This window comes from Rutidosis leptorrhynchoides, chromosome 1, assembly GCF_046630445.1.
Source record: "Rutidosis leptorrhynchoides isolate AG116_Rl617_1_P2 chromosome 1, CSIRO_AGI_Rlap_v1, whole genome shotgun sequence".
NCBI classification, from domain to species: Eukaryota; Viridiplantae; Streptophyta; class Magnoliopsida; order Asterales; family Asteraceae; genus Rutidosis; species Rutidosis leptorrhynchoides.
This window is the reverse complement of record NC_092333.1, coordinates 630,265,346-630,337,434: the sequence shown is the minus strand read 5'-3', so window position 1 is coordinate 630,337,434 and position 72,089 is coordinate 630,265,346. Positions and strand designations below refer to the sequence as shown.

The 72,089-nt window shown below is 35.1% G+C and overlaps 2 protein-coding genes across 2 annotated transcripts; both read right to left on the bottom strand.

Annotated features, from left to right (window-relative positions):
* Nucleotides 1–27,966: 27,966 nt before the first annotated feature.
* Nucleotides 27,967–28,595, bottom strand: LOC139885640 (uncharacterized). Its single transcript, XM_071869389.1, has one exon. The coding sequence runs from the start codon at nt 28,488–28,490 to the stop codon at nt 28,164–28,166; it is 327 nt and encodes a 108-aa protein (XP_071725490.1). The 5' UTR covers nt 28,491–28,595; the 3' UTR covers nt 27,967–28,163.
* A 37,255-nt stretch (nt 28,596–65,850) lies between these two features.
* On the bottom strand, nt 65,851–70,955 carry LOC139885639 (uncharacterized). Its single transcript, XM_071869388.1, has 7 exons — nt 70,772–70,955; nt 70,336–70,492; nt 68,789–68,862; nt 68,013–68,162; nt 67,621–67,906; nt 66,963–67,196; nt 65,851–66,437 (listed from the first exon to the last, which is right to left on the bottom strand). The coding sequence occupies exons 2-7, from the start codon at nt 70,480–70,482 to the stop codon at nt 66,105–66,107; spliced, it is 1,224 nt and encodes a 407-aa protein (XP_071725489.1). The 5' UTR covers nt 70,483–70,492; nt 70,772–70,955; the 3' UTR covers nt 65,851–66,104.
* Between the last annotated feature and the right edge of the window lie 1,134 nt (nt 70,956–72,089).

Below are 72,089 nucleotides of genomic sequence, written 5' to 3'. Positions count from 1 at the left end.
TCTGTTTCTTATCGAAAATACTTCATCTGATCGTACGAGATGAATCCCTCAACCAGTTCGAGTCCCTCAGACTTCGATAGCTAATCCGATAGTTATTCCGACAGCTATTCCAACACGGATGTTCACCTAAGCTCCGGAGGCAACGTCACCAGAATGAATCAACCAATCAATCATCCCCAATTCATCTGATGGGTTCGTAGTCGACTTAACTGATGGAGACGAGAGGAAGGCGATCTTTTCCACCCACCAACCGAATTTACCTCTTGGCAATGAACCTGAAGCACTTACCGGCGAACCAGTCTGAAACACCATTTTCACCCCCATTTCCCGAATATCACACCACGATTGTATTCTATCTAAAATTCTAAACTTTATTCATCCGCTCGTACCAACCGACAATCATCCCGAAATAATAGAAGAAGTCAACGAACTTCGCGCTCGAGTAATCAATCTGGAGAATATGGTGCAAAAATTACCAGCTTCAACAACATCACTGGCACCAACAGTACCATCAATAACAACACCAGTGCCATCAACAACCCATGCCTCGACGTCTCATTCTATACCTTGAGTACAATTATCGTTCTACGTATCGTTCTACATCATTTATCTTCGTTCGACATGGCGATTATGTAATCTCTAATGTTTTAGAAATTATATATTCTTGTTCCAACGGTAAATCAAATGAGTTTAATATCATATTGACTCATTAAATCCATGATTACATCTGAAGAAGATATATATGTATATATATTTTCATAAAGATTGTAATTAAAAAAAAAATTCTTGTGTACAAACTGTTAATGGTGAAAATATTTTAACGGGTAGGTAATACCCGAGGAATATTTAGATTTCACATTAATAAGTTACACTGTACATTCTTCGAATCTAATTCAACAGTCGTTTACTATCCTACTTACGTCCACCGATATACAAATCCATTCACCACATAATAACCACATTCATCCAATTTCATATTTGGATTTTGATTTATCATAATCCAACAAGTGGCATAATGAAGAAAACATTGGACAAAATAAAATTTGTTAGAAACAAACAAATTAACTATGAGAAATTTTGTTAAGAATCCACGCTAACTGTTCCTAACTAATTGTTCCCAGCTAACTGATTACACTTTATTTATCGCAATTTACATTCTCGCAATTTTATTTATCGTCATTTAATTTCTGTTATTTACTTTACGCACTTTATTTATCGTCATTTAATTTCTGTTATTTACTTTACGCACTTTATTTATCGTCATTTAATTTCTGTTATTTACATTACACACTTTATTTATCGTCATTTAATTTCTGTTATTTATTTTACGCACTTTAAATATCGGGACACGTATACAAGGTTTTGACATATCATATCGACGCATCTATATATATTATTTGGAGTAACCATAGACACTCTATATGCAGTAATGCGGGAGTTAGCTATACAGGGTTGAGGTTGATTCTATAATAATATATATAGTTTGAGTTGTGATCGAGTCTGAGACGTATACGGGTCACGATACGTATTAATTAATTCGAATATTATATATTAAACTATATATGAATCAGTGGATTCTTAACTGTGGACTATCGACTGTGGACTAAAAACATTGGACAATTAAAATGAATTAAAATATTGATTATAACCTATGAAACTAAACAATTCTTCAAGTTGCCACTTGATTTCGTCTTAAACATCATTTGTATATTCACGATTACATTCTGCGTTCAAACCTTTCATGATTCTTGAAAATACCTCAATCGAGAGGATGAACCAACCGCACTTCATTTACGGAAGAAAATATTGATGCATATAGCTATTCACCTGGAAACTCTCGAAAACCTGAGTAAACATTTAACACATAGCTGTGTTAATTTCTTTAGTGTTATTATTACCCAAAATAACTTTGCAATCCCTTTCCAAATTAGCTAATTTTGTCACAGCTCCAGCAAGTCAACTTCGACTTTTCATTCGAAACAACCTTATTATAACCTTGATTTATATGTGTACTCTTTTATTGTTATCGGGAAACCTTTTATATTCCATCATATTACCAGCAGACGTACCAACAACCTCGTTGCTCCTTGGTTTAAATATCTCCGACAAATCACTATATATATCTACTGAAGTCTCATCATGTACTCATCCGCATCTTGTAACGAGAACTGACATACCAATTACCGGGAATCAGCAATCAGTACCTTGAAAACTCACAACATATCTACATCAACAGTTATATGTATAACATTCATCTCTTAGAATTATGATCTTCCATTCTGAAATTCTGAAAAAGCTGAAATACAGCAGCACAAACTGTACACGACCTTAACTGTCTAAAATTTGATGATAAAGAATGGAGTTTTGGAAACACTCAATAGAAAATTTAGTACCGGAAAGCGAATTATACGAAACTATGAAGGAAGCCGTGGACAAATCACAAAGAATAAGTTTGACTTCAAAGAATCTAAATGATTCTGTTTCTGATGAAATCTTTAGCGAATACCTTGCTTCCGAATCTAAACCCTTACGGATAAATCTTCTTCATCATCCATCGATATTAGAAATTCCAAGATAACATCGTATCTTTCATTATAAATATCCTCCATATTTATGAAGATATTTTCATAATTATTCTTATCTGAAATCAATAATCTATTCGTGCTATCAATGTTACATCATATAGAAACTGTTAGTTTCTATATTCTGTAAACTTTCGAGCTTAAAATATGAATGTTTTTGAAGTAGTGTTGGGAACTGATGCATGAGTTAGTATAATATAATGACACTTGATCAACGTGATTATATTACAGTAAGTCATGTTGAGTTTCTAATGAAACATGATGATGGTTCACAGTAGATTATACCATCATCATGTGTCATGTTACATAACTCTTTCATTCTACATAACCTCCAAACATATCAAGAAGAATATGTTCTTGATAGTTCTATCGTCTGTATTTTTGATAAATTTGAAAAGCAAATCGTGCTATCACGTTCCACCCTGCTTAGAACATTATAATCATTCAAAACTCTATATCTACAAATTCTGGACCATTATTCGTTTGACTTGGAGTCGGGAAGAGAAAACAAGAGCATGGAGCTCCGAAAAATAAAGGAAAATATAAAGCCGATCACAAACATAGGAATTACAAACCTTGTATATCAATGTTTATCGCCACATAAAGACACGGGAGAATCAAAAACACTATAACCCCAAGGGCGAAGTAGAAGAAAACAGATTCCTCCGGTGAAAGTTGGAAAAGGAGAATGATTGTGGTGATAGTCATGATAAGGACAAGGATCAGAACTGGATTAAGCATTTTCACAATCTTTTGGATGTATGAACTAAGAAACAAAATATAGGAATGGTGAGGATAATGGAATGGAAGAGCTTAATTTATAGTGGAAATATCATACAGAGTAATTGAGGCAGATCACCGTATTTAATTATAGAGATCTTAATTTCCTTACTCGCTGAAGAAGCAAATCTTTTAGATTTCGAAGATTTTCTTTAAATCCCTTGAATTTCGGAATTCAACCCTGACTACGTCAAAAGTTAAGACGCACCTCATTTTCTAAATTTAACCCTGTTTACGTCAAAAGCTAAGGAAAATCTTATTTTTCTTCAATTCACTCTTTTGCGATAGCTTCATTCGTATCCTTAGAATAATCGAATTATTTTATCCTTATTATTCAATGATGATAAACCTCTAATTATCCACTCATATTGGTCATGAAAACATTTTTATTGTTAGCCATGACCACCTCACTCAAATTTCGGGACGAAATTTCTTTAACGGGTAGGTACTGTGATGACTCGGGAATTTCCGACTAAATTTAAACTTAATCTTTATATGATTTCGACACGATAAGCAAAGTCTGTAATGTGAGTATCAGAATTTTTGAACTGTTTACATGGATAACATTTACCCTTCGACTATGTCCGATGATTCACGAACGATTGTGTGTAAATAAATATGTAAATAAATATGTAAATATATATATATATATATATATATATATATATATATATATATATATATATATATATATATATATATATATATATATAAATTTTCAAATGTGTTATTATATAAAATAAGTATTACATAATTAATAATATGCAAGGTTAGTATATTAAATGTAATTACAAGTTAAGAATTAGTTGTATTAGTAATATTATTGTTATTTTCAATACTAATATTAATATTAGTATTATTAGTATTATTATTATCATTAATGTTATTATTAATATTAGTATTATTATTATTATAAACATTATGATTAATAAATATCATCATTCTTGTTATTTATAATACTATTATTATTTGTACTAATAATATTAAAAGAGTTATTATTATTAATATATATATATTTATATTTATTAATTATTAATATTAATATTAATGATATATAAAAAATGGATAGTACACAGACAGTTTCCAAAATCAGTTGCAGATCACTCTCAACTTTTATCAATTTTTGTTTCTTGTCTACAATTTGTTATCTGTTAATTTCAAGGTACATTACAGAATAAAATTTATTCCTTATATAGATATATGCATTTGAGAAAGATAGAAAACTAAAAATAAGCTCGACACTCTGTACATTCATCTTTTTCACCATATTTTGATTTCGAATGAATTTTCAAAATGTAATAATGCAGTCTTGTTAGGAATGTCTATCTAAACTATCTGTAAGTTTTCAATCTTCAATTCTTTCTATCAATTTCTAATTTGAGAGTCAAAGTTTTGGTTTTCAAAGTCAACTAAGTGTTCTTGAATCAAATTCGAGTTTGTTTTGATATCTCCAGTTAAATTGATGATTTTGATAGATTTTAGGAATGATTTGAAACATGTTTCATGTTGTAAAGATTGTCCAAAACGAACTCAAAATTGAAAACAAAATTTTTTTTTTCTAGCTACTAGCAAGCAGTAGGATTTTTTGTGTTTTTTTTTCTCATTTTTTTTATATCATGAACACATTTTTTTTTTTTTTTGTTTCATGTTGTTTACAAGTCATAAATGAAAACCCGTTCGATTGTTGTTGAGTTTTTGCCCCCGTTTGATTTTAAACTTGGTGAAGAAGATGATGAACTAAGATGAAAGAAATACTAGATATATATGTTTGGGTTGCCTTATAAGTTAGAAAAACATGGATGGCAGAATGGTTAAGGGTGTTTGCGGGTGGGCGAGAGGTCTCGAGTTCGAGCCCTGTTTGGGGCAGTTTTTTTTAGAAAAGCTCTTTGAAGGTAGTTCTCATTTCTAAAATTAATATTATTATTATTATTATTGTTATTATTAGTAGTAATATAATTATTACTATTATTATTACTAAAATAAGAATTTATGATCATTTAATAGTATTGTTATTATGATTGTTATTATTAGTATTATAAATATTATTATCACCATATAAGTATGATAATCATTATTATCATTATTATTACTAGTATCATACTATTAGTATTATTATTATTACCCTTAGTCAGGTATTTCTACGATTATTAATTTTGCAAAACAAAAGATATATATGTAAATATATTATAACATAAAATATACTAATATTACATAAAAATTATGTTTCAACTAATATTATTGATATAACATTAATTAAATATCAAATAAGTATCATAATATATTATAAGAATAATTAATACATAACAAATATATAAACTTAATTGATTTATACTATAATGTGTTAATACTTGATATAGGTTCGTGAATCCGAGGCCAACCCTGCATTGTTCAATGTCGTCATATGTATTTTTACTACAAAATACATTATAGTGAGTTTCATCACTCCCTTTTTAAATGATTTTGCAATATATATTTTTGGGACTGAGAATGCATGCGCTTTTATAAATGTTTTACGAAATAGACACAAGTAATCGAAACTACATTATATGGTTGAATGATCGAAATCGAATATGCCCCTTTTTATTAAGTCTGGTAATCTAAGAATTAGGGAACAGACACCCTAATTGACGCGAACTCTAAAGATAGATCTATCGGGCCCAACAAGCCCCATCCAAAGTACCGGATGCTTTAGTACTTCGAAATTTATATCATGTCCGAAGGAGGATCCCGGAATGATGGGGATATTCTTATATACATATTGTGAATGTCGGTTACCAGGTGTTCAATCCATATGAATGATATTTTTGTCTCTATGCATGGGACGTATGATTATGAGAAATGGAAATATGAAATCTTGTGGTCTATTAAAATTATGAAAGGATTATTTATGTTAAACTAATGAACTCACCAACCTTTTGGTTGACACTTTAAAGCATGTTTATTCTCAGGTATGAAAGAAATCTTCCGCTGTGCACTTGCTCATTTTAGAGACATTACTTGGAGTCATTCAGGACATATTTCAAAAGACGTTGCATTCGAGTCGTTGAGTTCATCAAGATTATTATTAAGTCAATTATAGTTAGATATATTATAAAATGGTATGCATGCCGTCAACTTTCGATGTAATGAAAGATTGTCTTTTCAAAAACGAATGCAATGTTTGTAAAATGTATCATATAGAGGTCTAGTACCTCGCAATGTAACCAAATGTAATGTATTCGTCCTTGTGGATTAGGACGGGTCGTTAGATAGATTGTTTGTGTCGGGTTTCTAGTTTTGAGACTTGTCAATTGTTCGTCGTATCTTTTGATTTTATTGGCGATTTCGATAACCATTCATGAAAATGTCATCGTTTAGAAGATGAACTTGGAGTTATGATTTAAAATAATTTTTAGTTCGTGGCCATGACAAAATAGGAGGAGAATCATCTTCTTAAAAAAGATCCTCAAAACTGTTGACTTTGGCGTTGCACTCCATACAACTTTGATACCTAAACCATTAAACGTCAAAAATTGTTAGTATTATTTTATTCGTAATAATATTTTTTACCTCTCCCAAAATCATAATATATTTTATTTGTTGCTCTTTTGAATTTATGCAATGCTGAATTACCGGATTCACATTAAAAATCATAGCAAAATTCATAAACACTTACCATAAAATACTAAAACTCGGATAAAGAAAACGTAAAATGATCTTGTAAATTAATAAAATTGAATATACTTATGTTTTTAAAAAATGATCTTGTATTCAATAAAAACTAATCAAGACTTCTATACTCATAAAGTTTATAATGACATGTAAAGCCGAGCCTTAGTTGGTTTACCTTCAAAAATATATTGAACTCCAAGACATCTCTTATAACTTTTGTTAAAGTTGAACCTTTTATTTTTATATATTTATTCTTTTCATTAAAAAATTAATATAAGATACTGGAGTAACAATTTGGATGCTTTAAAGGCGTTTATACAAAACTTCTGATGGCGTGATTAGGATATGTTATTTTACCATCAATTTTTTTATCGGTCGTGTCAGTTTCTCGTAACAGAATTTCCCATTTGGTCTATACAATATACGTAGACATAGACACATACCATAAACTTTGTGGACAAAAGCTGATCAAAGCAGGACAATTTGCAATAAACATAATACGGAGTATATATATATATATATATATATATATATATATATATATATATATATATATATATATATATATATATATATATATATATATATACGGAGTATATTAATAAGATAATATTAATATTAATATTAAAATCTAAATTTAATACTAACTAATACTAAATACTACGGAGTAATAATATTTTTATCACGTCTAGCAGGAATCTTTGTTCTAACGTTATTGTTGGAAGTCAAAACGAGAAGTATACTGAGATCTTTGATTAAATTTTTTTAGACAAAATTTCATTCCTCGTCCCTGAACTTTACATCAAATTTGACTCCATGTTCTTTTTCTTTTATTCCTCGTCCCTAATATATCAAAAATCTACATTCCTCGTCCTCCCGTCTAGATTCTGTTAAATTCAGCCGTTTGTTCAGTCATATGCAAAGCATGTGAGGGTACTTTGGTCTTTTTATATTATTTCTTTTCTTTATTATTTAACTTATCTTTTTACCCTCCTCCTCATCATCTCATGTTCATTATTCTCAAATTAAAAACCCTAATTTTATACTTTTATAAAATCAACAAATCAAATTAAAACCCATATTCTGTCTCAAATTCAATCACTTTCGGATCTTGGAGATCTAGATCTGGAAGCCTTTAAGCTTCTCTACCACCACGCCACTACCATCCCTAATTTCAAACTAGACCATAAATCTACATCTTTTTCTTTTCAATTACCAAACAAACAATTAAATCAAAATAATTTCATTTCAATAATTCACTTCATCTTCAACCGACCGTAATCCACCATCATCGTTACCATTTTTCGTATTTTTTGCCATCTCGCCGTTCGCCGGAAATATCGTCGGATTTCATGTCATGCGGCCATATCTGTTTATGGAGGTTGGTCGTAACTGGTTTCCAGGCTGCTACTTCGTTCGCCTTCGTCTCCTGCCATGGAATCAAGATAACAATTGGATTGGGTTTTTTTTTTAATTTATTTGATTTTGGGCGAATTCGTAACGAATTCTTTAAAGAGCGAATCTCTTAAATTTTTTCGTTTAGGGTTTTGATGGTTGATTGACGAACGAATCGATTTTGATAGGTTCGTTTATGGTTTATATCACAGTTTACTTTTCTTTTTGTTTTATTTATCGTGAAATAGCAGGGAATAATATGTATAGAAAGATCTGGAGGACTTTTCTTTTTGCTCATGATAAGTTATATAAAAAAGAAAAGAAAAAGAATTAAAAGACTAAAGTACCCTCACATGCTTTTCACATGACTAAACAAACGGCTGAAATTGACAGAATTTAGACGGGAGGACGAGGGATGTAGATTTTTGATACATTAGGGACGAGGAATGCACAAAAAAAAAAAAAAAAAAAAGGACATGGAGTCAAATTTGATGTAAAGTTCAGGGACGAGGAATGAAATTTTATCTTTTTTTTAATACAAAACTACTGATAGCTTGTCAATGCTCTATAAAAGCGATGCAAAATGACTCAATCAAATAGACAAACAAGCACGAGAAACATTAATTTGATCATCATATTAGCAAGTATTTAAGCAAAGTTCGTTCCCAAAAAAGCGTATTTAATTGAATATTTAAAAAAGTAATAATTATCCTAAGTTTTAATTGGGGTTTTGAATAATTTTGACTTAAACTAAACTTGCAATAACAAGTAAAGCAAATAATGAGATAATAATCAATAAACCACGGGCGGAGCTTAGTGGAGGCAGGAAGGGACGGCTGTCCTCTTTGGATTTTGAGCAAGTAGTGTGTATTTTTGATGATTTTAAGGAGATTTTAGTGTTAGATTAGTTATCTTGAAGAAGAAACACAGTGCAAGAAGTAGGGGAAGAACACGGGAAGAGAAGAGATAGATGGAAGGTTGAAGAAAGGGAAAGTAGTAGGTTGTCTTTTCATATTTTATTTTTAAAGAAAAGTCAGACACAATGAAAACTTTTTGAGTCATTGATGTTAGATGTTAGATGATAGTCAGGCTCAAGTTCAATCTGTGAGCTTTGGTAAGTTAGGTTTTCTAGGGTTATGTACTCTATAAATAGATACTAATGTAATCAATAATATTTACGGGGTATTCATTGTCTAACATGGTAATCAAAGCTTAGGTCTGATCTGGAGACCTAGTCGGCCACTGATGTGTGCTCAACAATCTATAAAAACTAAGATCAAATACCACACTTAAACACACAAGTCACGAGAACTATACTCGATCATCATAGTAATTTACATGTAAGTATTCACTTAAGTTCATCCCAAGTGAGTATGCTTAATCGGATGTCGAAAACTAATAATTGTCCTAGGTTTTGATTGGGGGTTTTGAGTAATTTTTATTAACAACTACACTTTCAATAACAAGCAAACAACGAAATAGCGAAATAGATATCAAATAACAAAGATGTGTCCACTTGTATGATCCACCCTTCACAATCGGTTGTCCTTTACGTTTTGTTCACTTTTGATGTTGGATTATTAATAATTTAGCGTCACCACTAAATCCTAGCCAATTCAAATTCATACACTCACATATATGTATTCAAATGACCAAGTTAAACTTGAGTAATCATTAAGATTTGACCTAAGACTAAATTCACATAAAATTTCTTAATCAACACAATCACTTGTGCATGACTAATACTTCCACTAGTGACCCATTTGAAAACCAACCCAAACCCAAAGCACAATCACTTGAAATCCCCAAATTTAGTTGTCTAGATCACCAAAGGTGTTGAAACACAAATTGTTTCACAAATCAAATCACTAAGACAAGTTACACAATCTATGTAATCAAATTCAAGTTCACAACAATTATAGCAATTGATCAATAGCCAAACTCAATAACTAGAACTTCAATATTTCTTCGAAACATCAATTTCATTCATAAATTAGGACAACTTCATGTTTTAGAGCTTCACATATAAGTAAACACAATGAAATTAGCCAATCATGGCTAAACAAACACTAATCAAAGAGAAGCTAGCAATAACAATCATCATGTTTCAAGTTACAAGTAATAAAAGTAGATATAATGAAGAACAAGGTGGAGATTACAACCCAAATTGAAGTATGATGAAGATCTGACACTAAACTTGCATAAACTTGAGCTTAATTCCCTAAATTCGTCTTAATCTCCCACTAGATGATGTAATTAGGGTTCTTAGAGTGAAGATCGAGGATAAAACTGCAGCTTTCCTCAAAACCTAATATCCTTTTTTATTTATAGTGGGCCAAAATGAAATCCCCCAACAGCGACAAATGCGCCGCATTTGGTTACTGGTGCGCCGCATTTTTAGTCGATCAAGTGATGCGCCGCAACTTTGACTGGTGCGCTGCAATTTTGGTTGTTCAAGTGGTGCGCCACACTATCAGGATGTGCGCCGCATCTGCCATTAAAAGATGATATGCGCCGCATTTTGTGTGATGGCCCCGTCAAAACACTTAACGGCTCCGTCACTTGGTCCCACAGCTTGATCGAACTTAAATGAATTTAACAAACGACATTGCATTCTTTTATTTCAAAAGTTTCCCAAAAAGGAAAGCATACCAAAATATGTAGTTAAAAAGTAACCCAACATATTAATAATCCAAAGTTGACACAAAACATTGTCAACAACCCACAAGTAATAATTATTCAAAAACCGAATGCAATCCGAAGTTTCATAAATTGTTTCATAAAAATCTGCCCAAATGCATGCAGACTCTTCTAAACACAGCGGAAGCATCACATAAACTCAAGTACCTGTGAAAACATGCGAGTAAACTGTCAACACAAAGGTTGAGTGAATTATAGGTTTAAATAATTGAATAAACTTTAGACCACAAGATTTAAAAATGTTAGAAAACATTAAACATTATTCCATTATCAATGAGCCACCTGGTAACCACTTAACACTTTATTTACCCTTGCCAAACACAATAAAAATATACACTGGACAGTGTATCTACAACAAAATACGAAGTACTAAACATTCCGATTATAAATTGCTAGCGCGACTAGCTCGAAATGGGGTTGTCAAACCCGATAGATCTATCCGTAGGATTCGCGTTCACCGGTAGAAACTAATGATTACAGTTACCAGACTAGGGAATATTTTTGTCCAACTCACAATGAATAATTTAAATTTAATTGTCACTTGTGTCTAAACGTGAAATAAAATGCATGTAATCACATCCCAAAAATATACTTTGAAAAGTACGTAAAAACGGGACTATAACTCACCTTAATAGTAACGAAGTAATCAACACAATTAAGCGAACAGCAAATGTAGTACAGTGATCAGGAATGATCACAACGCCGACCTATAAATAAAGCAGGTCGATATAAATAACTAACTTAGGTCAAGTCTTAGTATGATAGCTATTGTACATGTTGCAAATAGTCATAGAACAATACTCAATATGCATCGGTTTGATTGGAACAGCTTACGGACACACACACTTTCTATTTTTGGAAAGTTTCTATTTTTGGAAAGTTGCTATTTTTGGAAAGTTTATAAATTAGGAAAGTTTCCTTAAATAGAAAGTCAACTAAAGTCAACTGAAAGTCAAAGTCAACCGAAAGTCAACTCGAAAGTCAACCTTGGTCAAACATAGTTAACGTTAATTTTAAAAGTGTAAGTTGTAATAATAATGTAAGTTATATTGTTTATTAAAGTTAAACATGTCTAATTATGTCATAACATAAGTTTTAATTAAATTAAAACGAATTATTAAAGTTAATATAAGTTTAAATGATATAATTAATATAACATAAGTATTTAATTAATTAATTAAATATTAGTCATAATATAAGTATTATTAATTAATAATAAATTTTAAATCATATCATAAGTATTATTAATTAATAATGAATTATTAACCATATCATAAGTTTCTAATTATAATTATTAAATCATAAATATTTAATAATTAAATTATAATTAAATAATAACTAAGCCTTATAATAATTAAATAATTAATTAATCCTTATTATAAGTCTTATTATAGTAATCTCATAATATAAGTTTAATACTTATCATAAGTATTTTCCATTAATAATAAAAGTATCATTAATCATATGTTTAATTAAAATGTTAATTAAATCATAAATATTAATTAAATGATATAATAAATATATCATAAGTTGTAAATAATAATAATTACTTTTTTATCATAAGTTTAATAATTAGTCATAAGTTTTAAATCAAAAGTTCATCGGGTCGTATCCTGAGCCCCGGGTGTCGGTTTTCGGCGAGCCTTACATATATCTCCGCCTAATCAAACCACCCGACACTTTGGTATACTCAAGAACACACCATGAACAGCCCACAAGTCATGATATACAGCCAATACACTACTTGGAACTTCAATTCAATCAAAAACGTGTTTTAGACGTAACGGGTGATTCGTGGCTCGGATTGAGATGACCCGAACATGAAAGTTCGCCCCACCATCAGTCCTAACACACTAACACACCCTAAAGTCACCAAATATGGTCACAAAGTCGGACCAAACCTGGTTCATACCAAAATCACATTTCAATCTTAACAAAATACCACTTTGATCATATCTAGGGCTCCGAGAATCGAAACGACATCAATCCGGAGTCTAAAATTAAGGTCTTGATGAGAGGAACTCATCTAGATACTTTATTTTAACTTTTATAACAGTCACAATAGCAGAAACACACGAATTAGCTGCTGTCCCAAAAATATCAAACCGAAAACATATGTTTACGAGTAATTCTATGCATACAAACATCATTACAACAATCAATAATCATCATACTACTAATATATAATCAAAATACAGAAATATAATGAAAAATCAAAAGTTCTAGGGTTAGGGTTTATACCCTAATCAAGAAACGAGAAGTATAATCGCGTAGAGAACGGAACGAGGAACGCGTTGGTGTTAATTGATCCTTGATCCAAGCTATAATAATTGATGAAGATGATGATGTTTGGTGTTGGTGCCGTCGCCAAAAGGAAGAGGGAGGAGGAAGAGGAGAGCAAAAATAGAAAAGTTAGGTTTAATAAAAAGTGGAATAGAAATAATACACCAAAAATAAAAATCAAGGGAGTATTACTCCCTCCCTCCTTGGTTTCGGCCAATGGCAGTGTGTGGGGTGGGCCCCACTAGCTCAATTTTGTTAAATGATAATTTACTTGTGGCCGAAAGCCCGAACGAATCCCGAAACGCGAAAACACGCTTACACGATTAAAAATTCGGAGAGATAACAAACGCGCGACGAAAAATAAATATAAATACTATATATAATTATATGATCTTAAAATATCATATTTAAAATAATTAGGATTTAAATATCCCAAAAACGCGACCGTTGGTTTGAAAACCGAAAAGATTCGCCGGATAGAAATTCGCGACACGTAGAAACGTATAAATTAAAATATGAATACAATTAATCACATAACACTTAATAATTAATATATTGTTATTAAAATAATAATATAGGTCATAGAAATGACGTAGCACAATTAATAGTTAACGGTCGTTAAATAATTAACGGTATAAGATAACGGAAAAAGTAGGGTCGTGACAGTACCTTCCCATTACGGAAATTTCGTCCCGAAATTTAAGCAGGTGCAGGGGTTGACTCAGCATCTGGGAACAAATGCGGGTACTTCTGCTTCATCTGATCTTCACGCTCCCAAGTGAACTCGGGACCACATCTGGCGTTCCATCTAACCCGGGCAATAGGAATTCGGCTCTGGTTAAGAGTCTTAACTTCTCGATTCATAATTTCAATAAGTTCCTCAATAAAGTGTAGTTGCTTGTCAACATGAAGTTCTTCCAGAGGAATAGTATTGTCGGCCTCGGCCAAACACTTCTTTAAGTTCGATACATGAAAAACATCGTGAACAGCGCTGAGTTCTTGTGGCAATTTCAAACGATATGCCGCCGGTCTAACTCTCTCAACAATCTTAAACGGTCCAACAAAACGAGGACTTAGCTTTTCCCTTTTACCAAAACGGATCACACCCTTCCAAGGTGAAACCTTTAACATAACATGATCACCAACTTGAAATTCCACATCTTTCCTTCCCCTATCGGCATAACTCTTTTGCCGAATTCTAGCGGTTCTCAACCTTTCCTTAATCTGTACAATCTTCTCGGTAGTCTCGTGAATAATTTTTGGACCTGTAAGTTGAGCATCCCCAACCTCATTCCAACAGACAGGAGACCTACACTTCCTACTGTACAGAGCTTCAAATGGTGCGGCTTGAATACTTGCGTGATAACTGTTGTTATAAGAAAACTCAGCTAGCGGCAAATATTTATCCCACCCATTACCAAAATCGATAACACACGCTCGTAACATATCTTCCAACGTCTGAATGGTCCTTTCACTCTGACCATCCGTCTGAGGATGATAAGCGATGCTCATGTCTAACCTAGTTCCCAAGGCTTCCTGTAAAGATCGCCAAAACCTCGATACAAATCGACTGTCTCGATCCGAAATAATAGATACAGGAACACCATGCCTAGAAACAATCTCCTTCAAGTACAAACATGTAAGCTTCTCCATTGAATCTGTTTCCCTAATCGGCAAAAATTGAGCCGACTTAGTGAGTCGATCTACAATCACCCAAATAGTGTCATAGCCACCAGCAACTCTCGGTAACTTAGTAATAAAATCTATTGTAATTCCTTCCCACTTCCACTCGGGAATCTCGGGTTGTACCAACAGTCCAGACGGTTTTTGATGTTCAGCTTTAACCTTAGCACAGGTCAAACACTTAGCCACATACGTAGCCACATCACCTTTCAAATTTGGCCACCAATACAGCTCCTTAAGATCATGATACATCTTTCCCGAACCAGGATTAATAGAGTACCTAGACTTATGAGCCTCATCCAAAACCAGTTGTCGCAGTTCCCCGAACTTCGGAACCCAAATACGTCCTGCAAAGTACCTAGTACCATCTGCTCGAATCTCAAATTTCTTAGCCATACCTCTTACGTTCTCTTTCACAAAATTCTCTTCCTTCAAGGCTTCTTGTTGTGCCTCAAGAATCTGCCTTGCGAGGTTTGTTCTAATTGTCATATTCAAGGCCCTAAACCTGCGAGGTTCAGCCCTTTCTTTACGACTCAACGCATCCGCCACCACATTGGCCTTACCCGGATGATATAAAAGTTCACAATCGTAATCATTCAATGTCTCAATCCATCTTCGTTGTCTCATGTTCAACTGTTTCTGATCGAGGATATGTTGAAGACTTTTGTGATCTGTGTACACAGTACTCTTGACCCCATACAAATAATGTCTCCAAATCTTAAGCGCAAAAACAACGGCCCCCAACTCTAAATCATGAGTTGCATAGTTCTGCTCGTGAATCTTCAACTGGCGTGACGCATACGCAATGACTTTCTTTTGCTGCATTAAAACACAGCCAAAGCCCTGACGCGAAGCATCACAATAAACAACAAAATCATCATTACCCTCAGGTAGTGACAATATCGGAGCGGTAGTCAACTTCTTCTTTAAAATCTAAAAGGCAGTCTCTTGTTCATCCTTCCACTCGTACTTCTTCCCTTTATGCGTTAAAGCAGTCAAAGGTTTTGCGATACGAGAGAAATCTTGAATGAACCTTCTATAGTAACCTGCCAATCCTAGGAACGGACGAATCTGGGTAGGAGTTTTCGGAGTTTTCCACCTTTCAATCGCCTCAATCTTAGCAGGATCAACTTGTATCCCTTGTTTACTAACAATATGTCCAAGGAATTGAACTTCTCGTAACCAGAATGCACACTTAGAGAACTTAGCGTACAACTCTTCTTTTCTTAACAGATCAAGCACTAACTTCAAATGTTCTTCGTGCTCTTCATCACTCTTCGAATAAATAAGGATGTCATCGATGAACACAATAACGAACTTGTCCAGATAGGGTCTACACACACGGTTCATGAGGTCCATGAACACAGCAGGTGCATTTGTCAATCCGAACGGCATAACAAGAAACTCAAAGTAACCGTAACGGGTGCGAAAAGCAGTTTTCGAAACATCAGATTCTTTAACATGCAACTGATGATAGCCGGAACGAAGATCGATTTTTGAATAAACAGATGAACCTTGAAGCTGATCGAACAGATCATCAATTCTCGGAAGGGGATAACGGTTTTTAATAGTAAGCTTGTTCAACTCACGATAATCAATGCACAAACGAAAAGAATCATCCTTCTTCTTAACAAACAGAACAGGAGCTCCCCAAGGGGACGAACTAGGACGAATAAAACCTTTGTCTAACAACTCACGGAGTTGACTTGACAATTCTTGAAGTTCAGAAGGTGCAAGATGATAAGGAGCACGTGCTACAGGAGCAGCACTGGGAACAAGATTAATTTGAAATTCTACCGCGCGTTGCGGCGGAAGGCCAGGTAAATCTTCGGGAAATACCTCGGGAAAATCTCTAAAAATATGAACATCTCCAACGCTCTTCGTTTCTTTATCGGAATCAACAACATGGGCTAGAATAGCATGACAGCCTTTGCGAAGATGTTTAAGAACTTTCAAACAGCTAATAAGATTTAACTGTCTGCATTTCTTATCTCCAAGAACCATCAGCGGCTCTCCAACCACATTAGTAATACGAATAGCTTTATCATAACACACAATCTCAGCACAATTCGCAGATAACCAATCCATCCCAATGACAATGTCAAAACTACCAAGTTCAATCGGTACCAAATCTATCTCAAAATCTCTACCATCTAAACTAATGTTACACTTACGATGCACAGTCTTAGCAGTGAGTACCTTACCATTAGCTATTTCAACAACATACGTATTGTCTAAAGGAGTTAACGGTGTTTTGATTTTTGGACTTAATCTACTCGACACAAAACTCAAATCAGCCCCTGAATCAAATAGTACATAAACTGATAAATCGTTGACCGAGAATGTACCAGTAACAAGTTTAGGATCTTCCTCAGCATCCCTAGCGTTAATGTTGAACGCTCTACCACGTGCAGACTCTGCAGTCTTCTTGTTGGGACAGGCATCACGGAAATGCCCCGGCTTTCCACACTCGTAACAAACTCTCGGATTACCACCATTATTCGACTTCCCATTACCATTACCATTACCACCTCTATTACCAGCATTATTACCATTATTACCACCTGCGGCAGGAGTAGCAGAACCCGGCAGAAGCACCGTACAATCCTTAGTAATGTGTCCCTATTTAGAACACCTCTTGCAAGTCACGGTACATAAACCATCATGAGCCTTGTAACAACGTGGACGCACACGCTGACTGCGGTTATTCGAACCAGAAGTATCCTACTTTTTCTGCTGACCTTGGCTTTGATTGCGGTTATTATCCCACTTTCTCTTCCCATTATCAGCTTTCTTAACAGTCTCTTCACTGGGTTCGGTTATAGCAGCCTTGCTTCTTCTCAAGATCCTATCATTCAACTTATGAGCCATCGACATCGTGGCCTCAATAGTCTGGGGCTCACTAGATTCAACTCCATGTTCAATTTTCTCGGACAACCCATCAATGTAAGCTTTAATCTTAAGATTCTCATCGGCATAAACATTAGGGCACAACAAAGTCAACTCAAAGAACCTCTGCTCGTAGGCATCTAATTCGGTGCCCTTCATTTTCAAGTTTTTAAGTTCAACCTCTAACTTCTTAAGCTCACCCCTAGGACGGTAGCGGGTGATCATTCTTTCCTTGAAATTATTCCAAGTTAAGTCATAAGCCACATCATTTCCCAAACTGCTAATCAAGTTGTTCCACCAGGTCAATGCACTATCCTTCAAAGTGCAGCTAGCAAAACTAACCTTGTCCTCCTCTAGGACTCGACTAACCCTGAAAATAGACTTGGTTTTCTCGAACCAGCGGGTAAGTCCTATGGGTCCTTCTGTACCACTAAATTCCTGTGGGCGACTTGCCATGAACGTTTTGTGGGAGAATCCCACCTGATTGTTGTTCGCATTAGCATTAGCATTTGCTGCCATAGCAGCAGCTATCCCTTCGGTAACAAGGCGTTGGATACGGGCTTCGTTGGACTCTCTAGGAGGCATGATCTTCAAAACAGAATAACACAATCGTTATTACTAAGAATAATACCAGTGTTATAAAGGAATAGATGGAACATGAAAAGATTAACCATTAAAATAATAGTCAGTAAACACTATGAGTAATAACATGACAGTTATGATTGTTATAGAAATAACCACCACATGCATACATATTTTATGATAACATCATACAATATACATAGCACCTAACATACATGATCTACATTACGCATATTATAACATGCCAAGAGTCACAACATCAGAAATAAAATGTGATAATGATAATAGATGTCATAAAAATAACCATCCATACATAATGAAAAACATCTCATAACAAAACCTTAATAAAATTCTCGGCAAAACGTCGTACATAACCCAAAAATGTATGTATGAAAGGACATTAAGTCTTATGAAATAAGTAATCAATCATGAATCATCATATCACATCTGCTTAGAGCGGGTGTGATAAGCTGGGCCAGCATGAGTCTCAGCAGAAGGCTCATACTTCCGTAACTTTCCTTTCACTTCTTCCAACTCTGCCTTCAAACCACGAACTGTGCTCTCTAGAGCCTCGAACCTAGCGTCAACTTCATGGTTACGCTTACGATTCTCGAACCCAACATTGTTCTTGAAGCTAACAAACGAATCCATACTAGCTCGAATCTGGTCCATCATCTCGTTATGTGGAAAAGTACGCATATAATCACTAAGAGCATTAATACATGCCACTTCATTGTAAGCCCTGTTCATATGAGTAAGGGTGGAAAAGTAGTAGTGAACAGGATCATCGATCTGGGGTTGACCAGCACGGCATCTGGCAGCAGCCGGGGGAGCAGGAGCAGCAACTGAGTTATCGCTCAAAGTCGACATCTGCAAATAATATAACCACAAACCATATACCAAATAGGAATAAATGCTAATGATATAACTCATATGAAATGAAATGCATAATAATGCTATAGCAAAAGGGTCGGACTGTAGACTAGACTCTAATGCACCCTAAGAACCACGGGTTGACCACATTAAGAACGCCTAGTTCCCTACAACCAGAGCTCTGATACCAAATGTGATGGCCCCGTCAAAACACTTAACGGCTCCGTCACTTGGTCCCACAGCTTGATCGAACTTAAATGAATTTAACAAACGACATTGCATTCTTTATTTCAAAAGTTTCCCAAAAAGGAAAGCATACCAAAATATGTAGTTAAAAAGTAACCCAACATATTAATAATCCAAAGTTGACACAAAACATTGTCAACAACCCACAAGTAATAATTATTCAAAAACCGAATGCAATCCAAAGTTTCATAAATTGTTTCATAAAAATCTGCCCAAATGCATGCAGACTCTTCTAAACACAGCGGAAGCATCACATAAACTCAAGTACCTGTGAAAACATGCGAGTAAACTGTCAACACAAAGGTTGAGTGAATTATAGGTTTAAATAATTGAATAAACTTTAGACCACAAGATTTAAAAATGTTAAAAAACATTAAACATTATTCCATTATCAATGAGCAACCTGGTAACCACTTAACCCTTTATTTACCCTTGCCAAACACAATAAAAATATACACTGGACAGTGTATCTACAACAAAATACGAAGTACTAAATATTTCGATTATAAATTGCTAGCGCGACTAGCTCGAAATGGGGTTGTCAAACCCGATAGATCTATCCGTAGGATTCGCGTTCACCGGTAGAAACCAATGATTACAGTTACCAGACTAGGGAATATTTTTGTCCAACTCACAATGAATAATTTAAATTTAATTGTCACTTGTGTCTAAACGTGAAATAAAATGCATGTAATCACATCCCAAAAATATACTTTGAAAAGTATATAAAAACGGGACTATAACTCACCTTAATAGTAACGAAATAACCAACATAATTAAGCGAACAGCAAATGTAGTACAGTGATCAGGAATGATCACAACGCCGACCTATAAATAAAGCAGGTCGATATAAATAACTAACTTAGGTCAAGTCTTAGTATGATAGCTATTGTACATGTTGCAAATAGTCATAGAACAATACTCAATATGCATCGGTTTGATTGGAACAGCTTACGGACACACACACTTTCTATTTTTAGAAAGTTTCTATTTTTAGCAGGTTTCCATTTTTGGAAAGTTTCTATTTTTGGAAAGTTTCTATTTTTGAAAAGTTGCTATTTTAGGAAAGTTTATAAGTTAGGAAAGTTTCCTTAAGTAGAAAGTCAATAAAAGTCAACTGAAAGTCAAAGTCAACCGAAAGTCAACTCAAAAGTCAACCTTGGTCAAACATAGTTAACGTTAATTTTAAAAGTGTAAGTTGTTATAATAATGTAAGTTATAATGTTTATTAAAGTTAAACATGTCTAATTATGTCATAACATAAGTTTTAATTAAATTAAAATGAATTATTAAAGTTAATATAAGTTTAAATGATATAATTAATATAACATAAGTATTTAATTAATTAATTAAATATTAATCATAATATAAGTATTATTAATTAATAATAAATTTTAAATCATATCATAAGTATTATTAATTAATAATGAATTATTAATCATATCATAAGTTTCTAATTATAATTATTAAATCATAAATATTTAATAATTAAATTATAATTAAATAATAACTAAGCCTTATAATAATTAAATAATTAATTAATCCTTATTATAAGTCTTATTATAGTAATCTCATAATATAAGTTTAATACTTATCATAAGTATTTTCCATTAATAATAAAAGTATCATTAATAATATGTTTAATTAAAATGTTAATTAAATCATAAGTATTAATTAAATGATATAATAAATATATCATAAGTTGTAAATAATAATAATTACTTTTTTTTTATCATAAGTTTAATAATTAGTCATAAGTTTTAAATCAAAAGTTCATCGGGTCGTATCCTGAGCCCCGGGTGTCGGTTTTCGGCGAGCCTTACATATATCTCCCCCTAATCAAACCACCCGACACTTTGGTATACTCAAGAACACACCATGAACAGCCCACAAGTCGTGATATACAGCCAATACACTACTTGGAACTTCAATTCAATCAAAAACGTGTTTTAGACGTAACGGGTGATTCGTGGCTCGGATTGAGATGACCCGAACATGAAAGTTCGCCCCACCATCAGTCCTAACACACTAACACACCCTAAAGTCACCAAATATGGTCACAAAGTCGGACCAAACCTGGTTCATACCAAAATCACATTTCAATCTTAACAAAATACCACTTTGATCATATCTAGGGCTCCGGGAATCGAAACGACATGAATTCGGAGTCTAAAATTAATGTCTTGATGAGAGAAACTCATCTAGATACTTTATTTTAACTTTTATAATAGTCACAATAGCAGAAACACACGAATTAGCTGCTGTCCCAAAAATATCAAACCGAAAACATATGTTTACGAGTAATTCTATACATACAAACATCATTACAACAATCAATAATCATCATACTACTAATATATAATCAAAATACAGAAATATAATGAAAAATCAAAAGTTATAGGGTTAGGGTTTATACCCTAATCAAGAAACGAGAAGTATAATCGCGTAGAGAACGGAACGAGGAACGCGTTGGTGTTAATTGATCCTTGATCCAAGCTATAATAATTGATGAAGATGATGATGTTTGGTGTTGGTTCCGTCACCAAAAGGAAGAGGGAGGAGGAAGAGGAGAGCAAAAATAGAAAAGTTAGGTTTAATAAAAAGTGGAATAGAAATAATACACCAAAAATAAAAATCAATGGAGTATTACTCCCTCCCTCCTTGGTTTCGGCCGATGGGTGTGTGTGGGGTGGGTCCCACTAGCCCAATTTTGTTAAATGATAATTTACTTGTGGCCCGAAAGCCCGAACGAATCCCAAAATGCAAAAACACGCTTACGCGATTAAAAATTCGGAGAGATAACAAACACGCGACGAAAAATAAATATAAATACTATATATAATTATATGATCTTAAAATATCATATTTAAAATAATTAGAATTTAAATATCCCAAAAACGCGACCGTTGGTTTGAAAACCGAAAAGATTCGCCGGATAGAAATCCTCGACACGTAGAAACGTATAAATTAAAATATGAATACAATTATTCACATAACACTTAATAATTAATATATTATTATTAAAATAATAATATAGGTCATAGAAATGACGTATCACAATTAATAGTTAACGGTCCTTAAATAATTAACGGTATAAGATAACGGAAAAAGTAGGGTTGTGACATTTTGTGAGGAGTGCGCCGCATCGAAATCTACAGTTACTGAGAGGGTCCTTTTTACACTACAGGTGCGCCATTTGGCTATTTGGTGCACCGCAATTTTCTGTTTCCAGCATTTCCTTTGGTTTTTGCCATTTTAGTTCACTTTTAGGCCAAACTTAGTCAATTTTACACCAAGTAATGATTTCCAACCTTGAACCATCGCATTGATCAAAAATAACACTTTCGAGCTCAATAAACATCAATAACGAGTGAAACGGGGGGATATTGCGAGGTAAAAACATGTATAAGTCGAGCAATATCGAATCCCCTACACTTATGTCTTGCTTGTCCTCAAGCAAGATCAAATCAACAAGCAATGGAGATAGTGCCTCAAGACCATAATAGATAGCAAGATCGTAACCAAGTGCAAGAATTAAACTCAAAGAATTACCTCAATTAGCATGCAACTTCAAAGTCCCAAATGATCTCAAAAAACTTGCAATTACACAATGTCAAGCATCAAACTCTACCTAACTTCCAAGACTTCACTTCAAGGACTCGTCTTCAACCAATCTTCATCAGATTTTCATGAGAACAACTCAAAGCAATCTTCTTCACAATCTTCACTCTAAATCTCAATAATAACCAACACTTCACCTCATCAAGACTTCAACTCTTCAAACTTTACAATCTTCACAAACACACTTCCTTCAAAACTTCACTAACAATCAAAAACTTGGCTTCAAAAACCGCTCAAAGTTACTAAACGGGGTGCAACTCAAGAGATAGTGTGCAAAGCCACTTATTGTCTTCAAGTATGACAACGCACAAAACTTCAACCTTCACGATCACCCTCAAAGACCTCTAAATTCAAGCCTAAACTAATTTCTTCACATTCCACAACCACATGCACAATCAAAACACAAACTTGCTCCCTATAAAGGCTTTAGATCACAAATATCCACAAAAACATCATATTTAGGTCAAATAAATCAATAGTCAACCTCTGTAGTGCAAACCTTTCTAGGAGCATCTTCACAACCTCAAACAAGCTTCACATCTACAATCAACCTCTTCTCATCGTCAAGTCAAGGAATTTACCAAACGCTTCACACTCAGCTTCAAGAACACCGATGTCATGGATCATCCAAAAAGTTTGGCCTTAGGGAAACAAGGTCTTTTGAAAATCATTTTGAAATTTTAGAACGGGAAAACAAGTCAAGTTTTTACACAAGAATTTTTTTTCAAAATTTTTAGTTTTTACGGCTAGGTGCTTTCAAAGTCATCCCGATTTGGGATAACCGCACGGACAATTGTTATCCCAGTATATCATCTAGGATGAACTACCTCCCGGTTTAGAGGCGATGGAATAAAAATTGTCTTGGTATCATAACGTTAGGTGCATACAAACAAGCCATCTCGGTGGTGGGACGACAGCACAGGCAATTGCCAACCCCGTAGATAAACTATCCGGTTCGGTAGCGATGGGAAAAAATTACCTTAGGTGATTGTTTAGGTTCCTTCCACGGTCAATTTGGCAATAATCAAAGGCACGGGGCAAGTGACCAACCCTTAACGAACTCCGGTGTTGAAAGAGCAAGATGAGAAGGCCACAAGGGATTGGATTTCCCTACCAATCCTATTTTCGGGTTGAAAGTTCGAGACTTTCTCTTCCCTCGATACCATCACATCATGAAACGGTGCTTAGTATGAAATGGCATGGATTAGGAGGCTCCCATGCCAAGTAAATCGCAACTCGGAAGACTTGACTTCCTTAAATGGGTGGACTCGATCACCCTAAAGTGTCAAAGTTTGAAGCTTTAAACACTTGGTTTATTTAAGATCCTTAGACCCCACTTCCCACACATCTAGCTTTTATGCTAATTTTAAGAAAATGTAGGAAATAGATACTACATTTTCATAATTGAAGGAGGTGCCATGGCTTTTGGCCATGGCGTGCGTTATCTAAGCAAACGCTAGCACGAAGCCATTACTCTTGAAAAAGACAACACTTTTTGAAGCTCAAGGATCATCTTCCCATGGTACTATACATATTGAAAAGATGTAAGTATGAAATGATGTAGATTAGGAAGTGTCTAACACCAAGTGAACCCTCAAGCTCATCGTTGTGCTCAGATCTTCCCGCAACAAAAAGAGACGAGAAATACTCCTCCCATCTTTTCCTAATTCCGTCTTCCTTTACGATGCTTTGACCAGCTTTATATTTGATAAATTTAATGTTATCCAGGTCCCTCCTTCTAGCTCCCTCGCTTTAGCTATCTTGAAAATATCATTTTCTCCCTCTTTAGAGTCTAGTCTCTTGTACAACTCTTCATACGCTTTATCTTTCGCACGCGCAACTGCCTTTTTAGCTTTTTTTTTTTTTTGTCTTTTTATACCTTTCTTTTACCCTCGTTCTGTCAACAAGTGACCCCATTCATTAATAATTGAGAAGGTGTTGTTATTACTTTAAAACCTGAAAGAACTCACATCAAATATATATTGAAATCTCAAAACTTGTCTAGTAAATATCGGCAATAATATATTCATCGCAATCTTCATATACATTTTGTTAGAGTAAGGAATGGAAATGGATCGGATATGGATCGGATGATCCCATATCCATATCCATTTAATTTTTAAATCCATATCCATATTCATTTAAATATAATTCATCCAACCATATCCATATCCGTTAGATTAAGCGGGTTATCGGATATCTGTTGGATGTTAATTGTTAAGTTTTTCTGAAGATATTCCTATTATGTATTGATATTATCAAAGTTTTTTAACAAACATATGTAAGATAATTTAATACTATTCACATATTTATATCTTTACAATCCATATTTTTGACAACATTTTGGTAGTTTATAGTCTACATGTATAAGGATATGCAAAGGTTGGTCCGAATTTTGTTTTATATGGTTTATAGAGTTTGGTATATGACTACTATCTTTCAATTTTCCAGTTCTGCTTTACCTTCAGGTGAATTTTCCCGGGATCATTTGTGGTTTCGAGTGTCAGTTTATTTGTTTCCGGTAGCCAGTTTAAGTGGATGTTCTTGAGTTCTCGAGGCGTTTGAATTCATTATTTGTGAAAGTTTTTGAGTGATTCGTTTTGATATTAAGCATTTTAGGTTATTCGTTTTCATGTTTCAACAGATTATTGGTATCGGGTTCTACTTTCTTGGAAGATTTAGGGAAAGTAGAGGTGTTTATTCATCAACGTTGATCTAGGTGAGTGTTTAGGACATCAACTTCTTGGTTCACTTGAATGTTGTGGTGTTCTTGCCATGTTCTCTCCTTCCTTCGTTGCATTTGGTGTTGTGATGCCGCAGTTTTCTTCCTTGCTATTGGTTGGATTGTAGTAGGGTTGGACTATGATTTCATTGGATGTACACATATTCACCTTCAATATGTTCAACGTCGATTATCTAATGAATCTCTCGGTCAATGGGGCTAGAAGTCTCGAGTGATTGGTGGTCGATTGATTGTTGTGACTTTTACATACTAATTTTCATTGTTTATAGTGATCGTTGTATTATTTGATACGATTAGATTGTAGGTCAATATGGTTGTTACAATGGTAGTACAACTAAGTCGTATTTTTTCAAATATATTAGTTAGAGTTTGTGTCTAGTGTAAGGCAATTAATATTTGAATCACATCTATTAATTTTATGGTTTTTATTAGAGCACTCCCAATAGAATCGTTAAAGTCATTGCAAATCTCATGCCAATTAATTGGCACCATTGGCATCAACTTGTCAATCCCATGCTAATCCTTAGTCAATCTTTCTCGTGAATGGTTTCGTTCATATTCAACATATTAGATCACGAAGGTCATAATCTATTTTTGTTGTACTTTGTGTGTTTAAACTTGCACTTTGTATATATTAATTAATATACCGGACCCATGTTAATTTGAGGAACTATATGATGATTGAGAGTGAAATGTAATGAGTTAGTGATAGGAAGAAAATGCGACAAAAATAGTGATGTGGCGCTGATATGGTAATGTGTTAATTTGAAGAACGGTATCATAGCTGAGAATGCTCTTAATTAAAAAAAATGAAATCTGCTTTAAATATCTTTATAACTCTATATTTCTCATCTACAGTACTATCAAATCCAATTTTCTTATAATATAAATAAATAATAAATATAAATATAAATATATAAATTTAATTGAAGATTATGAGCTTCCTTTCTCTATTCACAAAAGGCTTTCTTTCTCAACTTCTCCGAACTCCCCACAATCATGTTACCTTTTAATATATTTTAGTTTGACAACCTATTACTACGTTCTTATACTTTGTTGAGACTTATGGCTAGATAGCCTTTGTTAGTTTGCCTTTTCTTATTTTACAATATCCCCCTTGATAAAAAAAAATTACGTTCGTATACTTTATTTACTAATTATATTGTTTAGTCAATTAGGCGTGTGGCATATATGCAAATGACTAGGAGTATTTTTTATGTGTATACTAATTACAAGTTAGTAATGTACTAATTCTTTTATATTTATATAAGGCACGTAACCATATTCATCATTGCGACACTATTTTATTCCCAAGTCCTAACTTCAACTTGAATCTACACATTGCTTAACATACCATACCTTTTTTTTTTTTGATATACGGAGTATCTTATTTCTTATTTCTTATAGAAATAAAATTAAATAGTCCTCATTCTTTTTATTCAACAGAACACACCTACGAAATAGGATAAAAAAAAATTATACACATTCTATATCTTATATCTTATACTAAATATACTAATACTAATACTAATATACTAGTAATATATATCACGCTTATCTGCTAACCCCAAGATTGAAATGAAAATGGGAAGAAAGGTCAATTTAGTCATAATTAAGATTTAAGAGACATGAACTCATGAAGAACCAAAAATCAAGAAAACTTGATTTTGACCATCCAAGTATATATTCATTTGGTTTCTACGAAAATAGTGAATAGACAAAACGGACTAACTTTTAAAACTTTTGTTTGGAGTTGTTACAATAGAAGACATAAATGTGACAAACTCAAAAACTTCAAAATAATCCTCAATTGGAAATTTTAAAATTTTCAAGCTAAGATTTTGACAAAATTGACTGAATTAAGCCCATCAACCCAAATAATTAGTTACTTAAAATAAGTAAATTTTAGAAGAAGAGATGAAAGATAAGCCCATCAACCATTACTGATTCTTACTATCATCTACCAAATTAAACCATCCAATAATTACTAATACATTTAATTAACATTAACATTAAAATTAACATAAATATAAAACTAATTACTAACATCATGGTCTAATAATCATAATAAAACTTAAATTAAAACAACAAACAAACAAACTGAAAAACAAAGGGTAACATTATAATTAACCACCCTACCAGAAACAAACAGAGGAGTTGTTATGATGATTTAAACGAATGAACTTTTTCCTTCTAAACCCATAGAAGAATCCATGACGTAGCCTGAACCATATCATCTTCTGGATCTTTTTTGCAGATCTTAGTTTGACCCATATTAATCTCTTGACCCGAAACAAAGATCTCTTCATTTTCTGACCCGTTGTTTGTTTCCTGCTAAACTGATAACTTTTAAGAAATAACTGCCTTTTCTCTACTTCTGTTATGGCTGTGTACGGAATCATAGCCATTCCCATACCCGTACCCGTACCCATACCCGAATCAGTTCTGAATATGGGATTCATGGGTTTTGGACAAAAGAAGAATTAAGAAGATGGAGAAAATGAGAAGTTTATATAAGGAAATGTGAAAGAGGTTGTTTGTGTGTGTGTGTGTATGCTGTTATATGATCACTTGTTATAAAAGTTATAAAGTAAATAATTGTTTAATATATTATATTTATAAATCAATTCTTTCGGCCATCTTTTTCTTAAACTTCCTTCCTCACTTTCCATCTTTTTTTATTTTTCTAGAATATTATATTATGTTTGTTTCCTGGACCACATAAACATTATTATATATTTTCTGACTTTAAATATATGAAGGATGATTCTCACACACACTTTTTTATCCTTACACACCTATTTTAACCTTTTACTCTTCTAATAATACTCAATTGGTGTGTGATGATCAAAAAAGTGTGTGTGAGAATCATCCCCTAAATATATTAATCTCAGTATATAATATATTGGAGTATAAACTATTTTTTGGGGTGATGGTATTGCTTGAGTTATAGCAGTCAATCAAATGATATTAGTAATTGGGAACATGAATTTGATTTGGTTTTTATATTTATGTGAAATTCATAATTTACAGTTAGGTTTTTGCTGTATGTTCTTTGGGATTTCAAATATGAGAAATTTCTTTAAATTTTTGTAACAAAATAATACGGAGTATTAAAAATTTGATATCATGTGTAACAAAATTAACAAAGAATGGTGATGCAATATTTCATTACATTTGTATAGTTAACCCTTATATATTATATATACTAATACGGACCCAGTATATTTTTTATATACTAAAAACCAGGGATAAATGTGTAGTTTCAGTTGATTCGGATTGTAGTTTTGAGTTTGCGTTCACACCACAATCGGTCTCTCAAATTCTGTTCAATTTACACGAGTTTCAGTTGATTCGGATTGTAGTTTTGAATTTGCGTTCACACCACAATCGGTCTCTCAAATTCGGTTCAATTTACACGACAGCTCCTCAAGTTTACACTTTTTCAGGGTAGAAAGTGTAAACATATAATTTTATTAAAATAAAATAAACTACTTCCCCCGAATTTATAACGCGCCCTATCTTCTCGCTCGGTGCGAGTTAAATTTTTCCAAGATCACCGTTCAACTCGAAAAAGTCTTACGAACCCAACGAGACTAACTATACGCGAAACGGACACTTTTTAAAAAACGTTTAACACAACGACAGCCCGTATCTTTCTGTTTGTCGCAAGTTAAATTTTTCCGACAGCACCGTTACACTCGAAAAATTTTTATAAACAAAACAAAACTAACTACGTTCGAAACGGACACTTTTTAAAAAACGCTTAAGACAACGACATCTAAAACGGCGCTTAAGACATAGGCCGTTTTCCCCTCTGTAATACACAACGCTACGTTAAATATGAATGCACAGGCCGAAAGCTCCCGCCGCATCGCGTGAACCGGATCCGGACTACTTTAGAACTATATATGAATGCTAATTGGCTATGAAGTCTAGAATTATTTTAATAACCTCTAGAACTCTCTAGTTTGCATAAAAGTGATATATATAACAATTATTTGTTGATTTTAAAGTGACGATTAGTGAATTATACTATATATTTTTATACATGTTAACGACAACTCTAAAAGTTATTTGTTATAAAATTTATAAACTTTTAACCAACTTTATCAATTATATTATTGTTCTTAAAGTTTTGTATTTACAAAACGACCCTTTATTAGTGCTGAATGTTAACAAATTTGTCATATACCATAAATACTCCGTAATTAGCATATTAAAAAAAAACAAGAATATATTAAATAACGAGCAAACGCGGTCTCGGTACCAGCATACATACACTGTAGAAAACGGATTAATTGTTGTGTTTAGTTGAGTAATGCTACAGACACCAACTTTTTACAAAACAAAGCTCGCATAATTAGTTAGTTACTGATCATGCATATTTTAACCGAGGGGTCTTAACATGCTTGCTCAACGTAAAGGAGGGGTTTAAGGATCTTAGAACGTGGCTCTCCGGTCCGGCTACCGTGAATAACCCTGGCCGACATGATGATGTCGGCGGGGTGGCCAAGTGATTAAGTCCACCTTCGATGACGTCCGTCGATCAGAAGGCCCCAAGCAAGGTTGTAGGTACCAGCTAATAAAGAACTCACCTGTTAACCTTTAGAAGATGATAGAAGATGTAAGTTACGTATGATGTGTGGTAGAAGATGGCTACGTAACGTGGTATGTTGCTAACGACGATTAGGGTTTGTATTTATAGGCGAACCCTAATTCTAGAACCGTCATAGGATAGTGATAATCGTTTCCATAACCGTCTCCCCCGAATCACGGATATAATTATGGAAAAGATATTTGCTTGTTAGCTAAGCAAGCGCCGTAAAGGACCTGATACGGATCCGCATTGCCGCATGACGCATGAGAGCACCCCGCATGCGCACCATAGCGCATGTCCGTGTGTATGTTACATGCGCATGCGGGCTGCGGTATCATTAAGTCCCCCCAGTTTGATGTTATATGACGCAAGTCATATGATATCAAACTATTAAGCGAAAAAGAGAAAACAAAAGGACGACGAGCATTTAATGTCCTCGCGTGCGCCTCGATGCCTGTCACAATCGCAGAAGCCCATTCGGCTGACAAGACATAAAGTAACAATGCCGCAGGCGCGTGCGAACCACGCGCGTGTTTGTAATCATTCTTAACTGACACCACGCGCGATCAGCAAATTCTACCCGTCGATTGCATTACACGTGTATGGCCACGATAACACCATTCCAACCCACACTCCCCCAATCTTGCCTATAAATAGCCCCAAATCACACACATTTTCACTTTTCCGGTGTCAAGCTTCCCAAATACGCACTCGCCTTCAAATCCAATCAATTCCGATCAACTCCGTCATATTCCGATCGTCATTTAAAGGTCAGTCGTTCTCCATTCATCTAAAAATGACCAAAGCTAATGAAACTTTCGTAGAGAATGTAGAGTCCAACATAGGCCAGAAAAACATCGACCACTTAGTTAAGCAATACCCCCCTCTTGCGGGTTACAATCCGGTACCACCACTGCCTAGCCAGCGAGCCCATCAGCCACCAGAGAATAAGGTGGCGATCTACGAACATGCTTTTAAACATGGTAATTTTAGGGTTCCACCCACCGACTTCTTTTTAGGCGTACTAGATCATTTCAAAGTAGGGCTAGGGCAATTGCACCCGTATGCTATAGGCAAAATCGTTCTATTCGAGATGTGGTGTGTTGCACTCGACACAGTACCATTGGTGAAGGTTTTTTGCCACCTATTCCGCTTAGCCAACCACCATAAATCTTGGTTCACCTTCTTCGCACGCCAAAATTTCACAAAAACCCCGAAATCGAATGCGGGAAGTTGGAAAGAAACTTTTTTCTTCGTCGACCAGACCGTAGTAGGCACTGGCTTCCCGCAGACGCTCATTTGGTGCGAGAAGGTAGAAAAAGATGTGAACAAGATGCCAGCGTTGGATGACGAGGAGAAAAGGTTGTTGAAGCAGTGCGTCAACGCACAACTGGTGCACCGTTCGTATGGTAATGTTATGCTACGGTTGGGGAAGATCTCCGCGTATTGGCCTTGGGAGGATGTGCGGCCGGCCATAGTTGGCCCCGATGGAAAGGGTAGGAATAGCATAAACGCGTACTTACATAAATTTTTGTATATTTTCTAACGCAGGCGTTTATTGTTTGCAGAGATGAGGATGAAGAAGGTGCTTACCGCGGAGGAGATTGCTGGGATCTCTTTCCGCAAGCAGGATGTGGACAAACAGCTAGAGCAGGCAGCTGCTAGCGAACATGTGGAGGAATCGCCGGCGGAGTCAGGCAATAAACGCAAGGCGGCTGGGACGTCCGAGGCTCAGAAGAAGAAGAAAAAGACTCCTAAGCAGCTGGAGGATATGCGCAACGACAATTTTGTTGCCATCGAGCCGCGGTCCGCAGACCTACCTCCCCCCATTAATGGTGAGCGTTTATTTTTTCGCATGTATACCGCGTAGAAAAATCTGCGTACTAATCTGAGTATTTTGCAGAGCATGTGGAGGAGACGCAGCCAACAACACCGCGGGTCAACCCCGAGCTGCAGGCCACTGCCACATCCAAAGACAAGGCGATCTCCGTCGAGTCTGAGTCTACATTACCTCCTCCGCAAGGCAGCTTCCGTGTTGCCAACCTCCGCCAACTTTGCCAGTCCTCCGCAGAAAATGCTGCGGAGCAGTCTGCATTCTTGCAGCAAATCTGAAATGTCCCGTTCTTATTGATTAAAAACGTTCCATATTAATTGATTTCGTTGCGAGGTTTTGACCTCTATATGAGACGTTTTTCAAAGACTGCATTCATTTTAAAACAAACCATAACCTTTATTTCATCAATAAAGGTTTAAAAAGCTTTACGTAGATTATCAAATAATGATAATCTAAAATATCCTGTTTACACACGACCATTACATAATGGTTTACAATACAAATATGTTACAACAAAATAAGTTTCTTGAATGCAGTTTTTACACAATATCATACAAGCATGGACTCCAAATCTCGTTCTTATTTAAGTATGCGACAGCGGAAGTTCTTAATAATCACCTGAGAATAAACATGCTTAAAACGTCAACAAAAATGTTGGTGAGTTATAGGTTTAACCTATATATATCAAATCATAATAATAGACCACAAGATTTCATATTTCAATATACATCCCATACATAGAGATAAAAATCATTCATATGGTGAACACCTGGTAACCGACAATAACAAGATGCATATATAAGAATATCCCCATCATTCCGGGACACCCTTCGGATATGATATAAATTTCGAAGTACTAAAGCATCCGGTACTTTGGATGGGGTTTGTTAGGCCCAATAGATCTATCTTTAGGATTCACGTCAATTAGGGTGTCTGTTCCCTAATTCTTAGATTACCAGACTTAATAAAAAGGGGCATATTCGATTTCGATAATTCAACCATAGAATGTAGTTTCACGTACTTGTGTCTATTTTGTAAATCATTTATAAAACCTGCATGTATTCTCATCCCAAAAATATTAGATTTTAAAAGTGGGACTATAACTCACTTTCACAGATTTTTACTTCGTCGGGAAGTAAGACTTGGCCACTGGTTGATTCACGAACCTATAACAATATATACATATACATATATATCAAAGTATGTTCAAAATATATTTACAACACTTTTAATATATTTTGATGTTTTAAGTTTATTAAGTCAGCTGTCCTCGTTAGTAACCTACAACTAGTTGTCCATAGTTAGATGTACAGAAATAAATCGATAAATATTATCTTGAATCAATCCACGACCCAGTGTATACGTATCTCAGTATTGATCACAACTCAAACTATATATATTTTGGAATCAACCTCAACCCTGTATAGCTAACTCCAACATTCACATATAGAGTGTCTATGGTTGTTCCGAAATATATATAGATGTGTCGACATGATAGGTCGAAACATTGTATACGTGTCTATGGTATCTCAAGATTACATAATATATAATACAAGTTGATTAAGTTATGGTTGGAATAGATTTGTTACCAATTTGCACGTAGCTAAAATGAGAAAAATTATCCAATCTTGTTTTACCCATAACTTCTTCATTTTAAATCCGTTTTGAGTGAATCAAATTGCTATGGTTTCATATTGAACTCTATTTTATGAATCTAAACAAAAAAATTATAGGTTTCTAGTCGGAAAAATAAGTTACAAGTCGTTTTTGTAAAGGTAGTCATTTCAGTCGAAAGAACGACGTCTAGATGACCATTTTAGAAAACATACTTCCACTTTGAGTTTAACCATAATTTTTGGATATAGTTTCATGTTCATAATAAAAATCATTTTCTCAGAATAACAACTTTTAAATCAAAGTTTATCATAGTTTTTAATTAACTAACCCAAAACAGCCCGCGGTGTTACTACGACGGCGTAAATCCGGTTTTACGGTGTTTTTCGTGTTTCCAGGTTTTAAATCATTAAGTTAGCATATCATATAGATATAGAACATGTGTTTAGTTGATTTTAAAAGTCAAGTTAGAAGGATTAACTTTTGTTTGCGAACAAGTTTAGAATTAACTAAACTATGTTCTAGTGATTACAAGTTTAAACCTTCGAATAAGATAGCTTTATATGTATGAATCGAATGATGTTATGAACATCATTACTACCTTAAGTTCCTTGGATGAACCTACTGGAAAAGAGAAAAATGGATCTAGCTTCAATGGATCCTTGGATGGCTCAAAGTTCTTGAAGCAAAATCATGACACGAAAACAAGTTCAAGTAAGATCATCACTTGAAATAAGATTGTTATAGTTATAGAAATTGAACCAAAGTTTGAATATGATTATTACCTTGTATTAGAATGATAACCTACTGTAAGAAACAAAGATTTCTTGAGGTTGGATGATCACCTTACAAGATTGGAAGTGAGCTAGCAAACTTGAAAGTATTCTTGATTTTATGAAACTAGAACTTTTGGAATTTATGAAGAACACTTAGAACTTGAAGATAGAACTTGAGAGAGTTCAATTAGATGAAGAAAATTGAAGAATGAAAGTGTTTGTAGGTGTTTTTGGTCGTTGGTGTATGGATTAGATATAAAGGATATGTAATTTTGTTTTCATGTAAATAAGTCATGAATGATTACTCATATTTTTGTAATCTTATGAGATATTTCATGCTAGTTGTCAAATGATGGTTCCCACATGTGTTAGGTGACTCACATGGGCTGCTAAGAGCTGATCATTGGAGTGTATATACCAATAGTACATACATCTAAAAGCTGTGTATTGTACGAGTACGAATACGGGTGCATACGAGTAGAATTGTTGATGAAACTGAACGAGAATGTAATTGTAAGCATTTTTGTTAAGTAGAAGTATTTTGATAAGTGTATTGAAGTCTTTCAAAAGTGTATAAATACATATTAAAACACTACATGTATATACATTTTAACTGATTCGTTAAGTCATCGTTAGTCGTTACATGTAAGTGTTGTTTTGAAACCTTTAGGTTAACGATCTTGTTAAATGTTGTTAACCCAATGTTTATAATATCAAATGAGATTTTAAATTATTATATTATCATGATATTATCATGTATGAATATCTCTTAATATGATATATATACATTAAACGTCTTTACAACGATAATCGTTACATATATGTCTCGTTTAAAAATCATTAAGTTAGTAGTCTTGTTTTTACATATGTAGTTCATTGTTAATATACTTAATGATATGTTTACTTATCATAGTATTATGTTAACTATATATATATCCATATATATGTCATCATATAGTTTTTCAAGTTTTAACGTTCGTGAATCACCGGTCAACTTGGGTGGTCAATTGTCTATATGAAACATATTTCAATTAATCAAGTCTTAACAAGTTTGATTGCTTAACATGTTGGAAACATTTAATCATGTAAATATCAATCTCAATTAATATATATAAACATAGAAAAGTTCGGGTCACTACAGTACCTACCCGTTAAATAAATTTCGTCCCGAAATTTTAAGCTGTTGAAGGTGTTGACTAATCTTCTGGAAATAGATGCGGGTATTTCTTCTTCATCTGATCTTCACACTCCCAGGTGAACTCGGGTCCTCTACGAGCATTCCATCGAACCTTAACAATTGGTATCTTGTTTTGCTTAAGTCTTTTAACCTCACGATCCATTATTTCGACGGGTTCTTCGATGAATTGGAGTTTTTCGTTGATTTGGATTTCATCTAACGGAATAGTGAGATCTTCTTTAGCAAAACATTTCTTCAAATTCGATACGTGGAAAGTGTTATGTACAGCCGCGAGTTGTTGAGGTAACTCAAGTCGGTAAGCTACTGGTCCGACACGATCAATAATCTTGAATGGTCCAATATACCTTGGATTTAATTTCCCTCGTTTACCAAATCGAACAACGCCTTTCCAAGGTGAAACTTTAAGCATGACCATCTCTACAATTTCAAATTCTATATCTTTTCTTTTAATGTCAGCGTAGCTCTTTTGTCGACTTTGGGCGGTTTTCAACCGTTGTTGAATTTGGATGATCTTCTCGGTAGTTTCTTGTATAATCTCCGGACCCGTAATCTGTCTATCCCCCACCTCACTCCAACAAATCGGTGACCTGCACTTTCTACCATAAAGTGCTTCAAACGGCGCCATCTCAATGCTTGAATGGTAGCTGTTGTTGTAGGAAAATTCTGCTAACGGTAGATGTCGATCCCAACTGTTTCCGAAATCAATAACACATGCTCGTAGCATGTCTTCAAGCGTTTGTATCGTCCTTTCGCTCTGCCCATCAGTTTGTGGATGATAGGCAGTACTCATGTCTAGACGAGTTCCTAATGCTTGCTGTAATGTCTGCCAGAATCTTGAAATAAATCTGCCATCCCTATCAGAGATAATAGAGATTGGTATTCCATGTCTGGAGACGACTTCCTTCAAATACAGTCGTGCTAACTTCTCCATCTTGTCATCTTCTCTTATTGGTAGGAAGTGTGCTGATTTGGTGAGACGATCAACTATTACCCAAATAGTATCAAAACCACTTGCAGTCCTTGGCAATTTAGTGATGAAATCCTTGGTAATGTTTTCCCATTTCCATTCCGGGATTTCGGGTTGTTGAAGTAGACCTGATGGTTTCTGATGCTCAGCTTTGACCTTAGAACACGTCAAACATTCTCCTACGTATTTAGCAACATCGACTTTCATACCCGGCCACCAAAAATGTTTCTTGAGATCCTTGTACATTTTCCCCGTTCCAGGATGTATTGAGTATCTGGTTTTATGAGCTTCTCTAAGTACCATTTCTCTCATATCTCCAAATTTTGGTACCCAAATCCTTTCAGCCCTATACCGGGTTCCGTCTTCCCGAATATTAAGATGCTTCTCCGATCCTTTGGGTATTTCATCCTTTAAATTTCCCTCTTTTAAAACTCCTTGTTGCGCCTCCTTTATTTGAGTAGTAATGTTATTATGAATCATTATATTCATAGATTTTACTCGAATGGGTTCTCTATCCTTCCTGCTCAAGGCATCGGCTACCACATTTGCCTTCCCCGGGTGGTAACGAATCTCAAAATCGTAATCATTCAATAATTCAATCCACCTACGCTGCCTCATATTCAGTTGTTTCTGATTAAATATGTGTTGAAGACTTTTGTGGTCGGTATATATAATACTTTTGACCCCATATAAGTAGTGCCTCCAAGTCTTTAATGCAAAAACAACCGCGCCTAATTCCAAATCATGCGTCGTATAATTTTGTTCGTGAATCTTCAATTGTCTAGACGCATAAGCAATCACCTTCGTTCATTGCATTAATACACAACCGAGACCTTGCTTTGATGCGTCACAATAAATCACAAAATCATCATTCCCTTCAGGCAATGATAATATAGGTGCCGTAGTTAGCTTTTTCTTCAATAACTGAAACGCTTTCTCTTGTTCATCATTCCATTCAAATTTCTTCCCTTTATGCGTTAATGCAGTCAAGGGTTTTGCTATTCTAGAAAAGTCTTGGATGAACCTTCTGTAGTAACCAGCTAGTCCTAAAAACTGGCGTATGTGTTTCGGAGTTTTCGGGGTTTCCCACTTTTCAACAGTTTCTATCTTTGCCGGATCCACCTTAATACCTTCTTTGTTCACTATGTGACCGAGGAATTGAACTTCTTCCAACCAAAATGCACACTTTGAAAACTTAGCGTACAATTCTTCCTTCCTCAATACTTCTAACACCTTTCTCAAATGTTCACCGTGTTCTTGGTCATTCTTTGAGTAAATAAGTATGTCATCAATGAAAACAATGACAAACTTGTCAAGGTATGGTCCACACACTCGGTTCATAAGGTCCATGAACACAGCTGGTGCATTAGTTAAACCAAACGGCATGACCATAAACTCGTAATGACCGTAACGTGTTCTGAAAGCAGTCTTTGGAATATCATCTTCTTTCACCCGCATTTGATGATACCCGGAACGTAAGTCAATCTTTGAATAAACAGACGAGCCTTGTAGTTGATCAAATAAGTCGTCGATTCTCGGTAGTGGGTAGCGGTTCTTGATGGTAAGTTTGTTCAACTCTCGGTAGTCGATACACAACCTGAATGTACCATCTTTCTTCTTGACAAACAAAACAGGAGCTCCCCACGGTGATGTGCTTGGTCGAATGAAACCACGCTCTAAAAGTTCTTGTAATTGGCTTTGCAGTTCTTTCATCTCGCTGGGTGCGAGTCTGTAAGGAGCACGAGCTATTGGTGCAGCTCCTGGTACAAGATCTATTTGAAATTCAACGGATCGATGTGGGGGTAATCCTGGTAATTCTTTCGGAAATACATCGGGAAATTCTTTTGCGATGGGAACATCATTGATGCTCTTTTCTTCAGTTTGTACTTTCTCGACGTGTGCTAGAACAGCATAGCAACCTTTTCTTATTAGTTTTTGTGCCTTCAAATTACTAATAAGATGTAGCTTCGTGTTGCCCTTTTCTCCGTACACCATTAAGGGTTTTCCTTTTTCTCGTATAATGCGAATTGCATTTTTGTAACAAACGATCTCCGCTTTCACTTCTTTCAACCAGTCCATACCGATTATCACATCAAAACTCCCTAACTCTACTGGTATCAAATCAATCTTAAATGTTTCGCTAACCAGTTTAATTTCTCGATTCCGACATATATTATCTGCTGAAATTAATTTACCATTTGCTAATTCGAGTAAAAATTTACTATCCAAAGGCGTCAATGGACAACTTAATTTAGCACAAAAATCTCTACTCATATAGCTTCTATCCGCACCCGAATCAAATAAAACGTAAGCAGATTTATTGTCAATAAGAAACGTACCCGTAACAAGCTCCGGGTCTTCCTGTGCCTCTGCCACATTAATATTGAAAACTCTTCCGCGGCCTTGTCCATTCGTGTTCTCCTGGTTCGGGCAATTTCTAATAATGTGGCCCGGTTTTCCACATTTATAACAAACTACATTGGCATAACTTGCTCCGACACTACTTGCCCCGCCATTACTCGTTCCGACACCATTTGTTCCTTTCGTTCTATTAACCCCTGGTCCGTAGACATCACACTTCGCCGCGCTATGACCATTTCTTTTACACTTGTTGCAAAATTTGGTGCAGAACCCCGAGTGATACTTTTCACACCTTTGGCATAGCGGCTTCTGATTGTTGTTGTTGTTGCGGTTATTATTGTTGTTAAGATGATTGTTGTGGTTGCTGTTGTTGTTGTTGTTGTTGTTGGGCCGTTTGTTGTAGTTGCGATTGATGTTGCGATTGTTAGGATAGTTGTTGCGATTATTGTTATAATTGCTGTTGTTGTTGTATTGGTGATTCTTATCACCGTTTTCCTCCCACTTTCTTTTGACTTGCTTCACATTGGCCTCTTCAGCAGTCTGTTCTTTAATTCTTTCTTCAATCTGGTTCACTAGTTTGTGAGCCATTCTACATGCCTGTTGTATGGAGGCGGGCTCGTGTGAACTTATATCTTCTTGGATTCTTTCCGGTAATCCTTTCACAAACGCGTCGATCTTCTCTTCCTCATCTTCGAATGCTCCCGGACACAATAGGCACAATTCTGTGAATCGTCTTTCGTACGTGGTAATATCAAATCCTTGGGTTCGTAACCCTCTAAGTTCTGTCTTGAGCTTATTGACCTCGGTTCTGGGACGGTACTTCTCGTTCATCAAGTGCTTGAATGCTGACCACGGTAGTGCGTACGCATCGTCTTGTCCCACTTGCTCTAGATAGGTATTCCACCATGTTAACGCAGAACCTGTGAAGGTATGCGTAGCGTACTTCACTTTGTCCTCTTCAGTACACTTACTTATGGCAAACACCGATTCGACCTTCTCGGTCCACCGTTTCAATCCGATCGGTCCTTCGGTTCCATCAAATTCCAAAGGTTTGCAGGCAGTGAATTCTTTGTAGGTGCATCCTACACGATTTCCTGTACTGCCAGATCCAAGGTTATTGTTGGTATGTAGCGCAGCCTGTACTGCAGCTATGTTTGAAGCTAGAAAAGTACGGAATTCCTCTTCATTCATATTCACGGTGTGTCGAGTAGTCGGTGCCATTTCCTTCAAAATAGTCAAATGGAACAAGTTAATCATACAGAATATTAAGAGTAGTTAATAGTATTTCGTAGCATAATATGAACTCATTTATAAAAGCTTTTTCTTCATATTAGCGTTTTATAAGTTTAGATTCGGGTAGTACCTACCCGTTAAGTTCATACTTAGTAGCTAATATACAATTCAACTACTACAATTCTATATGAAAAACTGATTATAATAATATTTCGCGTTCAAACTTTTATACAATATTTTACAAACTTACAATACCGCTTATTTTACATAAAGCATGAAATATAGCACACAATAACTTTGATACAAGATAGTTGTGAAGATAATTCTAGCTAGTACACAAGTCGTTCAGCAAAGGCAATAAAGACACGTAATTCATATGTCCAGAAACAAGTCATGCATTCTGGTTTTACTAGGACTACTTCCCATCCTTGGTCTTGTGCAACATAACCGTTATGGCCGTTGATAAGACAGCGTGTTGTAACGTCGTCAAAGGGACGAGGGTTACGTAATGTCCAACAGTCCCGTAACAATCTAAAAACCTCATTTCTTATCCCAATTACCGACTCCGTCACTTGTGGAAACGTTTTGTTTAATAGCTGTAGCCCGATGTTCTTGTTCTCACTTTGGTGAGAAGCGAACATTACTAATCCGTAAGCATAACATGCTTCTTTATGTTGCATGTTAGCCGCTTTTTCTAAATCATGAAGTCCTATATTCGGATACATTGAGTCAAAATAATTTCTTAACCCGTTGCGTAAAATAGCATTTGGGTTCCCCGCAATATATGCGTCAAAGTAAACACATCGTAACTTATGGGTTTCCCAATGTGATATCCCCCATCTTTCAAACGAAAGTCTCTTATAAACCAAGACATTCTTAGAACGTTCTTCGAATGTCTTACAAACTGATCTCGCCTTAAATAGTTGTGCCGAGGAATTATGACCGACTCTAGACAAGATTTCATCAATCATGTCTCCGGGTAGGTCTCTTAAAATATTGGGTTGTCTATCCATTTTGCGTTTTTATACTGTAAAATAGACAAGAGTTAGATTCATAAAAAAAAATACTTATTAATACAAGCAATTTTTACATATATCATAAAGCATAAGCACACTATATTACATATATTACACCACATGAATACAACTATCTTATTCCGACTCGCTTGTTTCTTCTTCTTCGGTTTTGGTTCGTTTTGCCAAGTTTCTAGGGATATATGATTTTCCCCTAATACGAGCCGTTGTTATCCACATTGGTTTAGAAAAACCTGGTGGTTTAGAGGTTCCCGGGTCATTGTTACAACTTAAGGACTTCGGGGGTTGACGATGCATATAAAGTTCATCGGGGTTGGAATTAGATTTCTCTATTTTTATGCCCTTTCCCTTATTATTTTCTTTTGCCTTTTTAAATTCAGTTGGGGTAATTTCTATAACATCATCGGAATTCTCGTCGGAATCCGATTCATCGGAGAATTGGTAATCCTCCCAATATTTTGCTTCCTTGGCGGAAACACCATTGACCATAATTAACCTTGGTCGGTTGGTTGAGGATTTTCTTTTACTTAACCGTTTTATTATTTCCCCCACCGGTTCTATTTCTTCATCCGGTTCCTCCTCTTCCGGTTCTGATTCTTCTTCCGGTTCCGACTCTTCTTCCGGTTCCTCTTCGGGAACTTGTGAATCAGTCCACGAATCATTCCAATTTACATTTGACTCTTCATTATTATTAGGTGAGTCAATGGGACTTGTTCTAGAGGTAGACATCTATCACATAATATCAAACACGTTAAGATATTAATATATCACATAATATTCACATGTTAAAAATATATAGTTTCCAACAAAATTTGTTAAGCAATCATTTTTCAAGTAAACACGGTCGAAGTCCAGACTCACTAATGCATCCTAAAAAACTCGATAAGACACACTAATGCAAAATTCTGGTTCTCTAAGACCAACGCTCGGATACCAACTGAAATGTCCCGTTCTTATTGATTAAAAACGTTCCATATTAATTGATTTCGTTGCGAGGTTTTGACCTCTATATGAGACGTTTTTCAAAGACTGCATTCATTTTAAAACAAACCATAACCTTTATTTCATCAATAAAGGTTTAAAAAGCTTTACGTAGATTATCAAATAATGATAATCTAAAATATCCTGTTTACACACGACCATTACATAATGGTTTACAATACAAATATGTTACAACAAAATAAGTTTCTTGAATGCAGTTTTTACACAATATCATACAAGCATGGACTCCAAATCTCGTTCTTATTTAAGTATGCGACAGCGGAAGTTCTTAATAATCACCTGAGAATAAACATGCTTAAAACGTCAACAAAAATGTTGGTGAGTTATAGGTTTAACCTATATATATCAAATCATAATAATAGACCACAAGATTTCATATTTCAATATACATCCCATACATAGAGATAAAAATCATTCATATGGTGAACACCTGGTAACCGACAATAACAAGATGCATATATAAGAATATCCCCATCATTCCGGGACACCCTTCGGATATGATATAAATTTCGAAGTACTAAAGCATCCGGTACTTTGGATGGGGTTTGTTAGGCCCAATAGATCTATCTTTAGGATTCGCGTCAATTAGGGTGTCTGTTCCCTAATTCTTAGATTACCAGACTTAATAAAAAGGGGCATATTCGATTTCGATAATTCAACCATAGAATGTAGTTTCACGTACTTGTGTCTATTTTGTAAATCATTTATAAAACCTGCATGTATTCTCATCCCAAAAATATTAGATTTTAAAAGTGGGACTATAACTCACTTTCACAGATTTTTACTTCGTCGGGAAGTAAGACTTGGCCACTGGTTGATTCACGAACCTATAACAATATATACATATACATATATATCAAAGTATGTTCAAAATATATTTACAACACTTTTAATATATTTTGATGTTTTAAGTTTATTAAGTCAGCTGTCCTCGTTAGTAACCTACAACTAGTTGTCCATAGTTAGATGTACAGAAATAAATCGATAAATATTATCTTGAATCAATCCACGACCCAGTGTATACGTATCTCAGTATTGATCACAACTCAAACTATATATATTTTGGAATCAACCTCAACCCTGTATAGCTAACTCCAACATTCACATATAGAGTGTCTATGGTTGTTCCGAAATATATATAGATGTGTCGACATGATAGGTCGAAACATTGTATACGTGTCTATGGTATCTCAAGATTACATAATATATAATACAAGTTGATTAAGTTATGGTTGGAATAGATTTGTTACCAATTTGCACGTAGCTAAAATGAGAAAAATTATCCAATCTTGTTTTACCCATAACTTCTTCATTTTAAATCCGTTTTGAGTGAATCAAATTGCTATGGTTTCATATTGAACTCTATTTTATGAATCTAAACAAAAAAAGTATAGGTTTCTAGTCGGAAAAATAAGTTACAAGTCGTTTTTGTAAAGGTAGTCATTTCAGTCGAAAGAACGACGTCTAGATGACCATTTTAGAAAACATACTTCCACTTTGAGTTTAACCATAATTTTTGGATATAGTTTCATGTTCATAATAAAAATCATTTTCTCAGAATAACAACTTTTAAATCAAAGTTTATCATAGTTTTTAATTAACTAACCCAAAACAGCCCGCGGTGTTACTACGACGGCGTAAATCCGGTTTTACGGTGTTTTTCGTGTTTCCAGGTTTTAAATCATTAAGTTAGCATATCATATAGATATAGAACATGTGTTTAGTTGATTTTAAAAGTCAAGTTAGAAGGATTAACTTTTGTTTGCGAACAAGTTTAGAATTAACTAAACTATGTTCTAGTGATTACAAGTTTAAACCTTCGAATAAGATAGCTTTATATGTATGAATCGAATGATGTTATGAACATCATTACTACCTTAAGTTCCTTGGATGAACCTACTGGAAAAGAGAAAAATGGATCTAGCTTCAATGGATCCTTGGATGGCCCAAAGTTCTTGAAGCAAAATCATGACACGAAAACAAGTTCAAGTAAGATCATCACTTGAAATAAGATTGTTATAGTTATAGAAATTGAACCAAAGTTTGAATATGATTATTACCTTGTATTAGAATGATAACCTACTGTAAGAAACAAAGATTTCTTGAGGTTGGATGATCACCTTACAAGATTGGAAGTGAGCTAGCAAACTTGAAAGTATTCTTGATTTTATGAAACTAGAACTTTTGGAATTTATGAAGAACACTTAGAACTTGAAGATAGAACTTGAGAGAGTTCAATTAGATGAAGAAAATTGAAGAATGAAAGTGTTTGTAGGTGTTTTTGGTCGTTGGTGTATGGATTAGATATAAAGGATATGTAATTTTGTTTTCATGTAAATAAGTCATGAATGATTACTCATATTTTTGTAATCTTATGAGATATTTCATGCTAGTTGTCAAATGATGGTTCCCACATGTGTTAGGTGACTCACATGGGCTGCTAAGAGCTGATCATTGGAGTGTATATACCAATAGTACATACATCTAAAAGCTGTGTATTGTACGAGTACGAATACGGGTGCATACGAGTAGAATTGTTGATGAAACTGAACGAGAATGTAATTGTAAGCATTTTTGTTAAGTAGAAGTATTTTGATAAGTGTATTGAAGTCTTTCAAAAGTGTATAAATACATATTAAAACACTACATGTATATACATTTTAACTGATTCGTTAAGTCATCGTTAGTCGTTACATGTAAGTGTTGTTTTGAAACCTTTAGGTTAACGATCTTGTTAAATGTTGTTAACCCAATGTTTATAATATCAAATGAGATTTTAAATTATTATATTATCATGATATTATCATGTATGAATATCTCTTAATATGATATATATACATTAAACGTCTTTACAACGATAATCGTTACATATATGTCTCGTTTAAAAATCATTAAGTTAGTAGTCTTGTTTTTACATATGTAGTTCATTGTTAATATACTTAATGATATGTTTACTTATCATAGTATTATGTTAACTATATATATATCCATATATATGTCATCATATAGTTTTTACAAGTTTTAACGTTCGTGAATCACCGGTCAACTTGGGTGGTCAATTGTCTATATGAAACATATTTCAATTAATCAAGTCTTAACAAGTTTGATTGCTTAACATGTTGGAAACATTTAATCATGTAAATATCAATCTCAATTAATATATATAAACATAGAAAAGTTCGGGTCACTACAAAATCTTCCCAGCAGAGTTCCGCGAGCAACTGGCCGCGCTGCCGTTTAACCAGGCGCTCAACGCCTTTATCCAGAACGGGCTGGTATTCTTTGGGATGTTTGCGGATCAAGCCCGTCGATCCTCCAGCCTATACGATGTTGCACTGCGCAAAGAGGTGGAGTTGGGTTTGCTGCAGGCGGGTGTTGATCAGGCAAAGAAGGACAGGGACGCTGCTGAGGAGGCCCGCAAAGCTGTTGAATTGACTGCGGCCGAAACCAAGACCTCCTTGATTCAAGAAAGAAAAAAGAACCAAGAGCTTGTGGGTGCGGTTGATCAGGCAAAGGGGGAAACTGAGCGAGTGAGGCTGGAGTTGGAAAAGGTCACGAGGGAGAGGGACGATGCGGTTACCAACCGCGAGCTGGCCGAGGCAGATATGACAATGCTGCGCACTTCACTTCCCGCAATTGCGCAGAAAGTGATGGACTCCGAGCCCGTGTCCGACCGGTTTAATGCCTATGTCGATGCGGTCAAGGACCATGAGGTGAACAAGGCTGTGCGGGACGTGATCCAGGCATGCGGCCTAACTCCACCGTTCCCCGACATTGTCCAAAAGAAATTAAAGGAGGGAACGGCCGCGGCGCTGCTGGAGGCGGAAGAGGCAATCACGTCCATCCCTATCCCTTTGATCAATGCGTTTGCGGCTGACCCGACGATGCCGCTTGATCGGTTTTTGAAGGAGGATTACTAGAGTAGTTTGTGCCGTAAGCCCTAATCTTAGGCAGGTAATTGTAAATGCATTTTGGAGCCCTAAGTCCCATGTTGGGCAGGCATGTGGAACAATTACTTATGTAATAATTTATTTGGATGTGTACATATGTTTGTCTGTTATGCATGCGTGATGTCCTTGTTTATATATCGCGAATCAAAACAAACTATGAACCGCATGCGCATGCGCATAGTTAACCACAACTTATGCGTCTGCGGATGGTACTGCGTAAAATAAACCAATATTTTAACTTACCTTTAATAATTTAGACTCAAAAGCTACTGCGCTATTGCTTTGTCATGTACTAGAGGTGCACTATTAGTTGTATGGTAAGCAAACGCAACTAAAAACAAACCAATGTTTTTATGCTTAGGAGTTCCTCAAGCAAACCAATGCGAGAGCGATTACGCACAAGCAAACCAATGCTTGTATATTTAAAGTCGACTTTGCAGCCATCTAGTCTGCATGGCGCTTGGCTAGGGGAAAACCAATTCCCTTCGCCTGCCGTTATTGTCTAGCCTTGTAACCAAACAGGCTTCTGCCGCACGGGGGCTAGAGGACACCCCTTAAGTAGGCAGGAATCGCATACAAAAAATATAAATGGACAACGAAAGTATGCGCATGTAATTATTTTTATTTGGCATTAATTATGATTACAACTGCGACATATCCGAAAGGATGAAAAATAAAATAATGTGCTAAACAAATTGGAGTGATCAAGTCCATCTAGCTACATGTAACATTTTTTCAATAACGTCGCATGCCAAGTGCGTTTCACAGGTTTGCCATCTAATGTCTCTAGATGGTATGCCCCGGTGTTGCTTGCTTTTGCTACCCTGTATGGGCCCTCCCAACGAGGTCCCAGTTTCCCAGTATCTTCCGCATGACTTGCATCGTTCTGGCGCCAAACCAAATCACCGCACTTATAAGTGCGTGAACGCACACGCTGATTGTAATACTTTGCGATTTTCTGCTTGTTATTTGCTTCGTTAACAGCCGCAGAGAGTCTGCGTTCTTCAAGCAGATTAAGATTTTCCCGCAGAGCTTCAGAGTTATTTTGCTCATCAAAGTTTTGTATGCGGAACGTTGGTACCCCAATCTCTGCAGGTACAACGGCTTCTGACCCATAAACCAAACTAAACGGAGTCTCACCAGTGCTTGCTTTGGGTGTGGTTCTATGCGCCCATAAAACCTTTGGAAGCTCATCCACCCAACCAACGCGGTCATGACCCAACCTTGCCTTGATTCCAGCAACTATATCTCGGTTGGTAACCTCGCACTGGCCATTCGCCTGCGGATGCGCAACTGAAGTAAAAGTTTGCTTAATATTAAGCTCCGCACACCAACTGCGAAAAGGATCGCCGGCAAATTGTGTACCGTTATCACTAACAATTTCATTGGGTATGCCGAATCGACAGACAATGTCTTCCCATACAAAATTCCGCACTCTTTTCCCTGAAATTGTTGCCAGCGGTTTCGCTTCGACCCACTTCGTGAAGTAATCGATTCCAACAATTAAGAATTTGACATTTCCTTGGCCTTTGGGGAATGGTCCGACTATGTCGATCGCCCATTTGCAGAATGGCCATGGTGAGGAGACCGGTATCATTGGATGCGCAGGTGCCCTGCTGATAGGTGCATGTATTTGGCATGATTCGCATTGCTTGACAATACGCGCCGTGTCTGCGTACAAAGTAGGCCAATAATAACCTAACCGCATGATTTTTGACACAATGGACCTGTGTCCCGAATGAAGGGCGCATGCACCCTCATGCACTTCGCGTATAACTTCCTCTGCCTCTTTCGGACCTATGCACCTTAAATGCGGTCCCAAATAGTTTTTTCGATACAAGACGTCACCCTCAAGGGCATAAAGCGGTGCCTTTGTGCGGACTTTCTTCGCATCAGAGGAGTCCACGGGTGAAGTGCCGTCCCGTAAAAAAGCGATGATGGGCGTCATCCACGTTGGGCTTGATTCCTCAACCGGTGCCACTAGAGGCATCATGACAATAGATTTTGCGTTGAGTTCCTCTATTAGAATTTTCTTACCCATATGATCGAAAGCCAAGGCAGCTAGTTTGCTTAGCGCATCCGCCTTCTTATTTTGCCCCCGCATTACGTGCGAGATTTGAAAAGCCTCGAACTGGTCAGCGAGATTATGAACAAGCGATAAATATTGCTGCATAGCAATGTCGTGCGCTTCGAAGTCTCCGCAGACTTGATTGCATACTAGCTTTGAATCCACGTAAGCGTGCAAGATTTTAACATTTAGCTTATGCGCGATGCGCATACCTGCTAGCAGAGCCTCATACTCTGCTTCATTGTTTGTGACAGCAAAATTAAACCGCAGTGCATACGTATGTTCCTCACCGCCTAGACCTGTCAAAATTATACCTGCGCCTGCGCCAGATGTGCTACACGCACCATCGGTGTATAATTCCCATGGTGATAGAACAGGTGCGGGCGGATCTTGATGTTCTGCTGACGCTTCGACATCCGCAGGTATTTCTGCTAGGTAGTCAGCAAGTATTTGACCCTTAACCGCACTGCGAGAAGAAAAGTTTATTTCATGTTCTCCCAATTCGACTGCCCACTTGGCCATTCGGCCAGAAATCTCGGGCTTGTACAGTACCTGAATGAAATAAAATAATTGCGTTAGTCAATGCGGTAACCCCGGTCATTGCCGCAAAGTAATCATGTACCAACCTGTTTGATTGGCTGATCAGTTAGAACCACAATCGGATGTGCTTGAAAGTATCGGCGCAAACGCCGCGCTGTATGGACAAGCGCATATACTAACTTCTCTATTGGCGAGTAGTTTACTTCGCTTGATGTCAGCGTGTTGCTTACGAAGTAGACCGGCATTTGTGTCTGAGAAAACCTCAGCGTTAAAGTTCTGCGAAATAAATAATGCAAGTAAATTGATGTTACCTTTTCGCGGTCTGCGATGAGAACTGAACTGATTGCTTCCTTTGATGCCGCAAGGTACAGCGTTAACGTCTCCCCAGGGACTGGCGCAGTAAGTGTTGGTAACTCTGCAAGCACCTTTTTCATCTCCTGAAAGGCTGATTCTGCTTCCTGAGTCCAGACAAAATCCTTTTTCTTCAAACAGTTTTTCAAAGTGTTAAAGAATGGTAGCTGACGCTCTGCGGCTTTTGACAAAAACCGCGTGATTGCTGCGAGCTTCCCAGTGAGACTCTGCACATCTTTCTTTGTTTTCGGAGATGGTAAATTATCAATAGCTTCAATCTTTTTGGGATTAGCCTTGATGCCCCGCGCTGTCACCACATGACCTAGAAACTTGCCTTCCTCCTCTCCAAAGCTACATTTAAGCGGATTAAGCTTCATGTTGATCCTTCGCAGAGACGCAAACGTTTCTAGGATGTCTGCGAGCATGTCTTCTTCGGTGTTGCTTTTGATTACCAAGTCATCGACATACGCTTCAAGATTTCTGCCAATTTGAGGCTTGAATGCTGCGTCAATTACACGCTGATAGGTTGCGCCCGCGTTCTTCAAGCCGAAAGGCATCTTTGTGTAACAATAAATACCCTGCGGCGTATGAAAAGCAGTCTTGTCTTCGTCTTCCGTAGCCATTAGAATTTGGTGATAACCTTTGTATGCGTCCAGAAAGCACTTATATCTGAATCCAGACAAAGATTCAACCTTCCAGTCTATCTCCGGGAGAGGGTAATTGTCTTTAGGACATGCTTTGTTAATGTCTTTAAAATCAACGCACATTCGCCAGTTACCATCAGCCTTTTTCACCAACACCGGATTGGCAACCCATGTTTGATAACGCACTTCGCGTAGAATGTTTGCTTTCACAAGGTTGTCTACTTCTGCGCATAGCCAATCACTGCGGTCTAAAGCCATATGCCGCTTCTTTTGCCTAACAGGTGTGAGCGATGGATTAACATGCAATTTATGTTCCGCAATGTCCCGCGGGACACCTGTCATATCTGATTCGCTCCATGCGAAAACATCTGCGTTTGCGGACAATATACCATGTAACTTAGCCTTGGTTTCAGCTGATAAACCTGCGCCGATTTTTATACGCTTATCTGGATGCAAGCGATTAGCAATGACCGCACTGCTTGCAATCTGCTCCCTGACGCTAGGGATGTTAATTTGCACAACTGACGCACATATCTCAATCGTTTGATGTGACGCCATTGTGGCAACTCCTCCCTTAGTAGGAAACTTAATCAAACCGTGCACTACCGAAGGTATGATGTTAAAACGCCGTATGAAATTTCTTCCCAGTAGCGCATTATATCGCGAAGTCGAACGAACCACATAAAAGTCAACTAATTCGTTCCTTATTAACTGCGGATTCTTGTCATCTTCGAGCTCTATTACTAACTCTATCCGTCCCACGGTCCATGAGCTTTCTCCGGAAAAACCAGACAGCGTGATATCAGACGGACGTAGCTGCGCCTTCATGTGTTCGGGAAGAAATTGATAGCAATGCTCGTACATAATGTCAACGCCGCTCCCAGTGTCGACATGCATGCGCTTGACCTGCAACCCGCAAGAAGGAATGCGGCACTTGATAATGATAGGTTCATTCACCCTGTCAATTGACATCACAGGAGGGAAAGTGATTGGAAGAAGTTCCCAATCCTGATGATCGTTATACTTTCTTCGCTGACCTAATTTCTCTGCGTCAACCACGTTAATGGTTAAATCAGCATTTTTGGTCTTATCCACTTTCTGCCACGCGAAGGTTTTAGTTTTTGACCCTTCTTCTGCGGCTTTCCCTTTATCTTTCTTTGGCGGTTTGAGGTGATCCAACTTACCCGCACGGAGCGCCTCCAGTACCCGTTCCATCAAGTTTTTACACCTATTCGTATCGTGCCCGTAATCATCGTGAAATTCACAATACTTTGTCTTATCCCGCTTACCAAATTCTGTAAGCGGAGTTGGAACCGCGAAGGTCGCGCATACTGGCTCCGTCGCCAAAATTTCTTTGGGCGTTTTGGATAAGCTTTTAAGAAGCGCATAGTTCTGATTGTTGATGCCGCGCTGATTATTGTTTCAATAATTGCCACTTGATTTCCCTTTATCATTCCTGATAGGACCACCGCTAGGATACCTTCCGCGAGAGTTGTTACCACGATTTTGATCGCGCGAACGATCATCATCGTCCTTCCTCTCGTTGCGTGTGCTAGCTGTTGGAATGTCATTATCTTCGCCACTCCGCATATAGTCGTGGCATTCATTAAGCGCCTCAGCATAAGTTGTTGGGACTGTATGGCGCAGACGCCTTACCAGTGTTGGATGACGTTCTGAGTTTATACCATGTATGAGTCCGGAAATCTGTTGCTCTGGTTTGAGATCTGGTATACGCAGGCACTCATTAGTATACCTTGTGAGAAATTCGCCCAAAGATTCCTTGGACTTCTGCACGATGTCATGGCATTCAATGTGAGTGCGCTTGCGTGGTCTCTGATTCTGATATTGCAGTAAAAACTTTGTCCGCAGATCCATAAACCCGGCAATACTACCCGCCGGCAACTTATTAAACCACTCACGAGCAATACCCTGTAGTGTCATAGGAAATATCTGACACGCAACCGGATCCACCCAGCCTTGAGTGCGCATTGCGCCTTCGAAGCGCTGTAAAAAATCATCTGGATCGGTCAGGCCATTGTAAGTACCCAACGTGCTAGGTATCTTTGGTGCTGATGGAAACGGGTAGGCGGATATATGCGGAGGAAACTTGTCAAAGGTAGTCGGTAGCTCGAAGGGTGGTTTAACAGGATCCCCTTTCAAATTTGCAAAGAAACGCTTCATCATGTCCTGAACAAAGTCAGGTTGTGAAAATAAGTGAACCATATCGGGAGGTGCGGCCTGCATGAATTGACTTGCAAGATTTGCCTGCCCTTGAACATTTTGCCAAGGTTGACCCTGCGTCTGCGGATATGACCAAGGCTGCTTTGTTGGAAAAGAGGGATAACTTGAAGACGCGGAGTACACAGGTGGCTGTAAAGGAAGCGAAACCTGTGGCGCAGATATCTGCGAAACTTGAGGATACACACTTAAAAGCCCAACTGTATGCGCTGTGCTTTGTTGTTGCGCTATTATTGGCGCCCAATGAGAGTTTGCGTCTGGAATGACACCAAATCCCCAGCTGTTAAGTAACGCCTGCGCATCCGCAGGGGTTAAGAATTGAGAAACTGGGCGCGGTGGTTGCCAAGGTTGCAGGGGTGTAAACGACGAGTTTTGCTGAATAGTCTGCGTCTGCAGAGGTATCGAAACAGTGGTACTGTAAATAGGTACCTGGCCGCAGCAAACTACATGTGGTCCCATGGTTTCGCCACCAGCGTTTATCGGGATAACCCTTGCATCCACCGATGAAAAATCCAACCGCGTGGTTGTGACTGGTGAGTTTGCTCTTGGCGGTGTAACCCCATCCGGATATGTCGGCTTAAACCGCTGAAAGGGTTCGCCGGATACAGGTGGGGGGTACATTGTGTACCCTGCTTGAGCAGCCGCCTCCGTAGTCAAAACTGGCGTTTGCTGACTACCAGACGGCGCGTGTTGAATTGCTGTTTGAGTATGCTCCGATGATTCCTCGGAAGTCATGATACTGTTAAAGAAAAAATTCAAAAATTTTGTAAATAACGAGTCATACCATTCAAAACCTTAAAAGAAAAAGCAATTAAACAGTCTTGAATTAATTCGACTCTCAATGAAAGCACCACTTGATCATGCATATTTTAACCGAGGGGTCTTAACATGCTTGCTCAACGTAAAGGAGGGGTTTAAGGATCTTAGAACGTGGCTCTCCGGTCCGGCTACCGTGAATAACCCTGGCCGACATGATGATGTCGGCGGGGTGGCCAAGTGATTAAGTCCACCTTCGATGACGTCCGTCGATCAGAAGGCCCCAAGCAAGGTTGTAGGTACCAGCTAATAAAGAACTCACCTGTTAACCTTTAGAAGATGATAGAAGATGTAAGTTACGTATGATGTGTGGTAGAAGATGGCTACGTAACGTGGTATGTTGCTAACTACGATTAGGGTTTGTATTTATAGGCGAACCCTAATTCTAGAACCGTCATAGGATAGTGATAATCGTTTCCATAACCGTCTCCCCCGAATCACGGATATAATTATGGAAAAGATATTTGCTTGTTAGCTAAGCAAGCGCCGTAAAGGACCAGATACGGATCCGCATTGCCGCATGACGCATGAGAGCACCCCGCATGCGCACCATAGCGCATGCCCGTGTGTATGTTACATGCGCATGCGGGCTGCGGTATCATTAGTTACTAAAATTGATCTATTGGAATTTAAGTTTGTTATTCTCTCATGCTATCTCTCTTCTTATAGTATTGATCCATATCATTTTATAGATGCCTTTTTGTAAAAATCTAGTGGCTAAAACAATTCTCTTTTTGTGTGAATTTTTTTTTTTTAATTGTGAAATTTTTTTATATATCATTGAAGTAGTAGAGATCTTCATTAAATCAATGAAGACTCTCATCAAAATACAATGATGGAGACTTGCTCGATCATGAGTTGAAAGAAATACATAATAAAAAAAAGTTAACACGAGTTACATACATAACAAAAAGGGATTTTGATCCCAAATGTAAGATTGAAAGCCGTTGCATAAGTTGAGATTCGTTGCCCATAGGAAGACCTTGAACTTGATATTGCGAACCATGATTGAACGACACGTGAATTTACCATTAAAAATATAGTCGTTACGGGCGATCCAAATTGCCCACTAGGTCGCGGGACCGATGTATATAAACTATAAACTATTTTGTGTGATGTATATAAACTATAAACTATTTTGATTATAGCATGCACTGCTATTCCGCCGTCTTTGTTTCACTTGTGGCATGTTACTGATGTACAGGGGGCAAAGTTGCCAACTATTGGTAGTGTAAGGTTCAAGTTTTATGAAATTAAGAGGTTACGTGACGTGTAAGAGTTAATCTAATCCATTTTGACTTTTGATTACCTAGACACGTGTACCAGCTTTGCCTTTCTTATTTTCTTCTTTGGTGTAATCACATGTTCCTTGAATAATTGAATCTCGAGTTAAATACATATGATGTTCAAACCACCCCCTTCATCTTTCACTTTTCACATAACTTCCCCTTGAAATTTCAAAAGTCTCAATTATGTTGTCAAAAGTATAATTTGGTTGTAAGAGAAAAATAGATATTACTAGTATTCCGAATTTGTTTCTCTTAAACCAATAATAAATATAAATAAAATAAATTAGTTAGACACCGTATTATGAGGGGAAAAATATTAACAAAATAAGTAAATAACATGAGATGATATGCGTCTTTTAGTGACCGTTGGTTATTTCATTTGGCAATAAATGAAGAATCTATATCATTAATGTAAGGTGAATAAACTAACCTACCATTCTACGTGCTTTTTATTTACTACTACTGTAGTATTATTGTCCACTTATCGTCTGTAAAATAAGTCATAAATTTCATCATGTGAAACCTAATACATTTATATTTAGTTACATACTCCGTATTTTATAATATGATTATCGATAAGATATCTTAATTACGTTCTATGATTTAGTTATGTCCTGATATTCTCACAAAAATATTTCGAATTCAAACTTCACTAGTCGCAAATTCAAAATGATTGGAGAAAAGATATGAAATAGTAACTACATCTAATGCATTCTCTTCAAATAACTGTAAAAAAATTCTCACGCATTTAACTATTTCCATCCTTAGATTGGAGATAACACGATATTTGAACCCCAAACCACCGTGACTTGGCTAGACAAACACCTGTAGTGAGACGTTTGTCTTCAAAAGTTGGTCAGGCGTTGGCGTTCTTCAAACCCAAGATCTGAAACGAATGAGGGGTGATTCATGAGAACAAACAATCCGTATGAAGATAGCCAAACTATCTGTTTGAAATTAAAAAAATAATTTTTTTTTACCTATACATAGAGAAATTAGCTCAAATATACTTTTTTAAAATTTTTATTACATTTGACACTTTTTTTTCTATTTTTGTGCATATACGCTGCCACTTCGCATGCCCACTTGTTCGAACATAGCTAGAGTACCCTGTTCGAACACCCAATTTGATGACGTGTCCCGTAAAATGCATTGTGTTCGAACCTCGTACACTACATTTGAACATTTGGCATTCTAACTCAAGTTCGAATACTGTATACAGAACTAGTACAAGATCCTGTCCGAGCATAGCAACAAAACTTATATATTGTACAGTTCATACTTAGTAATTAACAAACACTAATGAATAATCATCATAATCTGTTACACGATAAATTCTCATCATGCAAATAATATCTTCATTTATATACAGAAGACGCTGGACAATTCTTTGACCCGTTATCTTATAGATTTATTTTATATTATCTCAATCTTTAACGTACATATGAAATCTTGCTTTTTTGTCTACAACAATGTGTTTTTCAAATAACAACGGTCTTTGTGTTCCAAATCAAATTTATCTTTTATAAACATGTTCAATTGCCTTAAATTAAACTCACCAACATCAATATCTTCAAACGATTCTTTCGACCCGCCAACGTATGACTTCCAGTTATCAATAACATAGCCACCGTAAAACACGTCAATTTAATCGATGAACAAAGCCATGAAAAAATGACATATTATATAGTAACTGGATTTAAAAATCTGAGAGTTAGAAATAAATATGGTGTGTAAAGATTGGTCATTTCTTTCTGAGATTTCAGATGCCAAACTATTTGGTACCTTATCAATTCATCTCAATCGCAACCTCAAATCATACCACCACCCGGTTAATCGCAAACTCAAATCATACCACAACCCCCTCCACTACCTCTTCCAGTTCCAGACTGTCTTCATGAATATGTTGAAATTACATACAATTTTCCAGGTTTGGCGGATATTCTCATGTCTGCTTTTCGTCATAGAAGCCATGATGAAGTTAACTAGGTTAAGCATCCGAGGTCTACCCAGAAATTTATAAGGAAAGTGATCGAGAGGCAAAATATGATGATCTCTTTCAATAACTTCCGTGACTTTTGGCTTCACAGTTGGCGTATCCTGATGGTGATAGTAATCAATCATATGTTTTTCAACTGTACATTAAAGATAAATTTTATATATATGTATATATATATATATGTATATATATATATATGTATGTATATATATATATACACACACACACACACTTATCACAATTTGTTTATGTTTTTGAATGAAAGGGGATTCGAATTTAGGAGGAATACTTGCTTGTCTGAAAAAGACAAGATCGACAAGGTTATTGGTTTTCTCAAGATTTGTGTTGCAAATGTTGTTGGTGATCTACAAGTAGTGATTAAAGTAAGATCTTCAATATGATATGATTTACATATTAATTATGTGTTATTTATAATTTGTTAAATATTTAAGATACTACATGTTCTATTCTCGGTGCTAAACATTACAAAATTCTTGAAGAGGTTAAGGATATATGTGTTGGATGTGTTCTAGTACTTCAAAATAGTTTTGTATTTTAGCCTAGACGAACATCATATCGTTTCCTTAACATTGTTAAGAAGAACTTGGTAAAGGTGTACTACAAATATGGTTCTGAATGACTAGTTCCATGGACACCAATACTTACAGAAAGACAAGTTAGTAGGCCAAATGTGATGACCCGGGAATTTCTGACTAAATTTAAACCTAATCTTTATATGATTTCGATACGATGAGCAAAGTCTGTAATGTCGAGTCTCGAAAACTTTGAACTGTGTTCATGTAATCATTTGACCTTTGACTAATCCCGACGATTCACGAACAATTGTTGTTAAAAGATATGTATATATGTATATGTATATATAAAAATATAAATATATGTGTATAAATCATATTATGAAATAATAAAATACAATTTAATCATTAGAATTAAATATGTAAAAATAATATATAGAATAAATAAGTTGTAATTTAAAATGTAAAAATTATAAACAGAATAACTAAGTACAATTAAAGTGAATATATATAAACATGCATATGATACTACTATTATGAAACTATATGTATATGTATATGATTCCTATTAATAATTGGTATTATATTGTATAAATTATATAAATATTCAATATCTAATAAATGTTGTCATAGGATATATAATATACTTATTAATTATTAGATAGTTAATAAAATATAAATTCTACATATTAAATTTAATTACAAGTTAAAATATAAAAGTTATACTAATAACCTTATTTTCATTATAAATGTTAATATTAATGATTGTATTATTAATATTGTTATTATAGAAAAGTATAAGTTATTATGTTATTATTATTATTATTATTATTTTAATATCATTAATAAGATTATTATTATCATTTATCATATTGTTATGATTATGATTATAATTATAATTAGTAAATATTAATATTAGTAAAGAATCCATACATGAAGACATATGGATCCGTTACCTTTCACTCTCTGACTTTTATAAATTTTGTTTTTTGTCTGCAAATTATTGTACGTGTTTTGCTTTCTGTTAGCCATCTAATCAATCTATCCCATCTATTCTACCTCCCTATCTCTTATGCTATACTATGAATGTAAACATTCATAGGAGAAAACTCATCTCCAACTCTCATCACTATCATCTCTTTTCTCTCTGTTTCCTTCTGTTCTCGACAACCACCACTTCCACCTCACAACCGTAACCTTCCTTCTCTCTCTAAAAATCTTTGAACCGTGAATCACCACCATGATCGCACATCACTCTCAGCACCTTTAGAAACCAACACCATCTTTAATGTTGTGTTATTTGGTTACCATGGCCGCTGTTATTAACAAACGAGACCCAATCGAACCATTTTTAATGTTACTGTAGTCGATGAACCAAACCACCATTAATCACCACAAATCCACTCAAACCTGCAAATCTTTATACTTTTCTATTTTCATCGTATACAGTAATAATGGTCTCCACAATTCGCGTTCGCAAGGATCTTTACACGTACGCGAAATATGATTAGAATGTTATTGTTTCGCTGCTGCTGCTATCATCCTCCTCACCATCTCCGTTACTTATATTACTACTCTTTTCTGTATTCACTGTTTAACAATCCCAAATCCCATCGTGTTATTACAAAATCGAAAACCCTATGATCAACCTGCAACCACAGATGCCGTAACAGTAATAATAAAATAAAGAAGAAGATGATTTAACTGATTTAACCCTATTTACGGCCGGCATATACATATATATTTTTTTTTCTGTTACAATCGTTTGAAGAATGCCAAGAAATTGGTTCAGTGGGTGATAGTTTTTTTATTTTGTTCACACAGCACAAATAACAAATTTATTCCTTAATCAATAAAGTGCAAGTTGCTATTTTCCTTCCACTGATTACGGGTTATAGAATCCAAAGACTTTAAGATTGGGCTTGTGTTATGTTGTTGGGCCGATGGTTTAATAGACATAGAATTCGAATTCTCGGTTTAAATGAATTAAGTCTGAGGATTTACCAGATAATATGGGATGGACGATTGGTTTAAGGGTGTGGGTGTTGAACAAGAGGTCCAGGGTTCGATACCTGGCAACTACAAATTTTTTTTTTTATGTCGTTAAAGTCATTGAAGCAGCCATTTGACTTAATGGACTGTTAGTTTAGGCTAGATATAGTTGGGCCGGGATCTAGTAATTGGGCCGAGTTCTGAAAATGCTGTTGGGCCGCTATAATCATTTGTTGTACGAGTTAAGTATTAACGGGTCTGAAAATAAATCAGAAAAGCAGAAATGGAGCCATGGTTAAGGAGTGTTGTGTGTTAGCGAGAGGTCTCGGGTTCGAGCCTCGTAGTGGGCGATCTTTTTGGAAAAGCTTTAGAAAAAGGGTATACACTTTTATATTTCATTTTTATTATCATTATTATTATTGTTATGATTATTATTGATATTAATATTAGTATTATAGTTATTATTGTTATTAATATTACTAATATATGTAGTATGTAACAAATATTATTATTATTATTAGGTATTAGTAAGATTATGATTAATATTACTATCACTTTACTATTATGTAACATCATTATTAATGTTATATTAATATCATTAATAACAATAGAAGTACTATTAAAATTAAGGTCATTATTATAAATGTTATTATGAAAATATTACGAACTATTATTAATATTAGTATTAGTATCATTTATGTAATTATTAGTACTATCAGTATATTTATAATTATTAATATCGTATTCATCCCTAATATTGTTATAAGTATTATCATTAATATTATCTTTGTTAATCTCAAATACTATCATTTTTAACCAAATAAATATTTTGTACATAAAATATATTAATTATATATACTACACTTATATTAAAACTCCACATAACTATATATATATATATATATATATATATATATATATATATATATATATATATATATATATATATATAACCTACTAAAATTAACTATAAAAATATTAACCATTTGAATAAACATACAAATTAAAAATATATAATATTAGTATAAAAATAATGTAATTAATAAACTTATATATATATATATATATATATATATATATTCATTCGAATACGATTATATGTATTAATGATTATACAAATGATTTAGGTTCGTGAATCCGAGGCCAACCCTGAAATTGTTCAATGTCGTTATATGTATTTTTACTACAAAATACAGTATGGTGAGTTTCATTTTGCTTCCCTTTTACTCTTTACATTTTTGGGGCTGAGAATACATGCAAATGTTTTATTAACTGTTTTACGAAATAGACACAAGTATCTTAACTGCATTCTATGATAGAATTATCTGGGATTGGGGTTGATATGAATGATTTTTATCTCTAGTACGATACGAAATGCCTGCTATGAGATGGTTGGTTGATGTGGATGGTTTATTATTTATGACATTTTGGCACCGGTTGTCCTATATTTTATAAACATGTGTTCAGCCGTGGGTGTAAAGACCGGCACAGAGGTTCTATATTTTGAAGGCACATGTATTCAGCCGTGGGGTGAAAGACCGGCACAGATGGTTACTATTATATTTTAAATCCTCACCAGGTGTTCTTCATATGAATGATATTTTGTTTGTGCAGTTGGAATGGGACTTCTGCACGTTTATTATAATACTTAAAATCTTGTGGTCTATTAAAATGAAGAAAATGAAATGATTACTATAAATTAATGAACTCACCAACCTTTTGGTTGACACTTGAAAGCATGTTTATTCTCAGGTTTGAAAGAAATCTTCCGCTGTGCATTAGCTCATTTTAAGGATATTACTTGGAGTCATTCATGACATATTTCAAAAGACGTTGCATTCGAGTCGTTGAAGTTCATTAGAGATTATTATTAAGTAAATGACGGATTAGGTCATTTATAGTTTGGATATTATGAATTGGTATGCATACCTGTCAACTTTCGATGAAATGAAAGTTTGTCTTTTAAAAACGAATGCAATGTTCGTAAAATGTATCATATAGAGGTCAAATACCTCGCGATGAAATCAACTATTATGAATCGTTTATAATCGATATGGACTTCGTCCGGATGGATTAGGACGGGGCGTTTCACCAAAAGGGACACAATGTATTCCCTCGAAAAGAGAAGAGAAAAAAACAACTCAAAGACATTGCGTTCGTTGCTTGGAACCTGACTATAGTGGACCGGCTAGCTGTAACCGATTTCAACCAATTACAACAAGGAAGCCAAGGAAAAAAATCCCAGGAATCAAGCAAGAAGAGTAAAGAAAAAGCGTCAACTTCAACCTCAATCCAATATTACGACACTCACAATTTAAGTGATGATTAAAGGTAACACGGTATGAGTTACTTCGTTGTGTGTTTGTTGTGTAATAATGTTATGCTTTAAGACTCTACATTTGTTTCTATTGTTACGTGTTAAAATAAATCTGTGTGTAAAAATTCTTATTTCAGCTTCATTAATTTGAAAATTTACTATGTTCGAACATGATCTTGTTCTAATTCAGTAGACAGTATTCGAACGCCAAACTAAATTGTTCGAATGCAATGTATGAGGTTCGAAGACAATGCATTTTTTTGGGACACGTCATCAATTTGGGTTTTCGAACAATTTGGCGTGCGAAGTGGCAGTGTGTATACGCAAAAATTAAAAAAAAATGTGTAAAATGTAATAAAAAGAATTGAAAAAATGTATTTGAGCTAATTTTTCATATATATATATATATATATATATATATATATATATATATATATATATATATATATATTTGAAAAAAAAAAATCAATCACATGTGATTGTCGCGCTCTGATTAATCTTCCACCTAATTATCGAATTCGACATGATCCGACAATTAATCTAAACAATCAAGCCGAGGCAGGACCTTCACACATTTCCGATGACGAAGAAGAAGTCCAAGTTCAAGAAGAAGGCGAAGAGTAGTTTTTCTAATTTTAATGTAATTTTATTTTTCAAATTTTAGTGTAATTTTTAATTTTAATTATTTTAATATTTTTAATTTTTAATAAAAGTTTAGCTTTATTTAAATAAATATTGTTTAGAAAAAAATAAAAAAAAATATGGAAGAAAAGTGTAACTGTTGAAAGTATTTAGTCCTGAGAAGGAAGTGCTGATGTGGCGCTGAAATGACGTCTAGTCCTGAAGGACTAAGACACAACCATTGAGACCTCTCTAATAATATTGTCTCATTGCTTTTAAAAGTTCATTTCAAGAGTAGTCATGACAAAAATAAAATAAATTCAAAAACATTCTTTTTTTCTTTAATAATTTATATAAGTATTTTTCTAACAATAAATTTAATACTATCATTAATATGCATAAAAGTATTGTACATAATACTTAATATTCTATATGTATTCATTAAAATATTTTAGAGATACTCGTAATACCACTGCCAACGGTAAAATAACGAGAGAAAGATACCCTCAATACTTTTTCAAACTTCCTTTTTAGAACACCTACGTTAGCGTGCAAGTTCTCCACATGCTCTCGGCCACGACCCTCACATTCGCCTTGGTGAGAAAATTGGTGTGGACATGAGTTATCAAGTTGTGCAATAAAATAATTGTATATTCTGTATTAATATTTGTACTTTGACTTAATTAAATAATCAATGGGTCTCTTTTTTAACGAAAGTGTTATACAATAGATGTTACGATTCAGTTCTCATTCAATTTCTAAAGAAGTAGTTAAGTGTTTCTGATATGACACAATTCTGAAAGGGAAATGTGTTAATTAAGGATGTTCAATATTTGATTTGAAACCATTTAAATCGAATCGAATTGAAAATCAAATCGACAAAACCTAACCGAATTTAAAAAATGGTTTTCGGATAGAGTAAAACCGAAATCGAATGTGAATTTTGTTTTCGGTTCGGTTTTTAATTTTGAAAATTCTGAATTTGGTTGATCAAAAACCGAATATAACCGAATTCAATTTGTACAAATATTAGTATATATCTTAACTTTTCAAATCAAATTATGTTTACTCGGATTTAAAATTTTATTAAAATATTTAATTTCATGTTTCTTTAATGTCTATCATTTCACATTTTTGAAACCGTAACCATTCAAGTTGACTTTCCTGTTCAAGTCAAATTATGTGCATATATATGTTGAATCAATAAATTTATGTACAACTTCATTTATACCATTTTATTATTGAAAAAAGTATACACTATGATTAAAATATGAGTGGTTTTAGTATTTCTATAGGTTGAAATTCAATTTCATGATATAATACGTATTGTATTATAATATTTTATATTTTATAAGCTTATTATATTTTGTAGAGATATATATACATTCGATTATGTATATTATGTATATTAGTTTGGTATGATTACCAAGTTAATAATATAATGTTTGTTCATATCATGGGGAAAAAGTGCAAAAATCGATTTGGAAGTCGAATTTGATTTAAACCGAAACCAAACCGAATTCATATTCGTTTTTCGGTTCGGTTGTGGTTTCAGTTTTAATTTTTGAATTTGGATTCAGTTTGTTCTTCACTTTAGTTTTTTAAAGTTTCAAAACAGAGAAAACCGAAGCGAATAAACTGAAAAACCGAAAACCAAAGTGTTGTGACTAAAACCTACAAAATAATACTCGCTCCGTCCCATAATTATTGTCCGGGTTGACTATTTGTTGAATTTAAGATATTTATGTGAGTTATATATTACTCCCCTCGTCCCATATTTATAGTTCTGTATTCTATTTTGGGATGTCCTAAGTTAATTGTCCACTTTTATAAATAGAAAATAATAAGAAATTTAAGTTCTATTATGCCCCTAATGTATGTGGATAAGATTAAAGGAGGAAGAAAAGGTAACAGTAAAACTGGAAAGTAAACAGAAAGTACAGTGCTTTTATGACATTTTCTTAAATTATGTTTTTTGTCTGAGACTATTAATATGGGACGGAGTGAGTATGTTTTTAGTTGAATAAGTTATTTGAAGTAAACGAATTTATTATAAAGAGTAATTTGAAATTTTGTTTCTATATTATATGTTAAATTTCCATTTATAAAAGGGTTTAGTTGGAATTTATGTGATTTTTTATGGTTATTTAAAGTTATAAACAATACTTTAGGAATAAATAAAAATACTTTAGAAACAAATAAAAAAGGTAAAGTAAACAGTTATTTTAAGACGGAGTACAAACGTGTCACTACGTTTAAAAGAAGGGTAGTGATATTTCCAAACAATCTTTTGATAGATTCACACAAGTTTGGTGATACTTTCCAATAATGCCCCTTCAATAAATTATAACAAAAAAACTTGTGAACATCTCATTAAGGGCAGTTTAGTAAATCTGTGTGGATTTATCAAAAACATGTTTGGAAATATCAACTCCCTTAAAAGAAAGAATCACATAAGGGATGGCATATTTTTCGGATTTTGTCAATATGTATATGATGTTAATAAGTTAGAACTTAAGCTCATAAGTCGTAACAACTTGATTAAATATTAGTCACTCGGTGGTTACCACCTACTTGTATTCTTTAAAGTTTGCCTCACACTTGTATTAACGTAGTCATCGTCTTCTATTTGACAATTGACACCAAATTGTTAAACTTACTTAACAATACTTGATAATTACTTTTATATTAACAAAAATATGAAATCACATGAAAATTACTGTTTATGTTTACTGCACTTAAGTATCGGTACGCTATGAGGAGAGACTGGACATATACATTTGACCGAGAAAGATAAATGAATATCAATAAAATATGTCTTAATATATATGTCATCCATTAAAATGAAGACCAAAACAATACATGAACATTTATAGCGTTTAATTATTATGTTTTAAAAAATAATGTGATGGTACACTTGATAAGGATTTGAAGATAAAATGGCATCACAAAATTGGAGTGATTGAGTTGGTGCAAATATGCTTCTCTTTCTTGTCTTCATTAACAACTAACAACTACAGTACATCACATGGACTTGGTGAATCACACAACACATTTCATTGCTTCTTAAGGAAATAATACGCAACTACTTTATTTCTGCATTAATTTCTTGCCACTTTCATCGACACATTTTTTACTTAACTTTTCTCTGAGTTTATGAGCATTGAATTATCACATTTTTACTTCAAAGGTGATATAAATCCTCCAAAGTGTTTGACTTATGCGTTTCCGAATCGGAACGGCAAGGGGGTTCGCATCACGTCCGGACAAAAGAAATCGGAAGAGACGTTCCTGGACACGTTTTTGGATTCTTGGGTCTTTTGTTGGTTTTTATAGTTGTTTAGTTTGTTGTATGATGCGCTTTTAATTTGTATCTTTCTTAGACCGTTTTGTTTAGTTTGGTGTGGCTTAGTCACTCGTTTTTGTCCGTATGACTCGGTTAGAGTTAGCTAGGCTTAGATTTTGTTTGCGCCCCAAGCAAGTTTACTTTTTGCTAGCCGTTTTTTTGTTTGTTTAGGATTAATGTATCGTTTTATAGGTTTCCTTATTATTCATGAAGGTTTCATAATTTTAATACTATTCCTTATTTTAGCACGGAAAAAAAAGTATCATATTATCTCTGCTCATACAATTATTCGTGCACCAAACACATTTGTTGTGTATTTAGAGTACCATTTTCAGTCATATATGGTGATCAAAGTAATATTATTACGCACGAAGTCTCGATTTGAGTACGTTTTGATCAGCATCCGATTCATTTATCTTATCTTTTCACGGGATATAATAGTTTAACACGTTAGAGAAGATTAGAGAGTCAAATAGTCAACTATATCATGTATTATGAACTCTAGAATCATAACGCGTTAGATCAAGAACAAGTCAAGACGAGCACTGTCAAGCCCAGTCACCGCATGTACAACATCAATAAGAACCCCTCGGATGCACACATACAAATCAACACAACATGGTTGACTACATGTACAAATCCTAATGCCGCGATCTAAAAGACTACATTCGAGAAAAAGAAATATAACCCAATAGTAGCCGAATAAATGGACATGACCATGATGACGTGGCAGTGTGAAATGCATATTTTTGATCATTTTTTCGGGCTATCTTTAGCAGCAGGAACTTGTAAGTCCATGTCAATGAGTGTAAAGTCATAAGGTTCAGAAGCTGAATTTGCAGCATCGGCCATTAAAGATGAATTCATTGCCTCCGCTTTTGGTGTTCCTTGTACAGAGCTAGGGCTTTGTGTGGATGATTGTGTGCCATCTGTCTTGTTTGATGCAAAAGATTGTTTGTTTTTCCTAACGTTTTCCATTTCGGACCCTTTTGGGACAAAGGTTTTTGTCCTGTATTTTGTTGCACCTTCATCACCAGTGTCACTACTATGATTGTAGAGTACATAATCATGGTAAGCAGGTGCAAACTGCAATAATAGTTGAATGACAGGATGATTATAATCTTGAACTGCCAAAAGTTTCTTTCCATATCAAAACTATAAGTGACAAGATGAGTGGGTCAGGTTGGTTGGTAAGTGTTTAGACAGATTCATTATTTTTGTAAGGGTTGGTTGTAGAGGATAAGTTATTTGGATAATGCTAACTACAAGAATATACAGATTTAATAGGTTTATGAAATAATAATAATGACGTGTTTGACCCAAAACGTTTTTATGCAGAACCTTTTAAACTATCACCCAACAATTAGGTGCCAAATACAAATACAAATATTATTTGAATAAGATATAACTTTCAGATAGAGAAAATAAAACAAATTTAGAGGTTTACACCTTGGGCTACTAGTGCCCTTTTCGACCCATTTCATTTATAAGTAATTTCTTTAGTTTTACCATTGACCAGTTAAGATCAAACATAACATGAATCAAATCATAAATAGGTAAATGGGTCAAGATTGCAAGCTCTAATGTTGAAGTGTATAAAGCAGAACAGACCTGGTGAACAGTGTCATGATAGAAGTCGTTCAACATTAAAGCATGTGCGAGACTGGCTCCAAACCCGCGGGAAGCACCAATATTGGCACCAGCATACTCTTTGTATGGAAAAGCATAAAGATGACCAACAGCTGCAATAAGCATCTCAAAACAAATTATGAAGTTTTGAAACTCAGCAGCTTCCTCTGGATCTTTTATATGTCCGGATTTTGCAGCAAGGAAAACCAAAACGCCCTGGAAATAAATATGATTAACTGAAAATTTCAGAAAATAAATAACATATAGAAGTCTGCACCACACATTAAAACGGTCATTAACTTCTACGGTAATTAAAAACAGAAGACCAGTCATCTACTTTAGGGGTGTCAAATCAAACCATCTGATTATAAACTGGGTCGATTTAGAAGGTTTTATTTCTCAAGGGGTAAACATGTAAAAGAAGAAATTAGGCTCAGATGAGAAAGGGCCGAATTGGTCATAAGTCACATGTAGACAATTTTATTTAGCATAAGATCTTCTGGCTCACATGTAGAGAAACTTAAAAAGAACGGTAAAAAATATTGGGTCATTAATAATTAAACCCATCAACAGAAGAAAGTCGAATCTCAATCTCATCGTATATTCAAAAGCATAAAAAGTACGGTAGTTAAAATGGTACCTGCCAATATGTCAAAAAGACGACACTCTTAATAATGATGAACTTTGGAACTGGATTATATGGTTTGAGTAGATCCCTGCATGCTACATAAAACAGGGCCAATGCATACAATGCCATAGAGTACGAAATTGTGTATATAATTGTGATATATAGGTACGACTGTTTAGCACTAAAGTTTCCATGTTGGTATTTCCCCTTTGCATAAAGAACAAATGTAACTGCCACCAAAATAGGCTTAAGAATCACAAACTGCAAACACCCTTGTTTGCATCTTCGTATAAAACGCCTGTAATAATATTCAAAAAACACAATATGATATAACTGATATGAAAGGAGTCACTTATTTGACAAAACAGAGTCGATGGTAATTGACACATAAAAGTAGAACTGACCCGTCTAAGGGAATTGGAGGGAAGCAACATGTCATCAAACACCAGTTGGGCTTAAGAACACGTCCAGTGAGACTTAAAACGACAGCACCTGGACCACCTACCCATTCCAGGCACAGTGACAAAAAATTGTATATAACCCAAGCTTCATATCTGAAATGATATACACAGTATATACATCAAATGGCTTACATATCAAGTAAATGAAACCAGCAGAAAACATATAAGACAAATCCATAACTTCAAAAAAAAGTAATCATATGCACAAAGACTGGTGTAGAAAAGAACACATTTATCCCAATTAAAACTTCAAAAATTAACAAAAGATACACTACTAGCATCCAACATAAACTCATTTACCTCATAAATCCTTATAAGATAAACATAAGAAGTGCGCATTTATAATTGGAAAAAGGTTCTTGTCACCAAATAATTGCAGCAGTCCAAACCCATAAACCTCATATTTAGATTCGTGTGACGTATATTAAAAACTAGGTCTTTTTCATCAACCAAAATATGTTATATTGGCCCTTCTAGGCTTCTAGTTTGAGTGAGTAGTTCATATTGTCAATTTATACAGCTGTAAGTGGATTTTATATATGTAGGGCTAGTCTCAACAGATATCAAGTATGCTAATATGATTACAACATTGCGCTGTACAGTTCACATGCCTACTTGACTAGTCATCTCTATAACAGTATAATGAGCATTACAGAACATTAATATCTTAATCTGTGTAAAAAATGTATCCGTTTACAACTAAAGTATAGTATACTCACATTTCTCGAATAGAATCAAAATAAATGGAGCTCTCATTGAAGATAAGAGACAGGAAAGATGTCAATGCATAGACCTGTCAAGCAGAACAAATTAAAATGCATTATTTTCATGCAAGAAACGGTAAGTGAGTAACATGACAAATTGTCAAACCAATGTAAAAGCATTCACAATTGATAATACTAACAATGGTATAATATGTGAGTTGGCTTCAATCCTAGCTCAATAATAACTTTATTTTCTAGCCAACTTATAAATTCATCTCTCACATACACAAATATAATATGCAGATCCACCCTTTTATTTGAAAGTGATGATACTATAATTAACAATGATATAAATAACAGCTTCAGCACATCAGCATATGTTTAGATACGATGTTGTTATTTGCTCATGAAAGAAAATAACTGAAAAGAATAAGCCTTCGGGAAGAACAGTTTTTAAAATCAATATAAAAATTGCGGAACTAGCTGAAGAATATTATTGTATCAATGCTTGAATTGACAAAAGCAAGAAAATATGATTGCGGAACTAGCTGGAGTTTTTTTTTCTTTTCTTCACATAACGGAATTCATGGATCTTTCTGGCCGGAGGTCCTTAGGAAGCAGCCTCTCTGCCCCCTATGCCCCCTAGTATAGGGAGGGACGACTTCTTTTACCCGCTGACCGTTAGGTAGCCGTGGGTGGAGGAATGACTTCCCTTTTACTCTAGGGTAGAGGAAAGACTGTCTACATCTAACCTCCCCATACTCCACTTTGGTGGAATTGGGTAATGTTGTTGTTGTTGTTGTTGTTGTTGTTGTTGTTGAAGAAAATATGAAACAGATATCATAAGCTTTCTGTTTATATCAAGTGTCATCAACAATGTCAACAAGTCATTATCATTTTCTACTTTTGTTTATCATGATTTACACAATACACATCACCAACTCTAGTTTATAGCCACAAGCCCACAATGTTTAGTCAGCGAGGCTGTTCTGAATTGTAATGCAATCCTTAACCATATATGAGATGTATTGTGAAAACAAGGGCACGAAGAATGTATTCAATACATACATGCGCAAAATTCATATGAACAGGGTAAAAACTTAGACATGTAATGATGCCAACTCTCAACTTAGGAAAGCAGCCAAAAAAGTAAGTCGTTTTTACAGCATAAGCATCTGTTAATCTCTTTGAGCATCTACCCTTCAGGATTCATTTTACGGATTCAATTTTTATTTAGGATATGCATTTTCTTTAGAACGTGTAGATTATGTTTGCAAAGTAAACTTTCGGTCAAGGTTTGTTGAAAATCATTCACCCAAAGACTAATGTCATTATTTGATTATTCTGCAGTTTTACAAAGTTATTCCAAAATAACACATCATGCATCTTTGGTGTACATTCAGAGTAAACGGATATTGTTTTCCATGGGAGGGCGAGTATTTTTACTCAGATTCACAAGATGAACGCGGCCTAATCAAGGTGCGAGCATAGTTTCAGGCAGTAACATACAGTAATTTTCTAGCATATGTAAAAATAATTCTGACGATGGATAGATTACTTACAGGAACCATAAAAATAATTCTGACGATGAATCGCTGATAAGTAGGTTCAGTGTAATTCAAAAGATGTCTATAAATGTGAACAAGAGCCAAAGCAATTGCCCCAATTGTGCAAGGCAATGCTATTAATATATAGTAGATTGGCGCCATTTTTAATCCCCTGAAAACACAAACCTCAATTCATAATTCATAAACAACAACATTATCTGAAATCAATGTATAGAAATACAGATTTAAACCTAAAATTAGATGTATACAACCAGAATTCTAGGGTTTTTTGTGAAAATCACGTATCAAAGTATTTAGACTGCACGTAAATAAACCCTAATAAATCTTATAAACATTACACGTAGGGATTAATATAATACAACCATGATTTGGTGAATTAATGTAGATATGAATATATAAAATGATAAATGAAAGGGAAATTAGGGGGAACCTGTAGCCGATTAAATCGGGGGGAATGAAGATGATTGCATATAATAAGAAACAATAATAATGTGTGCGAAGAAGATTCGATGTTAACAATGGCGGTGTTGAGTAGTGGCGTTGCGATGTGATTACAACATCGGAATTGTATCTGTCAATGATGAATCCATGTTTCTTTCTGGTATGAAATAGCTGTACTCACAACGTTTGGTTAAACTCATGAAATACAGTAACTTCTTTATTCTCGGATCTAATAACAACAATTTCTAATTACACATAATTACGCAGATAGTCCCCTGTGGTTTACCCTAATTTGTGACGATAGTCCCTAAAAATTTATTTTTGCAATAGTAGTCCTTGTTATTGTAATTTTTTACATAGATCATCCGTATGTTAAAATAATTGTTTAATTTCTATGTTAACTTGCGTCACATCCGCAAAACATGAGGGTATTTTAGTACGTTTTTCTTTCTACTTAAATAAACGTAAAAAATTTGCATCTTGCTCCTAGATCTCCTCACTTCATCCATCACACTCTAAAATGTTTATGTTTATGTTAAATGTAGGTGAGAGCAGTAATGGAACTTGAACTCGACTACAGATAAGGCGATTGCTTAAATCTAATAAATTTTTCATTGACATGGGTTAAACACTAATGGAAACATTATTTTTTAGTAATTTTTTTAAGTATAAATTTTTTTCTTATTGAAATTCAGATGAGGCGTAGTAAATGAAAAACTAAAGGGAAAGAGAGCAGGTGAAAGAAAACGAAAGATAAAGAGTAGGTGAAAGGAAAACTAAAGGGAAAGGGTTAGGAAAACTTAAAATAACTGATTTACTCTCATGTGTCTGGCACATGACGAAAAAAATTTAACGATTTTTTGACATATGGACGATCCACGCAAAAAATTACTGCAACTTGAAGGACTACCAATGCAAAGCCCGAGTTTACAAACAGTCGTAAACCACAAGGTCCATCCGCGTAAGTTTGTCTAATATGTTTTCTTTTTTCTGTCTTCTATGTTGTTTTATTAATATTATTATATCCCTATAAAGTTCCGTATTAGGTGTGGTAAGTCGGCGACAGATCAAGCGTTGTTTCATTATCGGAATTCCAGTTATGAACTATAAGATGATTTCAAGGAGAATTAAATATTATAAAAAAACAAACAACTCTGTAAAATGAGACGACCCGTCCTAATCCATCAGGACGAATACATTACATTTGGTTACATCGCGAGGTACTTGACCTCTATATGATACAATTTTACAAACATTGCATTCGTTTTTAAAAGACAAACTTTCATTACATCGAAAGTTGACGGCAT

Bases quoted from the DNA above. Each gene is read 5' to 3' on its own strand.
- LOC139885640 (XM_071869389.1), bottom strand. From the start codon at position 28,490: ATGAATCCCATATTCAGAACTGATTCGGGTATGGGTACGGGTACGGGT.
- LOC139885639 (XM_071869388.1), bottom strand. From the start codon at position 70,482: ATGGCGCCAATCTACTATATATTAATAGCATTGCCTTGCACAATTGGG. The intron at 67,197-67,620 runs GTACCATTTTAA...ATTTATTTCCAG, and splicing joins TCTTTTTGACATATTGGCAG to GGCGTTTTGGTTTTCCTTGC. The intron at 66,438-66,962 runs GTCTGTTCTGCT...CTATTATTGCAG, and splicing joins ATCATGACACTGTTCACCAG to TTTGCACCTGCTTACCATGA.